This window comes from Eschrichtius robustus, chromosome 20 (assembly GCF_028021215.1).
Source record: "Eschrichtius robustus isolate mEscRob2 chromosome 20, mEscRob2.pri, whole genome shotgun sequence".
NCBI lineage: Eukaryota > Metazoa > Chordata > Mammalia > Artiodactyla > Eschrichtiidae > Eschrichtius > Eschrichtius robustus.
The window spans coordinates 24,553,705-24,625,626 of NC_090843.1; the positions used below are offsets into that span (position 1 = coordinate 24,553,705).

General features: G+C 45.9%; 1 protein-coding gene across 2 annotated transcripts; it reads right to left on the reverse strand.

Annotated features, from left to right (window-relative positions):
- Positions 1–283: 283 nt before the first annotated feature.
- Positions 284–14,315, reverse strand: XYLT2 (xylosyltransferase 2). 2 transcript variants are annotated; one of them, XM_068530401.1, is made up of 11 exons: positions 14,119–14,315; positions 7,082–7,571; positions 6,626–6,801; positions 6,124–6,326; positions 5,596–5,676; positions 5,182–5,398; positions 4,921–5,097; positions 4,388–4,650; positions 3,905–4,100; positions 3,007–3,340; positions 284–1,473 (listed from the first exon to the last, which is right to left on the reverse strand). In XM_068530401.1, exons 1-11 carry the CDS (start codon positions 14,251–14,253, stop codon positions 1,151–1,153), a joined length of 2,595 nt encoding a protein of 864 aa, XP_068386502.1. In that variant the 5' UTR covers positions 14,254–14,315; the 3' UTR covers positions 284–1,150. The 2 variants fall into 2 exon arrangements, with proteins under 2 accessions (XP_068386502.1, XP_068386503.1); XM_068530402.1 differs by lacking the exon at positions 14,119–14,315 and adding an exon at positions 12,352–13,735.
- Positions 14,316–71,922: the final 57,607 nt, after the last annotated feature.

The window sequence follows — 71,922 nt, forward strand, 5'->3', positions numbered from 1 at the left end:
AGTGCCGGGTCAGGACTCTGAAGAACTGTCTCCTGCTGGCCCACTGGGTGACAATGAGGAAGTCTCTGAGCCTCTCTGGGCCTGTTTACCCCTCAGAAAAAGAGGGATCTGGATTAGATGGGTTCTTGTGTCCCTTCTAGCTCTTTGATGGATTCTAAACTGTTCCCACTCTGGGGGAATGAGACCTCCACCTTCTGCCAAAGTACCAGCCGAGACTTTTAGGAGAAGAGGGCCTAACAGTGATGGCTCTCTGACACCCAGGAGGAAAAACACAGAGGCTCAGTTGAGAGAGACAGAGATATATTTCTCCTGTTGCATATTTCAGACTTCACACTGAGCTTCAGGCACAATGCTACTCCAGGTTCTTCTGAGAGCCCTGGCAGAGTCTTCTTCCCATGCTGCTCATGAGGGCTCGCCCCAGGCCCTGCTTGCAGTTCTGGGTACCTGGGAGACTCCGCAATGGTCTCAGTAGGCCCTGGTGCCCTGCTTTCCCACCAAGGGGCAGGGGATGCTGGAAAGCCCTAGAGCCAACCCCGCCCCCTCTTCTACGGTCCCCTGGCTACAAGAGGAGAGGCTGACCCATTAGATTCCAGCTCTGCAGTGCTCCCCTAAATCACCTGTTCTCCAGGCCTCAGAGCCTGGCATAGCACTTGGACCCCTGCAGAGCCTCAGCAGTGAGCAGCACAGGCCAAGGCTGGGGGATGAGGCCCTGGAGAGCGAGGCAGGCCCAGCCTCCTCCAGAGCAGCAGCAGATGGGCTCGTCAGGCCCCTGCTCCCCAGAGCCATGGCCCACTTCCTGGGGCTGCTCCGAGCCCTATTGCACATCTTTTGTTTCCAGTTCATCCCCCCACTACCCATTTTTCTTAAAAAAAAAAAAAAAAAAAAAAAAAAAATTAGAGGGGAAGGTGAGGAAGAGTGGCCTGTGGAAGCTGGAGCCCTTCGCCCCATGTTCCTGCCAACATCCTGGTCCCCAGCAGAGCCATTTGCGGTGGTAACTACTAAGCCCACCTTCCCTGCCATCTACAGGTTCTTGATGGCTGACACAGGTGTACTGCCTGGGCCTCTGGTTCTTGCATATGAAGGGGACATCCCTCCATCGTCTGTAAGGTGCAATTCCCTGGGTCTTCCGGAGGCGCTGGCTGGGACCCTGCTACCTGAGTCGTCCATCTGCTTTGACAGGCCCCAGCTCTGATTTGGGGTCAGGGAACAGAGAGCTCCAGCTGGTCAGTCTGCAGAGCTCCAGGGAGGAACAGGTAGAGGGGCCCACGGCACACAGTCCGGCCACAGACCAGAAGCCACCTAGTTCCCCATCTGTCCAGGCCTCCAGCGCAGGGCCCGTGAGCTCCGCATGCAGCCGGGCAGCCTCCTCTGCGGGCTCTGGCTGCGGCAGGTTCAGGATGCCGCTGAGGCCCTGGAAACTCTGCTCCATATACTCGTTGTGGGGCGGCCCAGCGTGCAGCCAGCTGGCATCATCTGGGGGTACAGAGCAGGAGTAAGCATGCCCCGCCCAAATGATTCCATGAAGGCCAGACCCTGGGAGTCAGGTCTGGGCACCCCAGTTCCTGTCCCAACTCTACCACTGAGTCGCATCTTGCCGAGTGACTCTGGGCTAATCCACAGAATTTTCTGTGCCTGTAAAACTTAGTTTTATAAAATCAAGACAGTAATCCCTGAATTCCTGACTTGAGGATTAAGTAAAACAGTGGGTTCAAGGCACCTTAGAACGTAAGGTTACTTTCCGGTAATGGTCTGGTTTGTGTCACCCATGCCCCTTCTCAACCACCTCTAGTGGTTCCCAGAGCCCTCAGAAGCCTAGTACTCAGGCTCTCCAGCTGTGGCGCCCTGCTTACCTTGCCAGCCTTCCTTCCCACCACCCCCTGGCATCTTACTGCCCTCCACCCTCTGTTCCCCTCACGCACCAGACACCTGCTAACTTTGTTCCCTCAGTTTAGAATACCCTTCTCTGTCTATAAAAATCCAGCTCCTTCAAGGCTCGGCTCCCATACCCTCCTGCTGTCAAGCTTGCCTCTCCCGCCCCGTCTCCTCCATCAGGCTATGAGTCCTAGGAGAGCAGGGCACAGCTTGCCTGTTCTGATCCGCCCCAGCCGCTGCCCCACCCTAGCACCCCGTCCTCCTCTGGGTTACCTCTGCTCTGACCCACCTTCTCTGTGATAGGATGTGGCTGGAAGAAGGAAACATCTACCTACTTATTGAGCGCCTACTATATACCAGCCACTTTTACCCACATACTCATTCCTAATATCTCCCAGGGGGTAGTTACTTGTACTAGGGCCCCCTTGCAGGAGCCTGCAGCCTCTGCCTGTGTTCAGAGTCTGCTCTCTTATCCTCAGCCAAGTGGGTGGAGGGCCATGTGACCCTGCCCACCTGGCTACCGATGGACTGGGAGGATGGCCAATCAGATTTGCTGTCCTAAGAATGTGGAACTTGTAGACCAAGAGACCCTGGTCAGTCTCTGTTGTACTGAGAGGCCATGTATCAATATACTGAGAAACCAGAACCCGAGGCTGATACACAGAGCACAGGATGAGGGACAAGGTGGCCCCAGAGAGACAGAAAGCACCTCTGGGTCCCATTGGGACCTGAGTCATTTCCTAGGTTCTGTGGGGGAGAGCCCTGCATTTTCCCAATAATTTCCCCTTTTTCACTGGAGCTAGTTTGAGTGGATCTGTGTTCCATGCACCCAGGAGGCCTCTAACAGTTGTATTACTCTTACTTTACATGTAATAAGACTGAGGCTCAGGAAGGCCAAGTAATTTGCCAAGGATAAAAGCCTAATTAAAGTGTCAGAGCTGTGTTCTAGAGCCAAGTCTGCCTAACTCCAAAGCACCATACCACAGTGCAAGGCCCTGGGATGCTTACAGATGAATGACCAAGGCCACAACCCGTCCCCTTCCCCTACTCTGATGGTCAGCTTCTTGGGGTCACCTGTCTGGCAAATCCTATTCGGCCTGGCTCCTGGGCATCATTTGGAAACTAGATCCTTACCTTTCCTGAGAGGTAGTTTGCGGTTGAAGGTCAAGGGCAGCACGAGGAAGTGGGTCTCACCCAGGGGTTCCCAGAAATGAAGCAGTCGAACAGTCCAGGCCCCTGGCCGCAGGGGCCGGCTCAGTGGGGGCTTGTACTGCGTGACCTCGGTTTCCGCGTCTACCACGATGTCGTAAGATGTAGCCACCACATAGGTGGGATCGATCCACACCACAGTGGCTGTGAGGTTGGGGCCTCGGGCCCAGCGCTGCATGGCCACAGGCTCGTCCAGCGGCCCCAGCAACCCCCCAAAGTTCCGGAAAAGACGCTCTTTGGGGTCCCACTCGGTGCCAACCTGTAGGAAAGGAGGCAGCTGGGCAGGAGCCGAGGTAAAGTCCTCTCTACCTGCTGCTACCTCTAATTCCTGTGTGACCTCAGGCCAGTCACTGTCTCTTTCTGGTCCTCAGTTTCCCTCTCTGCAAAATGATGGGCTCAGACTAGGATTTCTTTACTAAGCTCTGAGATTCGTTCTAGGCTCCTGTTCTGACCTGCTCTGAAGTTTTGGGGGCAGTAAGGCAGAGATGAGGTTCGAAGCCCTGCTCAGAGACCATCCCCACGCTAAGGAGACACTCAGAAGCCTAATCTTCTGGCCCGAATGGAATGTCCAAGTCCCTTTAGCAGAAAATCCCTGGAGTTTAGAAGACTGGGCTTGCATTGTAGTGGAACCAAAGTCCCCTCCCTGCTGACTGCATGTCCTCTGTGCATCCCAAGGCTGCCATCACTGGGAAAGAGGACCCGTGAATCCATTTCTGAAAGGCCTAACCCAGTCCTTAGCCCTCCCTAAGTGTCTGTCCCTCTCTCCCCACTACCCCGAGTCTTGCTGGGGGACAGGAGAAAGCAAGGGGAGGACCTGTCCCACCTCCAAACTCTGGAGCCGGCTGGCCTGGTCACTGCGCCCCAACAGCTTCAGCGACCCCTGGGGCATCAGCCACATCTCAAGCGTCTCTGCCGGCCCCTGGGCTGAGGGCTGCACCGCCTGCGTCACCAAGTAGCCCTGGAAATGGTCGTCATAGAAATACAGGTGCACGCTGGACGGCAAGCCCCTGGGCTCAAACCTAAGAAGGTTCCAGCAGGGAGAAAGGGAGATGCCATCAGCACACCTGACTTGGCCTGGAGTCCCAGGGAGGGGGCTCTGGGGTGTCCCATCCCCAGGTGCTTTCTTTGCCCCAGATCTCATACCCACAGAGCCTATGTGCCTGGCTTTTGCCGCCTTTGTTTTGTTTGCATTTTTCCCTGCCTCAGACTGGGGGCTCCCTGGCGGCAGGGGCTGTCTCTTTCTGATTGGCCTCCTCGTAAGGCACTACACACTGGGGGTCTGCAAAATGTCAGAAGGAGGTCTCACCTGCAGAGTGGGTTGGCCTGTGGGGACGCAGCGGTGGCGGCGTGGCGCAGGCTGAGGCGGGCGAAAGCAGTGTAAGCAGTGAGCATGACATCACTGAGCCCACTGGGGCCATCGGCCACGTCATAGGTGTTCTCCCAGTAGGCCTTGAGGGCTGGAGTGCCGGGGGGGTAGCTGCCATATAGGTGGAAGTCCAGGATTTCCAGCACCTCCTGGTTCACAGTCGACTCAAACTTCCGGGCGAAGAAGGTGGGTCTGGAGACTTGCTGGAGCGAAGAGGGAAGGAGGGTGAAGGGGTCTGGAGGTCCCAGAGAGCACAGCAGGGGAGGCGCCCTTCCCAGCACTGCCTGGAGATCAGCCTCCCAGGGCCTTTCCTGCTGCCAGTGTAGCCCCCGACCCCTGAGGGCTGCTCCCAGCGAGGGGCCCCCAGATTCTCTGGTTGGACCACCTTGGATCATTTCTGACTGGAAAGCACCTGGCGAAAGCTGGGGTGAGGCCCTATCACGGGGCAGAGATTGGGGGTCACAGGGAAGCACCTGCAGCCGCAGGAAGTCCTGTGGCTTGAAGTCGTTGGGGGAGCAGCCGCACCAGTCCACGATGTGCTTGTACTGGCACTTGCAGCCCAGCTTGCGGTTCCAGTTGGTGACCCGCAGGTTGTTGTCCACGAGGCTCTCGCAGGCTGGGCTGTTCTCCAGCACCGTGTGGAAGAAGGACTGCGGGTGGCAGGGCAGGGTGGAGGGTGAGCTGGGGCACCCACCACGCGCCCTCTTGGCCTGGGTGTGGGCCCGGTCACCCACCTCGGCTGGGAGCAGCGTGTACGTGTAGAACTGACGTAGCTGGGCCACAAGTGGGTCGTCTGTGTACACCACATACTCCACAAAGCTGCGCGTTAGCACGAACCAGTCAGAGCCGCCATCCACCACGATGCCCGCTGGGATCTGCCGCTCGCCCAGACGCCACATGTGCGAATCGCACTCATGGAAGAGCCGGTCCAGGCCCTGTTTCTTGATGAACCTGTGGCAGGCAGATGGGCCCGTGGCTGAGGGTTTTGCAGGGTGGGATCCAGGCTCTCATCCTTCCAGGAACTAGTGCTCCTTAATCTGTGATTGGTTTGGAGGTTTTGCAACCCAAGGCTGGGGCCACAGAGCCCCCTGTGCGGGAGGGCTTGTGGCAAGACTCCAGGACCAGGGCCTCCTCCCCGACCCCCTCACCTGGAGTTGTCCCGGCCATGCGACTTGAGGAAATTCTTGTCCCGGTTCTTGGACAGGAAAGCTACCAGCTCCTCATTGGTCCTGGAGAGGAAATGGGATGTGGGTAGTGGTGTGTGACAGTGGCTCAGTCACTGGCCCAGAGTGACTTTACTCCTTGGCCCCTTCCTTTCTCACTGAGAGTCGTCCTGACCAAGTGACCTACTCCAGGTTGATGCTCTGGGGTGGTGGGCATCTGAGGCCCCTGAGGAAGACCTCCCCATCCTTCTTCCACCCCTTGCTGTCCGACCCATGACCCCCAGTACAGACCTCTGGCTCCTCCTCCTCCCCATCTCTTGTCACTCTCAATCCTCACATCATCTTTCACCAACTCCTCCCCTGAAACGTTGCTGGGGCCAAGGGACCATGTCTGAGCTACGCAGATCCCAGAATGAGGCTTGGGGGAGGGAAGGAGTCCATCAGGACCCTTGAACCCCGAGTGCCTTGACATGCCCCCCTCCCATCTTCAGGGCTCATAGCACCACCCCACACCTGGTCGGGTAGTCAGTGGCACTGAGGTTGATGAAGAAGTCCCAGGCCCAGTCGGGCACCTCCAGCAGGTCCTGCATGCTCCGCAGATACATCCTGAGCAGGCTGGCCCCGCCCCAGATGGTGACCATGCGCCAGGGCGTCACCCGCACGTTATCATACTGCCGGGCCAGCTCTACCACCTCTCGGTGCAGGTAGTTGGAGCGCTGTGGGAAGTGGGCATGCGGTGGTGGAAACTCAGCAGTGGAAGATGGACCCCCAGCATGACAACCTTCCCACTCCGCCCCACCCCAGAGCACAGTACAAGTGTCACAGAATGGAGAGAGCACAGGCCAGGGCTCCAGCTCTAAAGCAGCCATGTCACCTGGTGCTGGCTGCTCCCCCATCCCCTGTTCCCCTATCTCTGGGCCACCCGAGCAGGTCAGAGACACTGTCTGTCTATGACCTTCTGAGTCTCTGCTCTACTTGCTCAGATGCCCTTGGTCTCCCCGGCCACAGTAGGCACCTTGTCCACGTGGATGTAGAAGAAGTGCTGCTCATGGTAGACAGCCTTGAGGAGACGCTTCAGCTGGCGGATGGCGCGGCCATGGACCACCAGCATGTAGGCGATTCGTACTGGGGGGCCATCCGCGGGCTGCTGGGCCCGAACGTCGTCCCACTGGATGCCAGGGCTCATCTTCCCTGAGAGTGGAGAACAGGGGCGTCGGTGAGGTCTGGCCCCAGGTCACAGGGTGGAGACAAGATGGCAAGAGGGGGCTGCCTGCCTTCCGAAGGAGGAACCCTGCACTTAGAGCCCGCTGCTCCTAGGCCCCAGCTCCACCTCTGCCACTTAGTGCACTCGTCACCCAACTTGGGCAGCAACGTGAGCCCCTCTGAGCTTTCATCCCTGAGTCATGGAGGTGAGGGTCCATGCCATGCTCCCTCCCGGGCTGCCACCTCTCTGCCCATGCCTGTCTCTTACCAGGCCGCTGGCAGTGCCGGGGCACAGCCCTGGGCATGAGGCTCCCGGCCTGGTGCAGGCACACCACGTTGGCAATCTCCTGCTGGCACTGCTTGGAGCTGGCCCGGGCCAGTGCAGACAGAGCGTCCTTGCCCACGATCTCGCACTTGGGCGTGAAGCTGTGGTCTGTGGGCTGGGGGGCGCCCTCCACACTCCCTGTGTCTCCGTGTGGGAAGCCAGCCGCCCCAGCCAGCGCCTCCCCGGCCGCTGCCCCACTCAGGTTCTGGCGGCCTGGGGCCTCTGGGGGCGGGGTGGGGGGGATCCGCCCGCTGGTTCTGTGCCGGCTGGTTACTGCCCGTACCACCTTGGCCACGGGCATGCCGGGGCTCTCAGCACGGCCCCGCCAGCGCCCATGCTTTCTGCCCGCGCCGCCCCGCCGCCCAGCTGAACTGTCTGTGTCCTTGGAGCCCTCACCGGGGTCTAGCGGCCGTGGCTTCTTCTGCCTTCCTTTCTGTAAAAGATAGGCAGACACAAGTCACTGGGACAGTCACTCTCCTCCAGCTCCTTCAGCTTCCTGCTGGGCCTCAGGCCTAGAAGCCCCTGCCACCCTTGATCTAGAAAAGCACTGTTTGCCTGAGGACTCTGCACAAACCGCACTTCTGCTGGGAGGCCTCCCTGACCAGCCAGCGGAGGAAATGTCGCCCTCCCGCAAGGCACCATCGCACCCACGCCCCACGATCACACAGATCACAGGGCACTGAATCTCTTTTGTGCTTTGGATTCAGATACCACTTTCTTTTTCAGCAACTATGAAAATGAATATCCACATATATCGTAAGAGAAACATGCAAAGACCCTGCAGACAAGGGTGTCCACCTAGCACTCCCACCCGGGCCTGACTGGGAAGAGACGGTGCTCCTCAGAAGGAAAGCATTCTACTGACTACAGTATTTCCGCGTGGGAGTGCTGAGGCCACGGCAGAGCAAAGGGGTCTTGCCTGGTGGGGAGGACAGAGGTGAAATCTGAGACCCCATTACTGGTCAGGTTCTCTGGGAAGCAGAGACCAAGAGAGAGTCAGAGTGCAAGAGATTCACTGGGGGGTGGGGGGTCACACTCTGGATGATGAGGAAGCAGGAGCAGGAAGCAGCAGGGAAAGCCTTCAGATAGCCAAGCCGGCCTGACATCTGTGCAAAGAGGGGGAAGGAAGAGCTTGAGACGACAGCTCGGCTTCCCATCTAGTGGGAAGCTCCAGGGCAAAGACAGCCTAGAGATGGGAGCCGTGGTACCACTGCTGGGGGTGGCCCAGGAGGTGCCTGGCCATGGCTGGACGGCTGAGGCAGAGCCTGAAGGCACCTGCAGCTGCAGGCTGGCAACTCACTGCTCCTTGTGGCAGGGTCTCTCTCGAAGGGAAAGCTGAGTGCTGCGCCTCAGTATCTCCACCCCTGCTTCCTGGCTCCTACAGCCTCTTCTCAAACCCAGGCACTTCCCTAATGGTCCGGTCACACTTGAAAGTGTGTATACCCACCCTCTTCCCAGCTCTCCCTGTCCCCCTTTTGTGACGCCCCCCCCCCCCTCCCCAATTTCCCTGCCTGACCAAATCCCATCCATCTTTCAAGATCCAGCCCTGAGTCTCCTTGTGTGAAGCCATCCCGTTTGCCCCAGGGTGGGACGTTCTTCTACCCAACCAACTCCTTGGGGAGAGGCTGTCATTTCAGCCCCATTACCCCAGTGCCCGGCGGAGTAGCTGGCACATAGGATGTCTGGTTGGTGTCAGGTGGATGAAACACGGAAAGGATGGAGGAGTGAAAGGCACTGTGTGACTACTCTGAAGTCACCAGAGCTCCCTGCCCGGCTCTGCCACTCCCCCACAGTTACCTACCTTCTCTGAGCAGGTTCCCTCAGCTTTAAAATACAGGAGGGAAGTGTGAGTGTCCAATGAGATAGAGCATGAGATAGTGCAGCTAGAAAGAGCTGGCGCCACCAGCTGTCCCCTTCCTCTCTCAACACTCTCTGTGCAAGTCCTCTTCTGGCCTGGCCTTCCAGCAGCATGACTCACTGGACCACAGCCTCTGAAGCACCCTCCTCCCTCAGCTTCCAGGATGCCCTCCTGGTGTTTCCCTGGTGTGGCCTCCGTGGCCACTCCTTATCAGTCTTCTTGGCCGACCCTTCCTTATCTCCCAAGGCCACCCTGGGGCCTTGCCTTGTCCTAGGTCCCCAGGTGACCTCATTCAGCCTCCTAACTCCATCCACTCCCAGATTTCTCTCTCTGGTCTGGAGCGCTCCCTTGAACCTTCAGGTGTCTAACTGCCAGCCTCCTTGATGCCTCCCTTGGGAGCTTGATAGACCTGTCAACCCACAAATCCAAAAGCGAACTCCTGATCTTCCCCCAATAGGCTCCTTCTTCAGTCTTCCCCATATCAGTTAATGACCTCTCCATCCTTCAAGTCTCTCAGGCCAAAAACTTAGGGGCATCACTTCGACTCTTGTTTCCCTCACACTCCATCATCAGTACCTCCTGTTGGGGCTCCCTTCAAAGTACATCCAGAATTTGACCACTTCTCACTGCCTCCATCATTACCAGCCCTGCCTGGAAGCCCTGCCCTTACTCTGGTTTCCTGTAGTCCACTCTCATCACAGCAGCCAGTGTTTCCTTTAAAACAAGTCCCATCTCCCCACTCCTCTGCTTGAAACCACCCACGGTTCCCCCTCTGAGGACAAAGCCCACGAACCTACAAAGGCGATGTGAGCTGTGTCTGGCTCCCCCGCCTCTGCTCCTCCCTCCTCTGACCTCACCTACTACCCTCTCCTCAGGCTCACTCTCCTCCAGCCTTAATGGCCTTCTCCGCGTCCCTCCATCCCACCTGGCATTCACTGTCCCCTGTGCCTGGAATGCTCTCCCCTAGATGTCCCCACAGCCCCTGCCTCCAATTCCTTGCTCAGGTGGCATCTTCTCAGGAAGGCCCCCCTGTCCACTGTATTTACAACTCCAGCTCTCCCTCAGCCTCCACTTTGTTTCTCCCATAGCACTTATTACCTTCTCTCATCCTATAATGTATTTACATGTATAAATGTATATTGTGTTATTCTATGTCTCTCCCGTTACAAGAATGTAATGTCCACGAGGACAAAGCTTTTTGTTGTTTTGTTCAGTGATGTATTCCTAGAGCCCAGAAGAATGTCTGGCAATGGGAGACACGATATATATATATATATATATATATATATATGTATATTTTCTTTTTAAAAAATTTTTGGCAGCGCCGTGCAGCTTGTGGGATCCTAGTTCCCCTACCAGGGATCAAACCTGTGCCCTCAGCAGTGGAAGTGCAGAGTCCTAACCACTGGACCGCCAGGGAATTCCCTCAATAAATATTTGTTGAATGAATGAATTTATGAATGAGTGAATGAATGAAAAGCTCTTGGCATAGGCTCAGCATTCAGTAAATGCTGTCATCCTTACTATTATTATTAATGGAAGGAGAATAGGAAAGAGTCAAACGTGAAGTCAGGAGAGAAGCAAAGGCCTTCAGATACTTCGGACCATCGGTTTGAGTTTTCCCTGTCCCTCCCCTCCCTAGGACCCCCCTCTCCTCCTCTGTCAGAGCACGGCAAGTGCCTTAGGGCCAGTGCCCCACCCCTACCCTGGCACCCCAGCCTTCTGTGCCTGGCACCCAACCAGCCCTCTTGGGAGGTGCCCAGTGAGAGCCAGGGGTGTCTATCTCCATCTGAGAAGAGATATCTGCAAAGGCGAGGGCAGGTGGGGAGGAACCAGCAGATCCCAATCTGTTACCCACATTGGGGAGGGCACCCTGGACTGGAAAGCCCTCAGGAAAAGTGGCTGCAGCCCCACTGAACTGAGCATACATCAGCCTGGTGATGTCGGACCTGGCCACACAGCGGGCAGAGGAAGACATTCTCAGGCTTAGGTGGGTGGAGATGGCAGAGGAGCTGTGGGCTCTCAAGATGGAAGTCAGAATCAGCGAGTGAGGAAGCTGGTCGGGAGGGCAGGGCACAGGGCCAGGCCCGCTGTGGTGGGGGATAGGATGTGGGAAGAGATGGGCATGTTGGTGCCCTGCACTGCAGCAGGGAGCTGGCTGACCCTGAGAAGGACAATCTCAGAGGGGGCTGGGGGACCAGAAGGCAGCAGTGAGGAACTGGGAGGGGGGCTCCTGGTGGTCGGCCAGCCCCCACCACATATAAACACCCCAAGAGTGTTTATATGTGCAGCAGCAGGTCCCATATTTGTGCCCCTAGAGGAGCTGCCCCCAGTCACCCCTGAGGTCAGAGTCCCCTCTAATTACTGAGGATGGGGACTGGCCCTAAGACACCTGCCTGGAGGCAGTCTGGCCTCCGAGGCCCCCTCTCCCCACTGAGGAGGAATTCAAAGTCCTCTGCCATTTCCTGGCTCTGCAGCTTCTCCTTGGAATCCTTCTCTGGGCCATGGAGACAGAGAATACAGCAATGCTTATCCCACACCCCACCACTTTGGACTTCTCAGACTGCGTTTAAAGTAAGCGGTGAGACAATGTTTGTAAAAGCTTTGAAAACCATAAAATGCCTCTTTGGATGTTAATGGCCATCTCTGGTCTCCAGTCTAGCCCTCACAGATGGGCAGAGCGTGCCTCTTAAATGCACATCTCACCCATCGCTGCTTAGACCCCTTTAGTTTAGAGCCACTTAGAATAAAACCCCAGCCTCTTAGTGCGGGCTCTAGGATGTGCCCTGGACTAACTCTTGAACCTTCTTCCAGGGATCGCACCACACCCTCCTTTCCATTCCTTGAAGGAACCCAGCTAAGCCCATTCTCCGCAGGGCCTTCTGCCTGAACTCTGCCTACCTCTTCCCCAGGCTGACTGGGTCTTTCAACTCACAGGCCAATTCCTGCAGACGCCTTCTCCAACCACCTATCTAAACCAGCCCTCTTGTTATTGAGTTTCCTTTTCACTGTCAGTCTCTCCTTGTCTGCCCACGAGGGCCGAGACCTCGTCTGGTATATTTATTTTTGTATCCCCAGGATTAGCACAGTGCCTGGTATGAAGGAGGACTTAATAAGTATTTGTTGAATGAATGACTGACTGACTGAATGAATGAACCCCTGTTACCACTGTGCAGTATTGAAATAATAATAGGAGTTATTTACTGATGATTTAGCATGGGCCAGCAACTCCTGCAAATACTTCACAGGCATCACCCAACGAGAGAGGTGCTATTATTGCCCCCATCCTTGGGGCGCGGATACTGATGAGGATGCAAAAGAGGTTAGGCGATTTGCCAGTGGTCACACCACTTACCAGTAGCAGCGCTGGAATAGGACGTAGGATGGTGAAGTGGGATGGTCCAACTGAGGTGGCTGCTGAAGGGATCCAAGCCTCAATGGCTGCTTGGACTACACAGCCTTTAGGTCATCAAGGATCTTTTTCCCATTCTAGTCCAGGGATTCCCCTATCAGGTTCTGCTAGGAAGCTGGAGGAGGAGGTGCGGAGGCAGGATCCCAAGCACTCTACTGCACCAGTTCTCCACCCCAGGCTGGAGGCAGGGCAGCAGGGACCTTGAGGCCTGGACAATCTCTCATCCCATCCAGAGATTTGTTTCTGGGAAGCCTCTGATGCTTTGCCATGCCCCTCCCCAAAGTGCTCACTGGCCTCTGCTCACATATTCCAGGGTCAGAGGGCTCCCTAACTCCTTGGCAGCCCTTTCCATCTTAGAATGTCTCATCTGCCCAAAAAATCTTCATACACTCTCTTCCCCTTCCTGCTACTTACTGGACCACAAAGAACAAGCTCATGCCCTTCGGATGTCACAGAGCCAGCCTCCCCCAACCCCAACCTCAGCTCCTTTTGGAGTTATGGTCTCATGTGACTCTGTCCCAGCTCCCTTCACCATCCTAGTCTCTTGGTTCTCCCAAAAAAAGGCAAAAGCAGCAATTCTCCCAGTCTCCACACCAGGCCTTCCAGACCGCCCATATGCAGGAAGGGGAAGAGGACATCAGGGCTCCCTTGGCCTTCACCCTGCCAGGTGGAGAGGCCCAAGAGGACGGGGCAAGCAGAGTGTCTGGCTCAGAGCCTTAGAGGCACCAGAACCAAGGGGTGGGGGCAGGGAAGCCCTGTCATCTGGCCCACAGCTTAGGGCCAGGGTTTGGCCTATCCTCTCCAACCTTCCAGGATGGTCTCAGACACCACTGGACCCTCCTGACCACACTGGGGAAGACACGTCTGGGCCTCCAGCTGAAACCACATCAGCCAAGAGTGAGTGAGACCCTCAGAGCAAGGACCTGGGGATTAAGCAAGATGGGGTTTGCCCCTGCTCCAGGGCCTGGGGTTCTGCTAAACCAGCTGCTGCTGTCCCCATTCCCTTAGAGTCAGAGGGGGCGAGTCCCCAATTCCCTAATGTCCTGAGGCCCCCTCACCAGCTCAATTCCCCTGCCATCCTCTCCTGAAGACCCATGCAGGTTCTTCAGACCCTTGGCTGAGGAAGCCACGTCTCAGGGACACTCCAGTTCTCTCCCTCGGGGTCACTCCCTCTCTCCTCAGTTGCCACACTGAGTTCCACCCCCAGGCTCCACTTCTTCACTGGCTACTACTGCCCCTGAGGGGCGGCTGGGCGCGGTTGCCCGGGGTCCCTCGGTCCCGGTCCTCCGACCACGGCGCGCACACTCCCGCCCCCTCCCAACTTCAGAAAGTTTGGCCTGGGGCTCCCCACCTCCGAGCAGGCTCGGGCCCAGCCCCGCCTCCCGGCCCCGCTCCCCCCGCACCCGCGCCTGACCCTCACTGCTCCCCGGGCTGCAGACCACCCCACCAAGACCCGCTCCTCCCGCCCCGGGCCCCTGCCGGCCCGCGGCCCTGTCCTCCGGGTCACGCACAGCCCCCGCGCGTAGGCCCCCGGGCCCGCCTGGGAACCGGGCTCCAGGGGTCCGAGGCCCCGACCCAGGCGGCCGCCCGCGCGCGACACGCAAGCGGCCCGTGCCCCACTTCCCCGGCCGGGGCCGGCCGCATCCCCTCCAGGACCCCGCGCGCCCCCGCGCCCGGCCTGCCCGCCTGCCCGCCCGGCCGTCGTAGCACCTCGCCCGGCTCGTCGTCCTCCAGGACGCTGAAGCTCCACACCACCAGGCCCTGCAGCAGCAGAATGGCCAGCGCCGTGGCAATCGCCAGCTTGTAGCGCCGCACAAGCTTCTGCACCCGCACGCTCGCCACCATCTTCCTGCCCGGGCCGAGGGGCGCGCGCCCAGCCCTGCAACCCGGCCGCGGGCGCGCGCACGGGCTCGGGCCGAGCCGGCTACCCCCAAGCAAGGAGCGCCTGGCGCGCGCCGGGGCGGGGCGGGGCGGGGCGGGGCGGGGGCGGGGCCCGCAGGCCCGAAACACCGCCCCCTGTGGGGCAGGGGCGGAGCCTGGGCCTACAGAGCGGTGGGCCTCCGCTGCCCAGCGCGTCGGGTGGATTGTGGGCCTTTCGCGCCGGGTTCGCTTCCCGGGTGGTCCCTTCCCCGTCTTGGTCAGTGCCCCAGCTTCTGCGTGTGCTCACCTCCTCCTGGACGGCAAGCCCATGGAACCAGTGTGCAGAGAGGTCTGCAGCCGACCTCTCTCTGGCTCGCCGCCTGGGGTCGGGGGTAGGGGTGGGGGACTCAGCCCCGCAGAGATCAGCTGGCTCTCCGCCCTCGTGCAAGCAGAGAATGCTAGAGCTCCCAGAAACGCCGAGTTGGGAGAGATTGTCTAAGCGCCACAAGCCCTGCTTAAAAACCATGGAGGCCTCACCTACGGGGCAAAGTCTAACTCCTTTGACTGGCATCTGAGGCCCTTCACAAAGCCTTGTTTCCTCTCTCTTCTCCCTCTTATCCTAGGCATCCTCAGACCTCAACTAGAGCCGTGGTTACCGAACTCTAGGGTATGTCAGAATCACCCGCAGGACTTGATAAAACAGATTGCTGGTCCCTACTCTCAGAGTTTCTGCTTGGTGGGTCAAGAGTGGGGCCCGAGAATTAGAATTTTCAACAAGTGCCCAGGTAATGCAGATGCTACTAGTCTGGGAACACACTTGGAGAACCACCAGACTTTTGCGCGTGCCGTTCCCTGTGCCCAGCCCTAGCAGTTGCTCCCCTGCTCCTCTCCCCCTTCCCATCGGTGGCATCCTCCCAAGTGCTTACCCAGCACTGTCTGCATATCTGGTTGTGATTTCTCTGGAATCATGCCTTCTTCACCTTTGAATCCTTAGGCCGGCAATGGACACCCAGCAATGCTCAATAAATGTTGCGAAAGAAAGATCAAATGAGGCCCAACTTCCTGTTCCATCAATTGATCCTAACATTTTTGGAGAGGCTGGTGTATTCAAGCACCACATAGACGAGGCCTGAACCCCTGCAGCCCTCCCCTGAACCTGGCAGGTCTACTGAGAGAGGGAAGGGGAGAAGAGGGAGAGCAGTGCCCAGCATAGCCAGGTGCATCCCCAGCAGTGAAGCCAAGCTCCGTGAGAAGGAAGCAATAAAAGGAGCAAAGCGAAGGTTGAAAATTTATAATGAAGATTTTAAGAATCACTACACATAGGTCTGGAAAAAAATGGTTAAAAAAAAAAAAAGAAAAGAAAAAGCTTGAAAGTGATGATAAAAGGGTTTGGAAGTTGCCTGGAGATAAGCTTGATGAGGAAATTCTAAGCTGTGATGAGTACAGGAGATGCAGTTATTTGATGGCACTTAAATAAAACCTCCTTTAATCATCTCCTGCCCCTTTGGTATTTGTAATCATTCTATTCTTCGGCATTAGTTAAGTGGGACAATTGTAAACAATGTTTCAGATGACAGTTTGGCTACTTAAGAGAAACTACACTTCAAGATTTTGGAAAACATCAGTTGGCATGCCAGCAATTGATATGTTAATTAAACATTGACCTTGTGTGTCATTAAATCAGGTCCCCCAGGGACTGTCTACCTGCCCATACTCCCCTGCACCCAGCAGTGAAAGTAACTTTATTTTCCACTGATTGTATAAATAATCTATACTCATTATATAACATTTAAAACATAGGGAAAAAATAAGGAAAAAAGAAAAAGTCACCTGCAATCCCACTCCCTGAGATAATCATCATTAATATTTTGGTGATGATCCTTTCCCCATCTCTTTATGTGTATAGATTTTGCATGGACGGCATCACATTACACACATGGTTTTTAAATATAGAAACTTACTTTTAAGTATTTCTCTCCCCTTCTCCTCCATGTTAACAGTCTGGCTTCCTTCCTACCTTCCTTCTTTCCTTCCTCCCTTCCACCTTTGTAACAATTTTCACACACACACACACACACACACACACACACACACACACGGGTTTTTTATTTACATACACTTTGTATCTTGCTTTTCTCCCTTGAACATAAACACATAGTAGAAATTCCCCCAGAACGGATGGGACAGGTCTAACCCATTCTTTTTTAATGGCTGCATAATATGCCACTCCTTTCTTGAATGGGCATTCACTTGGTTTCCAGTTTTTGTGACTACCACAAGGCTATAATAATGTGGTTTGACACTTATCCCTATGCACTAATGTGTTCATTTCTGTTGTAGAGTTTCCCAGGAATGGGATTACTGGGGAAAGGGGAATTTTAAATGTTAATAGCTCTTGCCAGATTGTGTTTTCAAAGACAATTCAACTTTTCTGACAGCAATGTATGAGAGTATGGTTCTCCTGCATCCCTTCCAACAGCAGTTGAATCACTGTTGAATTTCTGCGAATCTGATGGGTGAGAAGTGAATGCCTTGGTTTTCAATTTGTGATTTTCTGCTGGGGAGTGTCTCAGTTGGTTTCCTGACTGGGTTTTCTTTTCCCAGAATTGCCTCTTCATAATCTTCATGAGTTTATCTATTGCTATTGCATTATTTGTCTTTTTCTTATCAATTCTAAGACTTTTTTTCATCCTTTTGAAATTGAAAGTTTTCTTCAATTTATCACGGCATTTTGACTTTTTAAGGTCTTTTAAAAATTTAAAACTTTTTTTGGAATCAATTATGTTCCTCTTGTTTTATGTCTTCTCATTTTCTCTTCTGGTTAGGTAGATCTCCCTGATCCTTGATGAGGTGTATGGTCTCATATATTTTCTCCTACAATATTTATTTTACATCTTACATTTAAGTCTTTAATCCATCTGAAATTTTTTGTGTGTATGGTATGAGGCAGAGGTGTGGAGTCCTGACTTAGCACTTATTCCCTGTCACTCTATCCGTACCCACTTAGATTTTACTATTTTTAAAAATGAGTTGGTTATTGGGAATTCCCTGGTGGTCCAGTGGTTAGGACTCCATGCTTTCACTGCGGGGGGCCCAGGGAACTAAGATTCCACAAGCCACGCGGTGCAGCCAAAAAAATTAAAAAATTAAAAATTAAAAAAATAGAATAAATTGGTTATTGAGGTATAACATGCCTTGATTGATTTAGATTTGACCGTATAAAATGCAAGGTTCAATGCTCCCCGCTGTCTCCTCTTCCCTCAGGTTCCCCTATAACTTCCATTGTGCTTCTTTTTCTTTTATTGTAGGAAGTCTTGAAAATACAAAATGGCTCCTCAGAAAATCAGAGCGGGAAGGCATTTTTTAGTTTTAAGTGGGCTGCTTCCGTGATGTGTCCTTTCTCGTGTGACAGCATTATCCTCAGACCTTAGTTTTAGGAGAAATATTATGATATGTGAATGCTGAATGTTTTCAAATGTGTTTTCAGCAGCTAGAGTCCAAACTTGGCTCAGGACCAGATGACAGGGAGGCTCCTGCAGTAAAGTCCCCAGGCTGTGCTTCCCAAGCATCTCTGCAGGCCCTGTCTTCTTGCCTTTATCTAATTTCTGCTTCTGTGTCCAGTTCTTTGGATCGACACTTCACTGGGCTGTCTGTCTGCTGGGCCTGGTCCTGGCTTTACCCCTAGATGCTACATTTGGGACATCCTTTGCCAGCTCACACCCAACCCAGCTCTGGATTCCCGGGCCTCCCCTTGTCAGGTATTAAGTTCCAACATCTATTGAAATGATCATATAGGTTTTTCCAATGTGAGATGATGGATTATTTTTTAAATAATTTCCACATATTAAAACGTTTTTGCATCCCTTAGAGTAAATGTAACTTGGTCTTAGTAGGTTTTTAAAAAAATTGTAGTGTAGGTTGAATTTAACTTGCTAGTATTTTATTTAGGATTTTTACATCTATTTTATAACAGAGATCAACCTATACCAGAGGCTGCAAACTGGTGACTCATGGGACTTGTTTATGTGACCAGCACAGGATTTTGAAGGATTTGATTTTGAATTCTTGAATAAGAGGTGCACACTCTCCAGTTCCTGTAGCTCCCACTTTCCCCAGTCATTCCACACACCAGTCAACTTCACCCATTTATATTAGTTTCTGGCGCTTACAGACACTTGAGTTTGCAACCGCTGGTTTATGGCTTTCTTTACTTTTTTTTTGGTAGACTTAAGAATCAGAGTTTACATCACAAATTGAGGAGCATTATTTCTTTATTCTGTGTTTTGAAATAATTTATACAACAATAGGAATTGTTGTACGTAACAACAATAGACACTGCTGTTCCTTAACCATTAGAAAAGTCTTGTCAACAAAAGCAAAGAACCCAAGAGTCCTTTAGGGAGCTTTCTTCAGTAACTTCTTTTTTTTTTTTCTTTTCTTTTTGGTTATTGATCTATTCAGAATTTTGTGCTTCTTTTTTGGGTCAATATTGAAATTTATGAATCTTTTTCTGGAGAAGAATTTAAATGCTCCACTATATCTCTCTTATTTTTCTTTCTCCATTATTTTGTGTATATTGTGTGTCAACAGTATGGATTATTCCAAAATGAAAAAGCCATAGCTCTTTCATTTTTCTATTTAGCCAGCTGAGAGCCCATATGCAGTATTATCTTTCTCTTTGGTCCTCTGAGTTGTCTAAAAAGCCTGGGGTGGACACATGCAGTTCACAAAGGAGGTGTCAGTTAGGCTCCCAGCTCCAAGCAGGGGAGTAGGAAAGCACTTTGGGTAGAACATTCTGCTCCTGCAAACCATCTTACTGCCACATGGGGTCTCTGTAGGAAGCTGGTCTGTAAACAGAAGTTGTCCAGATGGGGTTTTACTGGTCTGGTCCACATCCCTGCCCAGCCCCCTAAGCCCGGACAAAATGCCCATTACTTGGACTCCCAGGGTTGCAGTCTCAGTGCTCTGCTCTTTCACCCCCGAACTGTATCTGTGGGTATGTTTCCATTGTAAGTGGAAACTCCATCTCCAAGAAGAAGGCTGGAAAGTTCATGTTTTGACATACCCTCTGTATGCTCCAAACATACAACAATGAGAGAAAAAGTTTCAAAAGACATTAATAAGACATAAACAGGCCAAAAAACAGGATAAACATCTCAGCAGACAAGAAGGAAAACTAACTGGTGTTGAGTAAGGCCAAAGCCAAAAGCCTGTGGGGTAGTGGGAGCTAAAATGTTGCACATGGAACAGAGGATAGAGCCAGACTTTCTGGCTGAAACCAGGGACTGGAGTGAGGCCACCTTACTTGTGAAAGGAGACTGAAGAAAAGGACAACTGACCAGCTCTAAGGAGCTATGGCCAAAACTGTAAGCCTAAGGAGGCAGCAGAGGAATGACAGCCTCACAACCAAGAAGTGAGTCAACCCTGTGACTGAGTCTGCAAGACCCCCAAATCAATGAAGAGCACAAGTTCACAGTGGCCATCAGAAGACCAGTTCTGGACTAATCTTGTGGATATGACCATAAAACTAAATCCACCAGACAAGAAGGAAGAAAGAAAAACAGAGCACAAAGAAAAATCAAAAACTCCCAGCCATAATGAGCCTGTAAACCAAAATCCCAAAGCATATGAGCAAATGAAGAAATCAAATACCAAAAAAGACAACCAACTCAACAAATGAAATATGAGCTCACAGATGAAATTTATTTTTTGGACTAACCTAGCAAAGATTTGAAAATAAGGATGCTCAAAGAGATAAATGAAGACAACACTTGACAAACAAGAAATTATGAGTCAATGCAGATGAAAATGAAATGAACATATAGATACAAAATATAAGCAATTATAAATCTCAGAAATAAAAATATAGGCATGAAATAAAAAATATCTCAAAAGATGGGATGAATTTTAGACTGGATATAGTTGAAGATAAAAGTAGTGAACTGGAAGATAGTTCTAAAGAATTTACACAGAATGCAGCAAGGAGAAATAAGGAGATTAAAAATAAGAGAAAGCAGTTCAAAGAGGAGGAGAATAGCTTGAGAGACCCTGAAATATGTCCAATATGACTGGCAGAAGAAAAGAATAAAGAAAATGTCAGGGAAGTAACATTGAAGATATGATAGCTGAGATTATTCCAGAATTATAGAAAAAATTAATAACATACAATAGAATTTTTAGTTTTTACCCAATATGATAATGTGTGTCTTCCTAAGTGTGTTTAAGCAGTTCACATTTATTGCTATTAATTATTTATTTGGACTTTCTTTTACTATTATGCTATATTTTCTGCTCATCATCCTTTTTCTCCACTTTTTTTCTCCTTTTCTACCTTCTGTTGAATCGATAAAATCTTCTATTTTCTGTTTCTCTCTGCAGTACCAGGGTTAGCACAGCTTTTGTCAACTTATTTGATGCCTTCTGCTTTTTTATATCTTCTTGTGTTTTAATCACCTCCTGTTCACCCCATTGGTGAGGGAAGGATTACCATTCATGGCTGAACGCATGACGCCCAATTCTGGGCAGTTTATTAGTCACATATGCCTACTGTCCAGGGGAGGAGGGCACAGCACACTATGCAGGGCCATATGGGGGTAACACTCAGAGTGAACAACCAGGGGCTGTGGGAGGCAAGCATTATAGTATCAAAAGGGTGAGATAAACCCTGGTTTTCATGGGAGGATGTTGTTGGCTTATTTGAATAATCGTGCAGGTTAGAGGGAACTGAAACCCAAGGACCTTCGCCTGGTCCCCTTGATAAAGAGGGTTGTTCGGCTAAGGGACCTTACTGGAGGGAGGAGAGTGGGGAGGAGAACTTACAGTTAGACCATTCAAGGCCCTCCCAGTTTCACCACGTATCAAAGCAACACTTAATATTGGGCCTTACAACTTCTCTGGTGGTGCAGTGGTTAAGAATCTGCCTGCCAATGCAGGGGACACAGGTTCGAGCCCTGGTCTGGGAAGATCCCACATGCCGCTGAGCAACAAAGCCCGTGCACCACAACTACTGATCCTGAGCTCTAGAGCCCGCAAGCCACAACTACTGCAGCCCGCGTGCCTAGAGCCTGTGCTCCGCAACAAAGAGAAGCCACCGCAATGAGAAGCTCGCACACCGCAACAACGAGTAGCCCCTGCTCGCTGCAACTAGAGAAAGCCTGCGCGCAGCAACGAAGACCCAATGCAGCCAAAAAATAAATTAATTAATTAAAAAAAAATATTGGGCCTTAGTTTTAGGCCTAACACATTTTGCTCTTAATTTTCTTTTTAGTCTGTAATCCTCAATAATTTAGAAAGCAAGAATTAGAATCCTTTATTAATTCTACTCTTATTTACCTTAAAGGTTTTCAGAGGTTTTTGATATGATAGTCAATGATCAGAGTCCATATAGAACTATATATATATATTTTTTAAAAGTATCTGCAGGAATTTATTAGCACTGTTATTCTTTATTTATTTATTATTTATGGCTGTGTTGGGTCTTCGTTTCTGTGCGAGGGCTTTCTCTAGCTGCGGCAAGTGGGGGCCACTCTTCATCGCGGTGCGCGGGCCTCTCACTATCGCGGCCTCTCTTGTTGCGGAGCACAGGCTCCAGACGCGCAGGCTCAGTAATTGCGGCTCACGGGCCCAGTTGCTCCGCGGCATGTGGGATCTTCCCAGACCAGGGCTCGAACCCGTGTCCCCTGCATTGGCAGGCAGATTCTCAACCACTGCGCCACCAGGGAAGCCCTAGAACTATATTTTTTGCTCCCTGTTGTGGAAAATAAATTTGCCCCCACCCATTCCCACTTTTTCTTAATTTTATCTGGGATTGTAAACTTCATCATTTTTATCTATAATAGCTAATATCTTTGAAGGAAAAATACCTTTTTTGAATCTTCAATTTGAAACTATTAAAAAAATAATTATTTAGAGTAACGCATATGTATTAACTTTAAGTTATATAACTAAACTTATAACGTTAAGTTTTAAGTTAAGTTTAATGCCCTTTAACAAGAGGATAATTTTTTAAATTGGATTAAAAATTTCAAAGTAAGGCATATTTACTGCAACAAGTCAGTTGAAAAGTGTTTCAGAGCAGCCAGTGATCTCCCTTTCTTTCCTTACTGCTCCCACCCCTTAGAATTAACCAGCCTTGGCAATTTGCTTTTTTCCTTCCACATCTTTCTCTCTGCTCGCATAAATACATGCAGATGTGAACCCTTTAATAAGTTCCCCCTCTATGCTTTACAGAAATGGGATGATAGCTAATTTATTAGAAATAGCTACATATGGTTATTACTTTAGCATAGATGCACCATAATTTATTAAACCATTAACTTGTTGTTGGCCATGTCAGTCATTGTTAGTTATTTTGCCACTATACATATTGCTGCAGGAAGCATCATAGTTCATATACCTTTATATACTGGTGTCTTTGTTTTTGGATTTCCAAGATTGAGGTGAGTATGCACATTTTAAATTTTTAAAGGTATTGCCAAAAAAGATGGTAGATTCACATTTTCACATTGTTTTGGAGAATATATGAAAGTTTTTTCCCTAAACCTCTAAGCATTTGCTTCAAGTTGGATTTGTTTTTTCTCATTTATGAGTTTTTACATCTGATTTTTTTCCTGTGTCCTAGCATACATTTTCAAGAAGAGTATGTGGTTTATTCAAGAAGAGTACTCGGAAGGGATTATTTTTTTAACAACTTCCACACCTGAGAAGGTCTCCTTGTTGCCTTCGTCATGAATGACAACATGGCTTTTCCTTTAGGTTTCTCTAGATCAGTGATTCCAAACTACAGGTCACAACCCACTCCATTTAATAGATTGTGAGTGCATATTTAAAAATATATAAAATGATATAGACAAGGATAGAAAACATTAAAGTGCATTGAATGTAGTAAAGGTAATTATGCTCATGAATGTCTGAAGATCTAAGAAAATTTAAATATTTTATATCCTTTATCCTGTTAAAATATTATATACATTTATATATATTAACAAAATAAAATGTATTTCTAACAAGTTGAGCTTAAAAAATTGACATTTATCAGTACTTCTCTGGATGTTGTGAGAAATCTGAGATCATTTTAATTTAGGCTCTTTGTTTTTATTTCCCATTTGCCTATAAGATCCTTATTTACCACCCCTCTCCCAAATTTAAACTTCTTTTAAAAATTATTTTTAAATGGACATGGTGTTTTAAAAAACAAACAAACAAACAACAGAGCTAAGGATATGAAAAGTAAAATGTCTCTCTCCCCCTTCAGAAATTTCCTGTTCCAAGGGTGTGTTTGTGTATGTGTGTGTGTGTGTGTGTGTGTGTGTGTGTGTGTGTATTCCAGAAATTTTCTTAACTTTTTTTACCTTGAGAATTCCACCATGGTGTGTCTAAATGTGGTCCTCTTTTCATAAACTTTCCTCAGGACTCAGAACATACTCTCATTTCCAACTGAGTTCTTTCTGTGTACCAGAAACGTTTCCTCTTCCCATGTCTTTGATTACTGCTTTTGCTATATCTATTCTTTTCTCTCCAGAATTCCTATTACCCCCAGGTTATATCCCCTGTGTCTGACTGCCTGCCCCTTTCCTTTTCATCTCTTTACCATTTTACCCTTGACCATGTTAATTTTATTTTCTCCAGTGTCTTGTCTGCTATTTACAGCCTTCATCATGGGTTTTAACCCAGCTATTGTGGTTTCTGTCTCCCTGCTGTACTTCCTGCTCTCAGATTTCTGCCTCTTTATTCTGATCTTTTCTACTTTCTAGATCTTTTCCAGAGTTCCCTGGAATCTTATTGAGAATTTGAACCAGATATTCAGATGTTTTTAAAAAAACTTGCGCTGCAGTAAATCTTTTTTTTTTCCCCCAGGGGAGGCAGTTTCCTCAGAACCTTTGGGGGATGTTTAGCTTTTGAGCTGCAGAATCGACCCAGATCCTACGAGGTTTCTTTGCCTCATCCTTACAGAGGAAAGTCTGTCTGCCCAGTGTGGCTGTGAGGGTGGAATCTTGATTTCCCTTGTTTCATTTTTCCATGTGGGATGATATTAGGTGGTGGGGCGGGGGCAGTGTCTGCCACTCATTCTCAGGAATCTGATGGGTGAATGTGGCTCAGCTCCTTCTCAGAGTGTTTTCTGGGCTGCTCTTTGCCTGGCAATAATCGGCTTGGCCCTGCAGGGGGCAGTGTGTCAGGGCCTGATGGCAAAGTCTAGCTCGGGTGTGAATGGCTGGGGAGCCCGTTTGCCTAAGGAGCTAACGCCACATTCTCCGGTCCTCTTTGTCAGTGAGAAATCTGACCGTTTCATACCCACTTGTTTAATTCCTGTGACCTTTTCCTCAAATGACCTTGTACTCAGGAGGGGAAGAAATGGATACCATTTTTGTTGCCTATCCAACAATGAATCACGTTATGTGGAAGAGTTCCTGCCTGAATCTTTCCCAGAGGGTCATTCAGGCTCAGATCAAAGGAATGAAGGAAAATTGACAGGGCACACAGTGGGAATGATCATTTCAGACCTCAGAAGCTCTGGAGGAGTGGGAGAAAGCAGGAGCTGAGCTCCCACTCCTGGAGACTCAGTGCCTCCTCCATTGATGGATTTTTAGAAAAGGGGAAAAATGGAGTCTTATTGTTTTGAAATTCTCAAGAAAACATAACCACTGCAAATAAGTTAATAAAAGGCTTTAGGGGGACTTCCCTGGTGGCACAGTGGTTAAGAATCTGCCTGCCAATGCAGGGGACACGGGTTTGAGCCCTGGTCCGGGAGGATCCCATATGCCACGGAGCAACTAAGCCCATGCGCCACAACTACTGAGCCTGCGCTCTAGAGCCCGCGAGCCACAACTACTGAGCCCGTGTGCCACAACTACTGAAGCCCGCACGCCTAGAGCCCATGCTCCGCAACAAGAGAAGCCACTGCGATGAGGAGCCCGCGCACCGCAAGGAAGAGTAGCCCCCGCTCGATGCAACTAGAGAAAGCCCGCGTGCAGCAACAAAGACCCAGTGCAGCCAAAAATAAATAGATTAATTAAACAAATTAAAAAAAAAAATGGCTTTAGGGAATTCCTGGCAGGGTGCTGGCATACTTTTCTGCTTCATGGAACCACCAGCTGCTTCTCAGGGCTTCTGGGTGGCTGAGCCCAGGTGTGACCAGCCAGGCACCCAGAGTGCACTTAGGGTGGTGTGAAAGCTGCAGGGAAGCGCTCTCACTCCATCATCCCTTGGGTCACCCTGGCCTCCAGCCCTTGCCTGCTGAGTGGCGGGGGAGGGGGGACGACTCCCTGGGCAGCCAGCATCTCTTACTTTGTCCCAAACCCATGGTCCCTAACGGATGGGGTAGCAGGCTGCCTTTTCTCAATGACGCCTTCTGTTTGGCCCCACAGAGCGCAGTCTGGCAGAAAGTCCTCAAGTTCCCTTGGTGTGGATAGCTAATATCTGGGGCTGATGCGAGTTTTTGCCTTTGCTGATGGCCATCTCAGGGGTGTTCTGTTCACAGGAGGGAGGGGAGGCCAAGAATGTTATCCAGATAGCACTGTGTATGCCACCCTCCTGCAGGAATTTCCAGCTAAGTTCTTCTCATTTATTCACAATTCTTGTGTCTACCTTAATACTTGAAAACAAGGAAACTCAATTTTTTCCTACTCATTCTACATTCCAGGCTCTTTGGATCACTTTTTCCCCAATTACCGTGATACAATTTCCTGATGATTAAAGACACTGAAAATAGTGTCAGATGGAAGAGACACAGGCCTGGGTAACTGGTGAACACTACCCGGGCCCTCCCCTCTGCAGGCAGAAGTGATCGTATGTCCCCCCTCCACCTGCAGGGCCCCCGCACCCAGCCTGCCTTCCTTGTTCATTTGTCGGCATGTGATCCACTCTTGGTCTGCTCTGATTTTAAAAGGTTTCCTTCTCCCCTTTGATTTCTGACTGTGAAAACACTTAGAGTCATCTTCTGTGCTTTTATTGATAACATTTTAATAATTATCATAGAGAGGCTAAAACAGCTAAAGCCATTATTCCCAGGTCATCAAGTGTCCCTGGTGTTTGTGCGCCAGAGGAGATGATGCAGGACTTCACAACAGGAAGGCCCAGGGCAGGGCTGTAACGGGGTGTCGTGGAGGCCTGGAGGCCTTGTGAAACCTTGATGGCCAGACCCGAAAACATAGCCTTTTGAAAAGTAGAAGCAGTTGAGTTGGACACTTGAATTCACCTTTGTGCCAAGGCTGATTGATATTCTGGGCAAAACACCGAGAGGAGATATGAGTTACATGGATGACCAGCAAATTTCCACTTGTCCTTCCAGGGGAGGCCCCGTGAGTCACTGACCAGTCCATGCCCAGATTGAAGTAGGTGGTCTGCTTCCAAATGTTAATGAGGTGCATGTTTGCGTAGAGCTGAACCTCAGTTTCTCAGAATGGATTCTGATGGTCTGTGTCTTGTGTATGTGTGTGTGCGTGTGGTTCATACGCCCACAGATCAGGTCACTGACACTCTGAGGAAGCTCACAGGTCTGGCCCTGTCTTCACTCTGACTGACTGAAAAGAAACTGGCCTGGATTTGGAAGGGTTTGACTTTGACCAGACTGCTAATGTCCTCACAGAGCAGTCTTCAACCCTAATGACCATCACTAGGAAATGTCCTGAAGTTGGAGAATTCTGTCTGGGATGGCTGGGGCTAAGGGCTAGACCATACCCCTGTGGGGGTCTCCCCTGAGGAGGTCAACAGTTCTACCATCAGGCAGGCTGGGAAGAGCCAGATCCCATCATAGAATACCAGAGCCTCAGAGTTAGGCCTAAAGCTGGGAGGAGGGAAACCTCTCCTGTCTGGGGTTGGTGGTTGTTGTACCTGGACTCCAAGTAGGGAGGATATTCAACATTTAACATACAGTGGATTTTTTTTTTTTAATAGCTGAAACATTTATATTAACATATTTCCATACAAATAACCCAATGAAAGTTTAGTATTAATTGTTTAGTTTGTTTGTTTTTTTATACTGCAGGTTCTTATTAGTCATCAGTTTTATACACATCAGTGTATACATGTCAATCCCAATCGCCCAATTCAGCACACCACCATCCCCACCCCACCGCAGTTTTCCCCCCTTGGTGTCCATATGTCTGTTCTCTACCTCTGTGTCTCAACTTCTGCCCTGCAAACCGGCTCATCTGTACCATTTTTCCAGGTTCCACATACATGCGTTAATATACGATATTTGTTTTTCTCTTTCTGACTTACTTCACTCTGTATGACAGTCTCTAGATCCATCCACGTCTCAACAAATGACTCAATTTCGTTCCTTTTTATGGCTGAGTAATATTCCATTGTATATATGTACCACAACTTCTTTATCCATTCGTCTGTCAATGGGCATTTAGGTTGCTTCCATGACCTGGATATTGTAAATCGTGCTGCAATGAACATTGGGGTGCATGTGTCTTTTTGAATTATCGCTTTCTCTGGGTATACGCCCAGTAGTCATCCAGTGGATTTTAATTGAGCACCAACATTCTAAAAGTTGGGATACAGTGGTGAATGGAACAAAGCCCTTGTTCTCATGGGGCTTACAGTCTACTGAAGAGAGATACAGGATACACAAGCAAAAATAAATGAACAAGAGCAATTCAGATAGTGATAGATCTTATAAGGACCATAAAACAGGCTGAGGTGACAGTGAGGAGCTGGGGCCTCCTGTAGATGGTGTGTTTAAAGAAGGTCTCCTGGAGCAACATTAGGAAAGGCAGTAAAGATCAGAAGAAGCCAGCCAGGCAACAAAGATCCTGAAGGTGAGTGTCCCAGGATAAGCAAAATCCTGCGGCGGGAATGAGCCTGCTTCATTGTTGGAACAGAATGAAGGCTCAAGGGGCTGCAGGTTGATGAGCAAAAAAGAGGAAATGAGGCAGGAGTGGTGGCCAAGGTCAGGCCATGTACTTGAGGGCAGCTGCCCTGCCAGTGCTGGGCACGAGGAGGGTTAGCTTGAGGGAGGATAGGGACAGGCTGCGACAGAGCAGGCAGCAGGTGGGTAGAGAGAGCAGAGCAGAAATAGGGGCAGAAGGCCAGGTGAGGCCGCAAGGGGCACAGGATGGCATAAGGAAACACTCAACATCCCCCGTGGATCCCCGGAGTATTTGGGAAGGATGGACCTCCTATTGTTAAGTGGGACAGGAACTGGAGCCCCTGTGACTTGTGCCCATTTTGTGGGCCCAGGCTGCTGAGGCCAGTGCATGCTCATAACACAGCTATGATCCCACATCCTCATGCAGTGCATGTCCTGGCTGAGCCTAGCTGAGCTGTAAAATTGGTGGACTCTCATCCCTGTGGGCTCTGTCTGAAAGGATACACATGGGGGCATGGGCTTTTGTGCTGAAGGAGGAGGCAGGAGGGTTTCTTGGATTCACTTTTTTCCCATTCAGTCTACAAAGTTTCTTGAGCATCTATTATTTGCTGGGTACTCTTCTGGGCAATAAAGATACAATGGTGAATGAAACGGGCAAAAAAATCCCTGCCCTCATGGAACACACACACACACACACACACACACAAATCCAGGAGAGGGAGGAAGTGAGGGAGGAGGAGAGGAGAAGGAATGGAGTGGCCATGTGTCCCAGCCCAGCAGGAGGAACTGGTCTGGGACCTTGGTGGAGACAGGTGCAGGGCCAGAAGCTCAAGGATGTGGGGAGACTCTGGATACCTCTCTGCCCCTCTGAAGTCCAGGTGACAGGACATGGTGTGGAGCTGGAGGGGGTCATTCTCCCTCTGCTCCTCCATCCCCTGGCTTCCAACTTTCATGGCCTGAGGGCTCTGGGGACCCCAGCAAAGACCAGCTGGCTGAGGGCATCAGGAAAGGCCTCAGTCACCACAGAGCCCAGAAGCAGTGCAGTTCTGGGCCCCCACTGAGGAGGCATGTGGGCAGTGGCTGGCTGCGGAGGAGGCCTGAGAGGGAGGCTTGTCCTTGGGCACAGAGAGGCCCCTCATTCAGAGACTCTGGGGAAGGGGGGGGGGCAAGCCTCTGAGGTGCTGCTGGGCAGAGCAAAGAGCTTTTGTGGTTTGGGCATTAATGATAATGTGGCCTCATTTGTACCCACAGGCTATTGAAGCCAGGGGCCTGGGGACTGAGAGATGTGGATGCCCCTTCAAACCAGGATCCTCTAAACACTTGCTAATTATAGATGGAGAGAAACAGATGCTCTGTTATACATGTTCCTTTATGTTAAAATGAGGGATTTATTGCATGTATTTGTTACATGCTCTCTTCTGAACCATTCAAACAATTTATTGGGAAGCATATTAAACTGTTTAAATATTAGACAATAAAATAAATCTCTCCTTCTGGGTAAGCAGTCTTCCCCTGCTGTGATTTGGTTTCACAATTTCAGCTGACTGCAGCTGCTGACTTCAGGGAAGCATATCAGAGTTGCCGGCTGGTTTTGAGCTGGTGTCATGGCTGTGGCTGCATCTTGTGATTTACATGTTTGCAGAAACACTCAATAGAAACTGTTTGGATTCACAGAAAGATAGACAAAATGAAAAGGCAGAGGACTTTGTACCAGATGAAGGAAGAAGATAAAACCCCAGAGAAGCAACTAAATGAAGTGGAGATAGGCAACCTTCCAGAAAAAGAATTCAGAATAATGATAGTGAAGATGATCCAGGACCTCAGAAAAAGAATGGAGGCAAAGATTGAGAAGATGCAAGAAATGTTTAACAAAGACCTAGAAGCATTAAAGAACAAACACTTAGAAGAATTAAAGAACAAACAAACAGAGATGAACAATACAATAATTGAAATGAAAAATACACTAGAAGGAATCAATAGCAGAATAACTGAGGCAGAAGAACGAATAAGTGACCTGGAAGACAGAATGATGGAATTCACTGTCACAGAACAGAAAAGAAAAAAGAATGAAAAGAAATGAAGACAGCCTAAGAGACCTCTGGGACAACATTAAATGCAACAACATTTGCATTATAGGGGTCCCAGAAGGAGAAGAGAGAGAGAAAGGACCCAAGAAAATATTTGAAGAGATTATAGTCAAAATTTTCCCTAACATGGGAAAGGAAATAGCCACCCAAGTCCAGGAAGCTCAGAGAGTCCCAGGCAGGATAGACCCAAGGAGAAACACACTGAGACACATAGTATTCAAACTGACAAAAATTAAAGACAAAGAAAAATTATTGAAAGCAGCAGGGGAAAAATGACAAATAACATACAAGGGAACTCCCATAAGGTTAACAGCTGAAACTCTACAAGCCAGAAAGGAGTGGCATGATACTGTTAAAGTGATGAAAGGGAAGAACCTACAACCAAGATTACTCTACCCAGCAAGGCTCTCATACAGATTCGATGGAGAAATCAAAAGCTTTACAGACAAGCAAAAGCTAAGAGAATTCAGCACCATCAAACCAGCTCTACACCAAATGCTAAAGGAACTTCTCTAAGCGGGAAACACAAGAGAAGAAAAGGACCTACAAAGACAAACCCATAACAATTAAGAAAATGGTAATAGGAACATACATATTGATAATTACCTTAAACGTGAATGGATTAAATGCTCCAACCAAAAGACACAGGCTTGCTGAATGGATACAAAAACAAGACCCATATATATGCTGTCTACAAGAGACCCACTTCAGACCTAGGGACACATACAGACTGAAAGTGAGGGGATGGAAAAAGATATTCCATGCAAATGGAAATCAAAAGAAAGCTGGAGTAGCAATACTCATATCAGATAAAATAGACCTTAAAATAAAGAATGCTACAAGAGACAAGGAAGGACACTACATAATGATCAAGGGATCAACCCAAGAAGAAGATAGAACAATTATAAATATATATGCACCCAACATAGGAGCACCTCAATACATAAGGCAACTGCTTACAGCTATAAAAGAGGAAATCGACAGGAACACAATAATACTGGGGGACTTTAACACCTCACTTACACCAATGGACAGATCATCCAAACAGAAAATTAATAAGGAAGCACAAGCTTTAAATGACACAATAGACCAGATAGATTTAATTGATATTTATAGGACATTCCATCCAAAAACAGCAGATTATACTTTCTTCTCAAGTGCGCACGGAACATTCTCCAGGATAGATCACATCTTGGGTCACAAATCAAGCCTCAGTAAATTTAAGAAAATTGAAATCATATCAAGCATCTTTTCTGACCACAAAGCTATGAGATTAGAAATGAATTACAGGGAAAAAAACGTAAAAAACACAAACACATGGAGGCTAAACAATATGTTACTAAATAACCAAGAGATCACTGAAGAAATCAAAGAGGAAATCAAAAAATACGTAGAGGGCTTCCCTGGCGGCGCAGTGGTTGAGAGTCTGCCTGCCAATGCAGGGGACACGGGTTCGAGCCCTGGTCTGGGAAGATCCCACATGCCGCGGAGCAGCTGGGCCCGTGCGCCACAATTACTGAGCCTGTGCGTCTGGAGCCTGTGCTCCGCAACAAGAGAGGCTGCGATAATGAGAGCCCGTGCACCGCGATGAAGAGTGGCCCCCACTTGCCACAACTAGGAAAGCCCTTGCACAGAAATGAAGACCCAACACAGCCATAAATAAATAAATAAATAAATAAGTAAATAAATAAATAAAAAATTAAAAAACCCCCCAAACCTAGAGACAGATGACAATGAAAAAACAATGATCCAAAACTTATGGGATGCAGCAAAAGCAGTTCTAAGAGAGAAGTTTCTAGCAATACATGCCTACCTCAAGAAACAAGGAAAATCTCAAATAAACAATCTAACCTTACACCTAAAGGAACTAGAGAAAGAAGAACAAACAAAACCCAAAGTCAGTAGAAGGAAAGAAATCATAAAGATCAGAGCAGAAATAAATGAAATAGAAACAAAGAAAACAATAGCAAAGATCAATAAAACTAAAAGCTGGTTCTTCGAGAAGATAAACAAAACAGATAAACCATTAGCCAGACTCATCAAGAAAAAGAGGGAGAGGACTCAAATCATTAAAATTAGAAATGAAAAAGGAGAAGTTACAACAGACACCACAGAAATACAAAGCATCCTAAGAGACTACTACAAGCAACTCTGTGCCCATAAAATGTACAACCTGGAAGAAATGGACAAATTCTTAGAAAGGTATAAACTTCCAAGACTGAACCAGGAAGAAATAGAAAATATGAACAGACCAATCACAAGTAATGAAACTGAAACTGTGATTAAAAATCTTCCAACCAACTAGAGAATGGACTTGAGGATATGGGGAGGGGGAAGGGTAAGATGTAACAAAATGAGAGAGTGGCATGGACATATATACACTACCAAACGTAAAATAGATAGCTAGTGGGAAGCAACAGGGAGATCAGCTCTGTGCTTTGTGACCACCTAGAGGGGCGGGATAGGGAGGGTGGGAGGGAGGGAGATGCAAGAGGGAAGAGATATGGGAACATATGTATATGTATAACTGATTCACTTTGTTATAAAGCAGAAACTAACACACCATTGTAAAGCAATTATACGCCAATAAAGATGTTAAAAAAAAAAAAAAAACTTCCAGCAAACAAAAGTCCAGGACCAGATGGCTTCACAGGTGAATTCTATCACACATTTAGAGAAGAGCTAACACCCATCCTTCTCAAACTCTTCCAAAAAATTGCAGAGGAAGGGAAACTCCCAAACTCATTCTATGAGGCCACCATCACCCTGATACCAAAACCAGACAAAGATACTACAAAAAGTGGAAATTACAGACCAATATCACTGACGAATATAGATGCAAAAATCCTCAACAAAATCCTAGCAAACAGAGTCCAACAACACATTAAACAACACATCATCATACATCATGATCAAGTGGGATTTATCCCAGGGATGCAAGGATTCTTCAATATATGCAAATCAATCAAGGTGATACACCATATTAACAAACTGAAGAATAAAAACCACATGATCATCTCAATAGATGCAGAAAAAGCTTTTGACAAAATTCAACACCCATTTATGATAAAAACTCTCCAGAAAGTGGGCATAGAGGGAACCTACCTCAACATAATAAAAGCCATATACGACAAACCCACAGCAAACATCATTCTCAATGGTGAAAAACTGAAAGCATTTCCTCTAAGATCAGGAACAAAACAAGGATGTCCACTCTCACCACTATCATTCAACATAGTTTTGGAAGTCCTAGCCACGGCAATCAGAAAAGAAAAAGAAATAAAAGGAATCCAAATTGGAAAAGAAGAAGTAAAACTGTCACTGTTTGCAGATGACATGATACTATACATAGAGAATCCTAAAGATGCCACCAGAAAACTACTAGAGCTAATTAATGAATTTGGTAAAGTTGCAGGATACAAAATTAATGCACAGAAATCTCTTGCATTCCTATACACTAATGATGAAAAATCTGAAAGAGATATTAAGGAAACACTCCCATGTACCATTGCAACAAAAAGAACAAAATATCTAGGAATAAACCTACCTAGGGAGACAAAAGACCTGTATGCAGAAAACTATAAGACATTGATGAAAGAAATTAAAGATGATACAAACAGATGGAGAGATTGGATTCTTCCAATCCATGCTCTTGGATTGGAAGAATCAATATTGTGAAAATGACTATACTACCCAAAGCAATCTACAGATTCAATGCAACCCCTATCAAATTACCAATGGCATGTTTTACAGAACTAGAACAAAAAATCTTAAAATTTGTATGGAGACACAAAAGACCCCGAATAGCCAAAGCAGTCTTGAGGGAAAAAAACGGAGCTGGAGGAGTCAGACTCCCTGACTTCAGACTATACTACAAAGCTACAGTTATCAAGACAATATGGTACTGGCACAAAAACAGAAATATAGATCAGTGGAACAGGATAGAAAGCCCAGAGATAAACCCACTCACCTATGGTCAACTAATCTATGACAAAGGAGGCAAGGATATACAATGGAGAAAAGACAACCTCTTCAATAAGTGGTGCTGGGAAAACTGGACAGCTACATGGAAAAGAATGAAATTAGAACACTCCCTAACACCATACACAAAAATAAACTAAAAATGTATTAGAGACCTAAATGTAAGACCGGGCACTATAAAACTCTTAGAGTAAAACACAGGAAGAACACTCTTTGACATAAATCACAGCAAGATCTTTTTGATCCACCTCCTAGAGTAATGGAAATAAAAACAAAAATAAACAAATGGGACCTAATGAAACTTAAAAAGCTTTTGCAAAGCAAAGGAAACTACAAACAAGATGAAGAGACAACCCTCAGAATGGGAGAAAATATTTGCAAACGAATCAACGGACAAAGGATTAATCTCCAAAATATATAAACAGCTCAAGCAGCTCAATATTAAAAAAACAAACAACCCAATCCAAAAATGGGCAGAAGACCTAAATAGACATTTCTCCAAAGAAGACATACAGATGGCCAAGAAGCACATGAAAAGCTGCTCAACATCACTAATTATTAGAGAAATGCAAATCAAAACTGCAATGAGGTATCACCTCACACCAGTTAGAATGGGCATCACCAGAAGATCTACAAACAACAAATGCTGGAGAGGGTGTGGAGAAAACGGAACCCTCTTGCACTGTTGGTGGGAATGTAAATTGGTACAGCCACTATGGAGAACACTAAGGAGGTTCCTTAAAAAACTAAAAATAGAATTACCACATGACCCAGCAATCCCACTGCTGGGCATACATCCAGAGAAAACCATAATTCAAAAAGACACATGCACCCCAGTGTTCACTGCAGCACTATTTACAATAGCTGGGTCATGGAAGCAACCTAAGTGCCCATCAACAGATGAATGGATAAAGAAGATGTGTGTATATACAATGGAATATTACTCAGCCATAAAAAGGAACGAAATTGGGTCATTTGTAGAGACGTGGATGGATCTAGAGACTGTCATACGGAGTGAAGTAAGTCAGAAAGAGAAAAACAAATATCGTATATTAACTCATAGATGTGGAACCTGGAAAAATGGTACAGATGAACTGGTTTGCAGGGAAGAAATAGAGACACAGATGTAGAGAGCAAACGTATGGACACCAAGGGGGGAAAGCAGCGGGGTGGGGGGGGGCGGTGGTGGTGGTGGGATGAATTGGGAGAATGAGATTGACATATATACACTAATATGTATAAAATGGATAACTAATAAGAACCTGCTATATAAAAAAAATAAGTTAAATAAAATTCAAAAAAAAAAAATAGAAACTGTTTGGGGCTGATGAACAGTATTTTAAAATTTGCACCCAAGGGCATTGCCCACTCTGGCAGGAGTGGGGATAATTTACATCTTGCCTCTTATGTAAGGCATCACTTACAGAAAACTGAGTTAACTGGTATCACCTTTCTTATTAATGCCAAGGGTTTACCCCAGGCAACTGCCGTGCTGGCCTTCCTCTTAATCTGGCTCTACCAAGAGATGTTTGGGTTATACTCGGAAATAATTAGTGCTGGTTTAAGCTAAAGGTAAGTATAACCCTTCAAATTTGAAAGGGTGGGAAGGTAAAACCGTCATTAGACAATCAACTCTACAGTCAGAACCTCCAGAATGTTATAGAAAAATTTACTCCTTTTTCCATTGAAGCCAACCCTGTGGGCATCCGAAATCTTGCCCTCTCTGGTTTCTCCTTGTTTTCTTCCTCTCCCTCCACCGTCTGTCCCCAGCCAGCCTCTGGGTCATTTCATCCATTTGCTTCTGATTATTCTCTCAATGGTAGTGGAGGTGTTTTGTGTGTAAGGGAGAGGGTTTTACTTCCCTCCAAGGGAAACATTGACTAGTCAAACAATTCTTTCTCTTATTAAAATGGATCATTTCTTTTTTTAAAAAATTTATTTATTTATCTACTTATTTTTGGCTGTGTTGGGTCTTTGTTGCTCCGCGCAGGCTTTCTCTAGTTGCAGAGAAGGGGGGCTACTCTTCGCTGCGGTGCGCAGGCTTCGCATTGTGGTGGCTTCTCTTGTTGCGGAGCATGGGCTCTAGGCGCGCGGGCTTCAGTAGTTGTGGCAGGCGGGCTCAGTAGTTGTGGCTTGCGGGCTCTAGAGTGCAGGCTCACTAGCTGTGGCGCATGGGCTTATTTGCTCCGCGGCATGTGAGATCTTCCCTGACCAGGACTCGAACCCGTGTACCCTGCATTGACAGGAGGATTCTTAACCACTGCGCCACCAGGGAAGTCCTAAAATGGATCATTTCTTGCAGCATAAGTTCCCTGGGTTATTCTGCTAACAAAGCGTATGTCACTTATCTTACCAAAATACTTTCTTATAGATCCTAGCTTGGCATGGAGCCAAAGATGGGGAGGCGCGGTGCCCTTCCTTGGAGGGTAGGAGGAGAAAACCCCAACCTGTCACAGAAGGAGAAACTGCTGAGCACTGCACTGTCCTAAAGGGAGGCAGGTCACCCCGAGAGTTAACGAACAACCTGTTTGAAAGTGTTCAGTGAAGGCTGGTTAATTGCCTTTTTGGTGAGAACCTGGACAAAACGATCTCTCAACTCTGTCTTAGAAGTACAAATCTAGGGAAATTTTTCTGGGCTACTGGTTTCCAAAAATAACTTTGTCACTCTAGTGGACATCTGCTGTTTCTGCTGTTGAGCTCCCTCTGGCCTGGGTGGGATTGGCTGCACCCCACCCCTGGGGTGGGGGTGGGGGTGGGGGGGTGTCTCACTGATCACATTAACATGTGATACAAAATTTTCACACTTTGTGCCCCCTCCTTGGGTCCATCCACAGGTCTTTCCCCCAGACTTCCTTTTTCCCTAATTTTACAATGTTTCTCCTTCTAGGTCCTTGACCACTTGCCACTACCCTTGAGTCCATGTACATTCTTACTTCAGGTCACTCTGTTTGTACACAAAGTGGACGACTAGATTTACCCCTGAAGCTGAGATTTCTCCCCCTTGCTCTTCCAGGGCCACTCCTGCCTGCAGCTATAGGGCAGCAGTGGTCCATTCACCCACATAACAAGCCAGCTCACCCACGAACCAAACTTGGTCTGTTTCTTCCTCCATCAGCTGGTTATAAGCGCCCCAGCCTCCACCCCAAGGTGGCTATAGATGCCATCTAAGGGGGAGGTACAACTCAGCAGTGGCAGGTGACAGAGGGGTCAGACTGGGGTCCTAAATGGGAGAAATGATGAAGACCGCCCTTTAGGTCTTTTCTGGTGGCATTAATCTCTGCCATTCTCCCCAGGGTAAGATATGGTTTTTGGTTGGCTGGGTGGAGGCAGTTTGAGAGGTTTCTCTTTCTTCTGCCTCATTATCATGGCCCTTAACCCACAGGGCAAGGAACCAATTCGAGGATTCTGCCAACTCTCAGCTGTGCCTGTCCCAATTATAGATTAAGAGACCAGGAGAATGACTACAGGGGGGTCTGTGGACCTGGAGGACCCACTGTAAAGCTGGCCATGGGTGAGGACCACACTCATTACCCGACCGCATATGTCCTCACTCCAACAGGGGGCCATGATGATGCTTCAGATCTCTGGGTATCAGTGTCAACTTGGACTTTGTGTCCAACAGTTCTCAAAAAAGGTCCAGGTCGTCCTCTTTCCCCAGTGCATGATCACTAAAGTAATCACCCAAGGTCTTCCTGGGGAGGGGCTAGGGGAACCTTACTCTGCACATTTGCCAGGAGATGAGGGTCCTTCTTTGTTCAGCAGCTTCTAGGTCTTAGCTTAAGTTGGGAGCTGGACAAGGGATTATGGCTTTTCATTGGGGTGGCTGATTTAAAAAAAAAATAAGGTAAACAATGCTCTTTCTGGCTGTACGTCTATCTTGTCTCTAGGAATACCACGTCCTATTAACCATTTCTATGGCTCTCTGAGAGTCAGGGCCTCCGGCTGCCTCTCTGACCTTGCTGCTCATTATGAGAATCATGGCCACTTCTGACAGCTAAGTACTACCGCCTGGCCTCTATTGTTCTAGATTCCTCTTATCCCCATTACCATCAGGGAGCCCCGATCTATAACAGCATCTCCCACCGTCAGCCCTGGTCTATGGAGGATACAGCCAGCATAAACTTTCACTGATGCTGGGGCTCCTTCTACCAGCTTGGCTAAGAGTGTCCTGTGTGCTCTCCCAGAGAACACAGTCAGCTGGGGAGTCTGCAGACCCCCACGGGATAACCCTGTCTAGCGGGCCCTCTCCTCTGAGCCGTTTGACCCCTTGTTCTACCACCAGCCACAGCAGTTTGGGCTTTTTTCCTTCATTTAGTGTGGGCCATTGCTGTTCACAGGCTTCCAAGAGCTAGCTATCCTAGCACCTTCTCCTGGGGTTCTTGCCAGGGATTGAAATCCTGTATCGTAGGAGACTGCTCCAAATTAATAAATTCTCTCTAATCAAACTTTATATTCTGCCCCCTTGATCTTCAGCCTCAGGATCCAGTCCCATATTTGCTCTCTGACTCCTGCCGGCACCTGTCGGCAAGTTCCTGTAACACTTCCCGGGCTGGGTGTTGTTGTGACTTGACTCCAGTTCTTTGCGTTGTGGGCAGGAGGGGGATGTCTCCTGTTTTACAAAGCAGAGGATCCTGCATCACTTTCAAGCAAGAGGGAGCTTTAGCCCTTAACAGGGAGGAGGGGGCACTTCTGCAGGTCCAGAGGATTCAGTGGAACCTGGAGATGCAAGATTTCTGAGTGCATTGACCCAGATGTTCCCATTCCAAGTCTGAGTCCTGCTCCTTCTCCATCAGGGCATGACCTCGGCAGAGGAGACTTGTCTTGATTGAGAATTTGACCTCCTTCGCTCCATTCCTCTTATAGTTAAGAGGAATGGTCCTGACCCCAGCTTTTTCTGCCCTCCAGCTGCAGAAGATGAGAGCCTCTCTTTACATTGCTGCCAAGGAGACTTTCACGCTTTGCCTTAAACTGGTGATTAAGCATCCTCAAACTTTCATTGTCTTTCTTCAAGCGTTGATAGCCCCAGCCGTGTGATTCCACAGTCCTTATATCACTACTTCCCTTGAACCTCTCACATACGAGGGAATTTGCTTCCACCAGTGCCTTCCCTTCCATCAGTCTCCCATCCCAGCACATCCCCAGTGAAAGTTTGACCAATTGCACCACTTCAGCATGCCAGGGGCTCCTGGGGCTCCACTTCCAGCTTCAAACTCCTGTTTTTAGAATCCGCTCCCTAAAATCACTCCTAGCCCCGACCGTCATAGGCCTGGGTCCCTGGAAACAGTTTCTGTGGTGGCGACTTACACGTGAGAAATTTATTGGGGCGTGGTCTCAGAAAGATGGTGGTCTCAGAAAAACGGTAAGAGGGTAAATGAAGCAGGATGGAGCAGAGGGAGGTGAACAGCGATGCAGTTGTACCAGAGGCCGCAGCTTGTCCCACAGGGAGCTCAAGCTGAGGTGACCCTTCAGAGTCGTCTCTAACTTAGGCAAGAGGACTTGGCCTTTGTGCCCCTGTACTAAGCAGTCACTGGGAGGCCATGTATCCTTGGGAGAGACAGAAGATAGTATCTGGAGGGGAATAAATAGAGGCTGAGCATTTACTAATATGAGCTGATGCCTGAAGGACTCAGCTGCGAGCCATCAACAACCAGTCCTCCCGACAGCTGGGGGAATGAAGTGCTTTGGTCCTGAAGGGGAGAGAAGGGTAGTGCCCTCCAGTATCCATCACCCCGAGGAAGAGGTCGATGCAGTAGAAGGCAGAGAGGAGAGGCAGAAAGATACCAGGTTTTTCGTGCTATGTTTTGAGCTGCTGGCTGGAACCTTGCCTGCAGCGACATTCCTTTGTACTTTTCAGTTAAGCATGCAGGCAAATTCTCCTTTTTGTTTAAGCCAGGTGAGTTGGGCTTTCTATCACTTGCAGCATAAAGAATATCCATGATCTATGAATCCAAGCACAAATATTAACGGTTTATTGCCTTTTTAAAAACCAGAAGCTAGGTTTAAATTTGTGAATTGGAAAATTTATTAATAAAAAAAGGTTTCTGTATAAATTAATGATGATTCTTTTTTTTGAACTTCAATGCTACCTGAATATGGAGTGGGAATTTCTTATGGAAATATTTACAAGCTTATACTGCAGTTTAATTGGTGCTTGTTTGAGCACTTCATTAATATTTAATTTTGCATCATTTCTTGAACTAATTTACTGGCACATTTTCAGCTTTCCACTGAGACGCTTAACATAAATCAGATTAATAATAAATGGCACGAGAGCTTTTTGTATTTCTTTTCTGAGCTATCATTTAAAGATAGTTGTCTATGACAGGCATTCTAAATGTCCTATTGAAGATAAGACTTTCTAAATGTCTGCTTCAGCGACCAACGGGAAATACAATGTGATTTGAATTATATTCATGTCTTGGATTTTGACACAGTGCTTTCTGTTATTAACTCTTGTGAACGGTACCTCTTCATAGAGTGTTTTTAGTCATCTATGAAAAAACAGGCTTGCTCAGACAAGTACTTGAAGCTAAAAAGAAACTATAGAAGCAAGGTCATCAGATGAAATGAGAAGTTTCCTTGTGGGAACCGGGCCAGGACGTGTTTGTCAGAGTGACAAGGACCTAAATTCTCCAGCTCTCTGTTGGCAGGCTGTCATGCCCCATCTGCATCCTGAAAAACCGCTAACTTAACTCATTAAACAAGTCACATTTACCAATAAGTAATTCAAAAGTTTTATGTGGAAGAGATAAAATATAAACCACTGAAAGCATCTATTTATTTATTTATTTTCATTTATTTATTTTTTTGGCCGCACCTGGTGGTGTGCAGGATCTTATTTCCCCGACCAGGGATCGAACCTGTGCCCCCTGCATTGGGACCGTGGAGTCTTAACCACTGGACCACCAGGGAAGTCCGAAAGCATCTCTTTAAATGCATGTCAAATTAAGAGTTAACCTGTAAATTTTCAAAACAAGTACCATCAACCCTCAGTATCTGTGGGGGGTTGGCTCCAGGACCTGTCCCCAAATGCCAAAATCCAGGGATGCTCAAGTCCCATAGTGGGCCCTGTAGCCGTGGTTCCATACCATGTGGTACTGTAGCACATACTTATGGGAAAAAAATCTGTGTATAAGTGGACCCACGCAGTTCAAACCCGTGTTGTTTAAGGGTCAACTTGAACAACCTTAAAATAGTTTAAAATTCTTAAAAACAGTTTTAGCAAAGCACATGGATATTAAAAATAAATGCCTTTTTCTGCAATGCTTCTATAACAGTCGGGATTCTTTTGATTGCATGTGATAGAAATCCAGCATAGAGGACACTGCAGGATTAAAATAACCAAAAATGTTTGTTTTTGTACAAAATTAGAAGGGGAATTCTTCCCCCCCGCCCCCATATCCTATTCCCACTTCCAAGGGGACCCTTGAGGGCTGGGGTAACTATTGATTTTGTGTGCCAATCGGTACCCCTTTCTTTTGGAGCAAATGCACCCTGTTCCCTGTAGTCCTGGTGGGAGTACTGTCAGTCACAGAGCCCATCCCGCTCCTGCAACGGGCTGGGCATGTGACTCAGGCTGGGCCCAACTTAGCAGTATATCTTCCTGGACCCAGTGATTGTTCCAAGAGGTGGATAAGTGAAAAAGACTGGCCAATCAGAGGCCTTCTTTCTGAAGGCTTAAGGGGTGGGTCCAAGGGCCAGTCTTGGTAGGTGGGGTTTCCTAAGCATTGCCATGGAAAGGAGAGGATTGTGGTCAGAAACCCAGAGAGAAGCCAGACCATCCCACAGAAGGAAGACGAGCAATGGAGAGAGATGCAGCGAGAGTCAGGACCAAGGCAGCAGGGTCGGGGGGCTGAGCACTGCTGCGGGCTGCCTGAGGAGGCTCAGAAGAGAATCCTGGGGACCCACTGATGAGAGCCTGGGAAGAAGATATGGCAGAGGAAGAATCTGAAGAGTTTGCTATGGAGCGAGTAATGTGAAAACCTCCTGCTCGGTTTTCTCTGTGAAGTATTCAGGAAAATCCACGTTGCTCACTAATGCAAGAGAATGCAAGATTGGCATGGGGGCAACGACAGAGATTGCATAGGACAGCTGACGTGGATGCAGTAACCTCTAACAATCACAAAATAAAGGGAATTCCCTGGCCTATCCAGTGATTAGGACTCCATGCTCTCCCTGCCGAGGGCCCGGGTTCAATCCCTGGTTGGGGAACTAAAATCCCACAAGTGGTGTGGCCAAAAAAAAAAAAAAAAAGCAGAAGGCTCCCTCCTCAACATTCTAAATCTCATCCCATTGAAAACCTATTCAAAGGGGACATTTTCCCTGTTGTGATTTAACATGGTCCTGGAAGTCCTATCCTTTGTCCTTAGGAGGGTGACACAGTTGGCAGGGTTAGAAAGCCTCATCAAGCCCCAAGGCCCTCTAGGGAAGGTCTGCCTTTCCCCCCCCCCCCCATGCTTGTACCCACGAGGGAGACCAGTCAGAAGGTCACTGGTTGCCGAGTTATTCTGGACTTTGTTGGGCAAAATTATCACCAGCACTGGTTCCATCATCTGTGTCTTATTCTACTTTTCTCCTTCCCTTAGGGGATCAGAGGAGAGTATTGGAGATCAATAAAACCTGAACACTTACTAATATGAGACATTAGATTGAACAGTCTGGTTCAGTCCAGAGGGGGTTAAAGTAGAAGGGCCTGGCCACTAAAGTTCTGCCCGCAAGTGGGGACCAGGAGGTAGATGCACTTGAGAGCCTTCCCCTCTGAGACAGGCCAGAGGCAGGAGGCGATGACACGTGGCCATCTTGGGGCAGAGCCATGGGGCAAGTGTTTATGTTCGTCTCGTACTAACTGGAGCTCCAGAGGCATTTGGCTTGGGCAACATCGGTTAGGTGGTGTCCCAGCATCTGGCACAAGACTAATACAGAGAGATGCCTAGTAAATTAAGACCCATCATATCTATCATGTATCTCCTGAGCAGACCGCAAAGCCCCAGTGCCAGGCATCCATGCATAAGAAAATAGCCATGTGCGGGCTTCCCTGGTGGCGCAGTGGTTAAGAATCCGCCTGCCAATGCAGGGAACACAGGTTCGAGCCCAAGTCCAGGAAGATCCCACATGCCACGGAGCAACTAAGCCCGTGCGCCACAACTACTTAGCCTGCGCTCTAGAGCCCGAGAGCCACAACTACTGAAGCCTGCACGCCTAGAGCCCGTGCTCCGCAACAAGAGAAGCCACCACAATGAGAAGCCTGTGCACTGCAACGAAGAGTAGCCTCTGCTCGCCACAACTACAGAAAGCCCACGTGCAGCAACAAAGACCCAATGCAGCCATAAATAAATAAATAATAAATAAATAAATAAATAAATTAATTAATTTTAAATAAAGAAAAGAAAATAGCCATGTGCTTCAATGATTTGCCTGGATGAACCAACAACGGCTGAGCCAAAAGCTAATTCCATCAGGAGCCGCCATACTGTGGATGTTAACTGAGCTATCCTGTGACAGCCTCTCTCTTTGAGAAGGTCAAAGGTGAGAAGCGGAGACACAAAAAGAGGGTGCTTGGGAAGACTATGAGGGACCCAGGAAGGGGAAGAAAAGCGGAGTTAGACCCCAGTGTCTGCTTTAATATTCTGACAGTTGCATTAACCCACCTTCCCCCAATATTACTTGAATTTGCAGAGTCACATCTTCTCCCTGCAGCCAGAAAGAGCGGAACCCACACATTCCCCAGTCCCTCAGCCACTCCCAAAAGAGGATGGCAGCTCAGCTTGGCAGGGCTCATCTTAGAGCCTCTGTAGCTCCGAGGGCTCACCGGACTCATTTCTAAATGTGCACTCACCATCTGTTGGATGATTCACGCCCAGCTGGATGCAAAGTCTGGGTTTGGTTTGGGTCTTTGGACTTGAATTCATTCCAAAATCAAAGGTGTCAAGTTTAGTGTCCTTAAAATTCTGGAATCCTTTTGGGAAATGAGGACCTTGTACATTCTTTTGACATATCTCTCATTTTCATAAAAATATGAAGAGGGTTCTGAGAAGCCCCCTGAGATGACTCCTTCCCAATCCGGGCTGGGCCCCTCTGGACCAGAGACTGGGCACTCTTGGGCAGCTCCGGCTCACACACCAACTTGTTCCCTTCCTGGACCAGCTTTCTTCCTTCCTTGCCTCCTTCCTCCCTCCTTTGCTTTTGTTTTCCCCCGTTTTTAAACTTCAGGTGCAGAAATTTGAGTTAATCATATGCTATTGTTCATGGCACTCTGTCATCATTAGTCCATGCCAGGCCCCTTTTCTGTTTTTAAGCATCTGTTTATTCCCTTTTATCCACATTCCCCTTTGCAATTTGCCACCGCCCACCCTTCCCTACCCCATTCCCGCCATAGGCAAATAGTCTCGTAAGTGAATTTTTTTTTTTTGAGGTATAGCTGATTTACAATATTGTGTTAATTTCAAGTATACAGCAAAGTGATTCAGATATATATATATATTTAAAAATTATTTTCCATTATAGGTTATTACAAGATATCAAGGGATTTCCCTGGTGGCACAGTGGTTGAGAATCTGCCTGCTAAAGCAGGGGACACGGGTTCGAGCCCTGGTCTGGGAAGATCCCACGTGCTGCGGAGCAACTAGGCCCGTGAGCCACAACTACTGAGCCTGCGCGTCTGGAGCCTGTGCTCCGCAACAAGAGAGGCCACGATAGTGAGAGGCCCGCGCACCGCGATGAAGAGTGGCCACCACTTGCCACAACTAGAGGAAGCCCTCGCGCAGAAACGAAGACCCAACACAGCCAAATAAATACATAAATAATAATTAAAGGTGCTAATAATTTTTTTAAAAAAAGGAATCTGCCTTCCGGGGCTTCCCTGGTGGCACAGTGGTTAAGAATCCGCCTGCCAATGTGGGGGACACGGGTTCGAGCCCTGGTCCAGGAAGATCCCACATGCCGCGGAGCAACTAAGCCAGTGCGCCACAACTACTGAGCCTGCGCTCTAGAGTCCACGAGCCACAACTACTAAACCCGCGTGCCACAACTACTGAAGCTCACGTGCCTAGAGCCCGTGCTCCGCAACAAGAGAAGCCACCGCAATGAGAAGCCTGCGCACCTCAACGAAGAGTAGCCCCTGCTCACCACAACTAGGGAAAGCCCATGCACAGCAACGAAGACCCAACACAGCCAAAAATAAATAAATAAAATAAATAAATTTTTTAAAAAAAGAAAAAGAATCTGCCTTCCAATTCAGGGGACGCAGATTCGATCCCCGGTTGGGGAACTGAGATCCCACATGCCACGGGGCAACTAAGCCCACACACCACAACTACTGAGCATGCGAGCCACAACTAGAGAGAAGCCCGCACACCACAATGAGGAGCCTGCACGCCACAGCAGAGGATCCCGCGTGCCACAACTAAGACCTAACACAACCTAAAATAAAATTAATTAATTAATTTAAAAAAAGATATTGAATATAGTTCTTTGTGCTATACAACAAATCCTTGTTGCTCATCTAGTTTATGTATAGTAGTTTGTATCTGTTAATCCCATACCCCTAATTTATCCCTCCCCACTCTCTTTCCCCTTTGGTAACCATAAGTTTGTTTTCTGTATCTGTGAGTCTGTTCCTATTTTGTATACAGGTTCATTTGTATTGTCTTTTAGAGTCCACGTATAAGTGATATCATATAATATTTGTCTTTCTCTGTCATCACTTACTATGATATTCTCTAGGTCCATCCGTGTTGCTGCAAGTGGTAATATTTCATTCTTTTTTACAGCTGAGTAGTATTCCATCACATATATATATCTTAAACGAATCATCTGTTGATGGGCACTTGGGTTTTTTCCACGTCTTGGTTATTGTAAATAGTGCCACTATGAACACTGGGGTGCATGTATCTTCGAATTAGAGTTTTTGTCTTTTCCAGGTAGATATCCAGGAGTGGGATTGCTGGATCATATGGTAACTCTAGTTTTAGTTTTAGTTTTTTTCTTTGTTTTAATTAATTAATTAATCTATTTATTTTGGCTGTGCTGGGTCTTTGTTGTGGTGCATGGGCTTCTCTAGTTCCATTGTACAGGCTCTCTAGTTGCGGCACGCGGGCTTCTCTAGTTGTGGTGTGTGGGCTTAGTTGCGGTATGTGGGATTTTAGTTCCCCAACCAGGGATCAAACCCAGGCCCCCTGCGTTGGGAGCATGGAGTCTTAACCACTGGACCACCAGGGAAGTCCCCTACTTTTAGTTTTTTAAGGAACCTCCATACTATTCTCCATCGTGGCTGCACCAATTTACATTCCCACCAAAAGTGCAGGAGGGCTCCCTTTTCTCCACACCCTCTCCAGCATTTATTACTGAGGTGGAGTTTGGCCTACCCCTGAATAAGGGAAGGGGAGGGAGCAAGAGTGGGCAGAGGGGCTGGGTGGGCGTGGTGCCTCTCAGCTGGCCCATGGCCAGTCCTTCCAGTCCCAAGTCTACAGACATCAGGCGTGGGGGCTGCTCCTGGTGAGGCAGCGCTGGGCAGCGAGGCGAACACCGAGGGAGGTGACAGGGCGCCAAGCAGCAGGGGCAGCGAGTCCTCGCTTGAAGCAGAAGCCAGTGGCCCTGCTTCTCTCCTGACACAGATTTCACCCCAGCTTGGAGAGAAGTCTCCTTAGAAGAAAGACTGATGTGTCCACTATTTTGTGGAATTTCACCTTTTAGTGACTAAAGTGACAGTTTCGTGACTTGAAGGGAGTGGAGAAAGGATGACCAGAGTTGTCAGAGTTGGTTTTCAGCCAAGGCGGGCAGAGCTAGCCTGGGAGGATTGAGAGGCGGTGGGAAACCACAGTAAAGCTGCTTTAGAAGGACTGTTCCTTAGGAGACCTGCTTATTCAGCTTAACAGGGACAGTTAAATGTATCTCTGTGGCAAGTATGAGGCCCTTGGGTCAAAAGCCACCAGGGCTCTTGGAGATAGCATACTGAGCCAGCCGTTCCCTGCAAGACAACGCAGCTGCCATTTAACAGAGATTAGGTAAGGGAACTGCATCTTCAACTAGAAAAGGTACAGAAGGAAGGAGGGACGTGAGAACCTGACTTTGCTACCTCAAGGCAAACCCGACTAGAGAGACATGCAGCTCTCCTAGGTTAAGACAAACCCCCCAAATCATGAAAGATAAAAGGCAGTATCACCTCAGCAAGATCAAGGGGCCACTGGGAGATGGATCCCTAAGTGTCTGACACCACTGAGAGTTTACCCGGTGCAGGACCAGCTCTAAGTCCTGTCCATGGCGTGGTACTTAAATTTCTTCTGCTGCTTAAGTTGGTTTGGGTTGGGTTTCTGTTGCTTTCAACCAAAAGCGACACCAGCATGTAGATGAGCTGAGTGGAGTCCGACCAGGAGCCCCTGAGCTGGGACTGTGGGTGACTATCTCCCATTACAACATCAGAGGGCGATCATGCGAATATCCTCTCAGTTCCTCAGGGGCCACCCTGTGGCCATACGGACTTAAGGGGCTGAGCATACCCTGGCCACCTCTTCTGAGGCTGTCAGTGAGGAACCAATTTGACCTGCTTCTTAGAATGGGGAGGGGATGGACATGGCGTGGGAAGGGACACAATATAACTTCTACTTTCTAGAAGAACGTGGAGGAGAAAATCACCTAAATCTAAAATCTTCCTTTAAAAATCTATGTACAATAGGTGGAGCACAGGGGATTTTTAGGGCAGTGAAATTATTCTGTGTAATACTATAATGATGGATCCATTTGTCAAAACCCATAGAATGTACGACAAGATGAGTGAACCCTAATGTAAATAATGTGAACCCTTCAGTGAATAATAATGCATCAAAGTTGGATCAATTGTAACAAGTACACCACGACAATGCAAGATACTAACAACAGGGAAACTGTGGGTGCAGGGGGTGAACCAGAGCATGTGAGAACTTCCGGTACTTTTCCTTGAACGTTACTGTAAATCTAAAACTGCTCTAAAAAATAGCCTATTAATTAATTAAAATAAAACAAATCTATTAATATGAGTTCATATTTCTATTCTCTTCCAATTAAAAATTATACTGCATGACTACATCTGTGTTTTCGGCAAAGAAAACCATTCAACACACAGGAAAAAATGATGTAAGCCCCAATTTTATCACGTTTAAAATTAGTTATATATACACAAGCTTTAACTGACATAAGCCCTCAGACTTACACACTAGGATTCTTCCAAAGTTTACACAAGTGCTCATTTTCACAGTTTCAACAATTCAATTACTTATCTTAGAAAAATACCAGAGCCGTGGACAAATAAGCTGTATCTAGAGCTCTGGGAAACGAATTCACCTACATGTTCCCGTCTCTGGGCAGTCTCCTTCCCGGAGACAACATTCTTTGCCAAGTAAGTCTTGATTCCAACTTGGAAGGGGGGACGTTTGTAAACACACACAAACGCTTCCGGGAATCGTTCAGTTCACCAACTCATGAATCCGGGATGCTTGTCGCAGTTCCCAGGTCTCTACCGAAGTTGCTTCACCTCACTCTTTTCCCCGTTTGTCTCCAGTCCTCATTCCAGGGCCCCCTCCTCCAGGCAGGCGGCAGGGCTCCTGCTGCAGGGGGAAGCAGCCTCTCTCCCGTCTTTGTCAGCATGCCTGTGCCCCTCACAGCCTGCATTGGCACCTTGTCCTGTGTCCTCCTAGGAGATGGTCTCCTGCCAGCTGTCACACAGCCCAAACCCCATCAACCTTCCTCGTGTGTAACATTTTGTTCTAACAGCCCCGTTTCAGTGTTTCTCCAGCCTTGTCCATCCATGGCTTGCCAGCTCCCTGCAAGCCATTTGGGACCGCACAGATCTGCTGCTACTAAAATAGCCCTCTTCCAGCACTGCAGCAGGGAAGAGGATGTACTTTTATGAGAAAGGTCTGTGCAGCTGCATCCCTGCATCCCCACAAAGCTCTTCCTTTTTGGAATCAAAGTCCCTGACATCAGGCTCCTCCCCCAGGTAGCAGACACTGAGGTCCCAGGGCTGCCTCATGCGTGCCCACCCCTGGCCCATGGACACTTTTCCACCACGATGGTCTGGGAGACCACAGGGCATCCCGGTTCCCCTCATGGGTTCCTGATCCTGGATCTCCTCAGGTGTAGCTGAATGACCTTGGACAAATCACAGAACCTCTCTGAGCCTCCAGTTCTTATCTGTAAGGTGAGGATGAGTCACACCTACCACCTAAGATTGTACTTAGGAAAGCACAAGCACAAGGCCTGGCTCCTGCCAACAACTGGGAGTCAGAGTATCATTGTTATATTCTGACTGGTCCCCTGAAGACAGTGAGAGACTCCCCTCCCAATGTCACCTTGCTGGGCCTCAGGGCTGGGCAAGGCTTAGCTGTACCTGCCCCTGAACCACTGTAGTTTACAGGTGTTTTTCTAAAGGCTGCCCCTTCTCACAGCCAAGCATGGGACAGCCAGCTGGGGAGCCAAGGACACCAGAGGACAAGGGCTTCCCCTGGGACGACTGCTGTGTCGTGAGCACGGTTTTGCCCTTCATTCTCGCGGCAGATGTGGAGAAGCACGGCAGGACTAGAGTTGCCTGGTCTTGTCTTCTGTGGAAGCTGAAGTTGGGCTGAGACCTCAAGGACATGGCCACACATCTGGGCAGTAACACCCTCTCCCTGCTCCATCGGTGGGTTGTGGATGAGGGGGCAGTGATTGCAGCCTCTTTGGGGATATAATGAAGGCCACCTCAACATATCCCACCTTGGGCTCTTCACAGATACTGTTCCCTCCATCTGAACCCTCTTCCAGGCACATTTATGCATGTGCACACACATGTACACACACACACACACACACACAGAGCCTGTACCTAGTAAACTACTACTCCCTCCCTCAAGTCTTACCTAAAAAGTCAGTTTCCCAGGGCTTAGCACAGCACCTGGCTAACTGCAGGCCCGGACATGCTTTCCCTTGACCTGGGCTGGGTGTTAATACTGTCCCGACCTGTTAGGGGGGCTGTGAGCACGGAGGAAAATGGTAGGGCACAAATGCCACACCCAGGACACGCCTGACCACCCCCGTCCCAGCCATCTTGTACCCGGCCCTGCTCACCTGCTTAGCTCCCTCAGTCAGTTTCCAACAAGGTCATCAGTTCCTGCTACTTCTAATCTGAATTCCTCAGACTTGGGCCCTTGCTCAGGCACCTGCTCTTCTTATAAAACTCTGGAACTTTTGTGCATTAAACAACAGAGAAATCCCCAAAGAAAGACTGACTAATCTGACTACATCAAAATGCAAAACTTCTGAAGGTTAAAGAAACAATAAGCGAAGTTAAAGGCAATCACAATCTGGGGAAAATATTTGCCACTAGTATCAGGCATAAAAGATAACAGAGATACAAATGTTCAACAAATATTTATTGAGGGCCGACCATTTGCTGGGCACTGAGGAGTGGAAATGAAGGCTGGAGTAGCACCTTAATAAGTGGGCTGTGTGTGCACCGCACTCCTGTGAGTGTGGTGGTGAATGGGCCTGGATGGAGGGCGGGTCAGAGGGAACCACATCCGGGGAGAACGCCAGGTGGGACAGAGCTTGGCACCCAGGAGGGGCTGCGAGAGGGATGGTGTGGCCGGACCACAGACAGCAAGGGCACAAGGCCAGGAGGCAAGGGTGGGGATGTCGGCAGGGCCAGACCACTTGGGCCTTGTAGACCTTCCCTTGTTTAATTTTTAATACTTTATTCTAAGAGCCACGGGAAGCCACGGATGGATTTTAAGTAGGGGCCACAATGTTGAATTTGCCTTTTCCAAGTTCACTCTGGCTGGTAAATGAAAGAAAGGTTGAGAGGGGGGTAAGGATAGATGTGGGGAGAACTGACAAGACATGTGGCTATTATATGAGGTCAGGTGAGAGACAGTGAGGGCTTAGAATGGGAGGTGACACAGCCTTCAGGTGACCGTGCCCATCTACAGCTGGACGTGATGGCGTGAGTCCAAGAGCCAGCATCACGCCTCCAAGCCACTCCCAGATCCTGGCCCTCAGAAACACCCTGACATAATCGATATTTGTTGTTTTCAACTGCTAAGCTTGGGGGTAATTTTTAATGCAGCAATAGATAACTAATACACCCATGACTATTGTTTTACTCAATTTTTTCATTTAGCAAATATTCATTGAGCAAGCACTCTTTCAAAAGAGAAATCATACTTGAGAATCTCAAGTAAAAAGCAAAGGCTACAAGATAGTATTTAGAATACGATCTGATTTTTGTATAAGTGTGTGTGTATGTGCAAGTGGTAGGTGTTTAGAAGGATATTTATACACCACAATGTTTATTCCTTTCCACTTTAAATAAATTTTCCTATATTGTCTGAATTTCATTACAGGAGCACGCAAAACCTTTATAAGCAGGGAAAAATAATGTGATTTCCATTTGGGAAAGTAAAAGCATCTTAATGTACCATCCTGGGAGAGTAGGAAGGCAGTGTGTTCAAAGTTAGTGTTTCACATGCTCTGACACACATACCAATTGCCTGCGGGATCTGTTAAAATGCTGAGCCTGGTTCAGTAGGTTTCTGGTGGTGCCTGAGATGCTGCATTTTTGGAACAAGCTCCAGGCGATAGAGGCAGCTGGTCCAAGGACTTTACCCTGAGGAGCCAGGATCTAAACAACCCTCGATTTAGAGCTCAGCATTCTGGGCTCGAATCCTGGCTCTGCACTAAGGTGTAGTTCAGGCTTGGGAAAAACACACAATTGACCTGGTCTTTGTTTCCTCTTTTGAGGAAGCAGGTTGGACTAGATCTGTCATTGTTAGGACTCCATTCCTTGACACTGAGCCCTCTCTGGGTGCTGAAATTGGTCTAGGAACCAGCTTTTCAAGCCATACCACCCGTCTCTTCATGCGAGATGCACTGCTGGCCTCTGTGGGGTATGCCCAGAGTCTCCTCCCCAGCAGGAAGGGTCCTTGTTAGGGCCCTCTCCATGTGTCTCTGTCCTTCTGTGTCCCTGCAGTCCCTCTTCCTTCCAGGCGATGGCAGCAGAGGACAAGGAGTCCCAGAGGGCAGTGGCCGGCAACCGAGGAGTCAGGTGGGCATCTGTCCATATCCCTTCAAACGGTTACAAGGTGAACTGTGCCAGTTCTAATTCACATGTTTTATTTGTTTAGGGTTTAGACTCCAGATTTTTTTTTCCAGGAAGATTTGAAGCATTATTCTAAGTGGAAGAATTCAGGATTAAAAATAGAAGCCATGGGGCTTCCCTGGTGGTGCAGTGGTTAAGAATCCGCCTGCCAATGCAGGGGACACGGGTTCAAGCCCTGGTCAGGGAAGATCCCACATGCCGCGGAGCAACTAAGCCCGTGCGCCACAACTACTGAGCCTGCGCTCTAGAGCCCACGAGCCACAACTACTGAGCCCGCGTGCCACAACTACTGAAGCCCGTGTGCCTACAGCCCGTGCTCTGCAACAAGAGAAGCCACTGCAATGAGAAGCCCCCGCACCACAAGGAAGAGTAGCCCCCGCTCGCCGTAAATAGAGAAAGCCCGCGCACAGCAACGAAGACCCAACGCAGCCAAAAAAAAAAAAATAGAAGCCATGCAGAGATCTTACCTGGCACCTGAGCTACACGTGGGCACTGAGGGCCTGGGGAGGAGGGCGTGGCCATATGCTGAGCCAGCCTGAGCGCCAGGCTCGGGCTGGGGGCTGAGGGGTTATTTTTGCATTCTGGCCTCATCATCGTGGGGGTTATCACCCCATTTTACATATGTGGAAGCAGGTTCAGTGAGGCCAGCACGGTGACTACTGTCTTTCAGCTTGAGTGGCAGAGCTGGGACCCTTCCCATACAACCCTATGTGTCCCTTGGGTGACACAATTTTCATTTTCTGGTCCATTTTCATTTTCTTTCCCCTTCTGCAGAGAGAAGAGTTTGTTTGTTTGCTTCCTTGAGATTAAACCCATCAGAATGCAGTAAAGTGAGCCGGGATCACAATGGGCCATGTTGTCCAGGACAGTTTTTGTTTTGTTTTGTTTTGTTTTGTCTTTATTAATTTATTAATTTATTTATTTTTGGCTGTGTTGGGTCTTCGTTTCTGTGCGAGGGCTTTCTCCAGTTGCGGCGAGCGGGGGTCACTCTTCATCGCGGTGCGCGGGCCTCTCACTATCGCGGCCTCTCTTGTTGCGGAGCACAGGCTCCAGACGCGCAGGCTCAGTAGTTGTGGCTCACGGGCCTAGTTGCTCCGCGGCATGTGGGATCTTCCCAGACCAGGGCTCGAACCCGTGTCCCCTGCATTAGCAGGCAGATTCTCAACCACTGCGCCACCAGGGAAGTCCTGTCCAGGACAGTTGTTCGGGCCCAGACTCTATGTCACAGCCGGGGGTTGCAAAACCACATCAAAGGTGAAGGTAGCAGCAAAACTTTGAATTCACTGAGTTTGAGACACTTGTTCAGTCCTGTTGTTCTCCGACAAGTTCCTCCACAGCGGCCACACTGGCCACCTCAACGTTCCTCCAACACTCCAGACATGCTCCTACCACAGGGCTTTGGCACCTGCTGTTCCCTCTGCCTACAATGTGTTTCCGTGATATCAGCTAAGCTCACTTAATTGCCTCCTTCAAGTCTTTGCTCAAATGACTCTTCAAGCGGCCACCCTGGCCTCCCTACTTGGAGCTGTATCCACTCTGCCCCACAGCCCATTCCCCTTACTTTGCCCTATTTTTTCCATGGCACTCATCACCCTCTAGCACACTATATAATTGATTATGCATTATGCTATTTATTTATTTATATGCCTACAACCATGCTGTTGTTGTTATATGTTGAATAATAATTTTCCATTGAATGTTGAAGGAGTTACCCTGATAGCTACATGTCAAACACATGCTGACCTATGAAGGAACTGTTACCCAATGGACAGGTGACTAACGTGGATGTGCAGCTGACATATGGGGGGCATGTGACCCACCATGGGAGGCACTGGACCAAAATGTGACAGAGTCTTGAAAGGAACGTGCAATGTACATATAGACCCATGTAAACCAAGTGAGAAGATGTAAAAGACACGTGATGGGAATGTGATGGCACAGGCTAAGTGAACTGAAGGACAGGTGACAGAGTGGGCGGTACAGGTGGCAACCACGTGGAAGGAGAGGCTTGTCACAACCCCGTAGAAATGCCAGGGCCTGGAACTCTTTGGCCTTCCTCATTACAATGCAGAGGTCTCTTTGCATAAACAGATGCTCCTCCCAAACAAACAACTTTTGCTTTCCCTACAAAAAGCAGAATTTCTCCCAGAAATATCCTTGTGCCTGGACTCTATCCCCAGAGTTCAGAGATACTTAATTTTTATTTTTTATTTTTTGCCCTGGGCACCTTTGGCAAACCGGTGAAGTCTATGGACCCCTTCTCAGAATAATTCATAAATGCACTTTAAATGTATAAAATAAAAGACACTGGAACAAAGGAAACAAATTGTATTAAAATGAAATAACCAAAATATTCCAAAAAATTGTGATAAAATAATACATGTACTTTTTAATAAAAATACTAAATAATGAGATAGTGAGTCTAACAACAAACCTAATTTTATTTATTTATTTATTTTTTAAACTTTATTTTTAATTTTTAAAAATTTTTTAAAATTAATTTATTTACTTATGGCTGTGTTGGGTCTTCGTTTCTGTGCGAGGGCTTTCTCTGGTTGTGGCAAGCGGGGGCCACTCTTCATCGCGGTGCGCGGGCCTCTCACTATCGCGGCCTCTTTTGTCGCCGAGCACGGGCTCCAGACGCGCAGGCTCAGTAGTTGTGGCTCACGGGCCCAGTTGCTCTGCGGCATGTGGGATCTTCCCAGACCAGGGCTCGAACCTGTGTCTCCTGCATTGGCAGGCAGATTCTCAACCGCTGCGCCACCAGGGAAGCCCCAACAAACCTAATTTTAAAGTACTTCTGAGTGTAAATGATGTTCCAAGATGCTTGGAACAGTACAGTCATGTTCCAATGACTGTAAGGTGATATACAACTTCTGTGGTTTCTATGTGACAAATCCACAGGTACCGTGAATATTGCCATGGCTTGTTGCCTACCTTCATAATAAAGGAAATGCCAGATTTCAGTTAGATATTTGTGAAAATCAACTTATAATCCTTTTCCCATTTCAGCTCATAGACTCCCTGAATTCTATCCAGGAAACTACTGGGTGTCCACAGACCTCAAGTTTCAAACCTGCTTTCCAGCCACACTACAGAACTGCAGACAGCTGATGAAAACAGTCTATCCCGGCTAAGAAATTCAGTTTTCAGACTGTTTTTCATCAAGGAGGTAAAATGTTTAAATTATAGTGAAGAAGAACAGCAGACCGGCAAAGCTTGATTTTGGTTGATCTGGAAGGAGTAAGAAACAGAAGGTCTCCTTCACCAGCCAGGGGTTTTGCCACCTGCTCACAGGCTGTCTGGACACTGCTCACTGCAGGAGGCCAGAGCCAGGTGGGGTGCCCTACCCTTTGTGGCCGGGATTGGAAGGGACCCCCAAACGGAGACTGAGCTGGAGTTCCTCCACAAGACTTGTGGGTCTATCCCAGGGGGCCTGGTGGAGCTGGCACCAAAGAGGAGCTAGAAAGGAGGAGAAGCCCTCCCTTTTGGCTAAAAATAGGAATGTGGTTGGTGGTCAGCATGCAGGTTGTGTCCAGGGCCCCTGAGGACCCTGGTGGAAATAGCTAATTGTCACTGAGGAGTTCTGAGGGACTGCTAGGAACTCTTGAAATTAAACCCATCTGATTCTCACAGCTTATTCCTGGGATTCTAAAGGCTCCCCAAGGCATTATTCTGTGACCAAGACTCAGTAATCTGGAAGTCCTGAGGCTTCCCAGGCAAAGGAGAGTTAAGGAACGGATCCATTTCCATTTTAGATGTGAGTGGTAGTTATACAGAAAATAGATTTGATGGCAGTACATCCTGGATTTTCTAGGGTAGTTCTGATCTTGAAGATTCTGTTCCATTATCAGAATATATGTCCCAATTTGGGTATGGGAAGTAGAGTATACACCATACACATGGATCAAGTTGACATTTTGGAGATGGTGGCCAGGGGCATTTTTTGCTATTTAGAAACTTTTGCTAGGGTCTCTGAATTGCATCTGGTGGTCCAGAATCAGGCAGAGTTGCCTTTAGAGAGTTGATTATTACTCTTTGGATTAGAAAAGCACCTTGATGAACATGTTTGTTCATGGAAGGCAAGACCTCCAAGGAATGGAATGTCTTAGATAAAAGGAGTTAAAATGATCTTCAGAGGGACTGCAGGTTGGAGTTTGGGGGCTCTGTTGGGAACACAAGGAGAAGAAGAGAAGCCCAGCCTCAGGCAGGGCCCAGGGAAAGACCAGGTGAGGTGTTCCTGAGGTGGGAGGGCTACAGGATTGAGGTCGGGATGATTGACCCACGTCACGTATGTGTGTGAGATGTGACCCTCTGGACAGGTTCTGCACAGGGTGGGGTTGGGAGCTGCCTAGAAGTTGCCTTTTGCTCTGGGAAGCCACTGAAGTACCATTTGACTATGGGAGGCCCAGAGGGTACCAGAGGACAATGAGCAAGGAGGTGTCAGCCATTGTGGCTTCTTGGGTCCCCCTGGGTTCCTGAAGTGGTGGTCAAAGGATTCTGCCTGTCCTGGGCACAGATCTGCCTCATCCTAAGTATCTCTAAGGGGGTCTCACTAAACAACTTGTCCCCCCCCAGACACTTCTTCCTGAATAATTGCCACTTCTTCCTCACATGACTGTCTTATGGGGTTGTAAAACCTAATTTCAGCATGGCAGGTCACTGGGCTCTAACTAATGCTGTGGTTCTGGAGGCAAGTTCTCCGTTGGCTACAGACATCATCTTGCTACACATTTCCAACCAAGCTATTGAGTCATCTATTTAGCAGTGACCACTCTGTTACCCTCATATATCGCATGGCCCTTCTGGAACCAAAACTCCCACAGACCCGCCAGGGCCCATCACCCTTCTCTGTTACCCCAGACCTTCAGGGAAAGCCACAGACACACAATGTTGTCAGAGGTGCTTGGGATGTGGGAAGCAGGAAGGAGGGCTGTGTCTAGGGTGGGGTGAGGGAACAAGAAGAAATTGTCGGCTGCAGGACCTAAGGGGGCTGGCAAGGAATTGTGTGACTCAGCAGAAAGGGCATCTGGGCCTCCCTCCTCAAACCATCCTATTTTATGTTAAAGGTAAGGGTGACCTCAGAAGGCTGGAAGCCTTGGGGAACCCATGGGCAGCCAACACTTGGGTGGGTATCTGATCTCCCTTCAGCCTTGGCTAGGAGGACACCTATTAGCTCAGGTTAATCTGAATCCTGCATGAGCATTTTGCAAAGAGGTGAAGATTTCCTTTGATCTTGTCTTCCTTGTGTGAGAGTTCAGCCACAAATAGTGTGGTGTCCCTTTAGCTTTCACCTCTAATAAGTCTGACTTTGTTCTTCTCATTCTCAGTTTCCTGTGCCAACTTCCAAGATCCTAGGTCTCCAGTTATGTTCTGATGGTCTATTTTTATCTTTTCCTCTTCGTTTTGTGGATAGGAGGGGGTCTGGATGCATTTCCCTCCAAGTGAGGACATTGGAAATCTCCCCCAGTTGTTGGAAATGCCACATGGCACCACAATCGCAGCAGCTGTGCAGACACATATGGGAGCTACAATCGGGAGACTTGAGGTTTAATTCCAGCCTAGCCACTCACTAACTTCATAGACGTAGGGAAGTCATAGTTCTTCTCAGAATCTGCTTCTTCATTTGTGAAGTGAGGGGGTTGGTCTAGCAGGCTACTCTGGGCTCTTTGGGTTACAAGTGACAATAAACCAACTCACACTAGCTTGAGCAAAGTGTGAGATGTATAGCTATTTGTTGCCAAAGAAGGGTGGAGTAGATAGGCTATGGGAAGACAGCTGGACCTCAGGAACAAATGGAGCCAGGCATCTGATGGCCATCAGGACTTTGTCTCCTGTCTCCATTTTCCTCTGAATATTGGCCTCTTTCTTTCTCATTGAACCAGGTTCTGTAACAGTGAAGAACAAATCTGACAGGACTTCCCTGGTGGCGCAGTGGTTAAGAATCTGCCAGCCAATGCAGGAGACTCGGGTTGGGGCCCTGGTCCAGGAAGATTCCACATGCCATGGAGCAACTAAGCCCATGTGCCACAACTACTGAGCCTGTGTTCTAGAGCCCACGAGCCACAACTACTGAGCCTGTGCACCACAACTACTGAAGCCTGCGTGCCTAGAGCCTGTGCTCTGCAACAAGAGAAGTCACCTCAGTGAGAATCCTGTGCACTGCAGTGAAGTAGCCCCCTCACGCCGCAACTAGAGAAAGCCCAAGTGCAGCAATGAAGATCCAATGAAGCCAAAAAAAAAAAAAAGTTGCAGACAGAAAATAACAATGTCCTGTTGGTGGTTTATACGAACATTGTGACCAGACTTATATGGACAGCTGCAAGAACAAAGGATTCAGGCACCAAGAAGTTTGCAACAACCAGCCACACCTGCTCCCCTTTTAGTATAAAAGAAGCCTGAATTCTAACTCAGGTAAGAAGTTTCTTTGGGACACTAGTCCATCATCTTCTCGGTCAGCTGGCTTTCCTAGTAAAGTCATTATTCCTTGCTCCAACAACTTGCCTCTCAGTTTATTGGCCTGTTCTGTGGCAACCAGTATGAGCTTGGACTTGGTAAGAGTTGCTTCATATAGTGGCTAATATGGACCCCGGTGGCTCTAGGTTCTCCATCTAACAGCTTTCTTAACTGAGCAATCTAGAGATTATAGACAGATTTCCTGAGTTCCAAATGCAAAATTCTCATGGAAGGGCTCCTATGGGCCCAGATTGAATCGATACCCACCCCTGAACCAGTCAGCTGTGGCCAGACAGGCAGAACCACTTTGTGAAAAATGGCTCCCCAGTCCCACAGTTATTATGGGAGGAGCAGGAGGAGACAGTCCCAAGAAAATCTAGGGGACTCGGTATATGGGGAAAATGTGCAGTATAACAAGTTTAGAGTTTAATTGTTGATGAAAGTTCTGCTATTGCCATGTCAAAACACAAAATGGTCTTCTTGAGCCTCTGATCAAAGTTCTTAACATCTTTTGTTCTGAAAAACTGTTGGCAGGAAACTCGAATAAATTATTGGTCAAATCTCAGCTAACATAATTGAATATTCTCAAGGGAATGTTATTAAAATACAATCCTGGTGCGAGGTGGAAGCCCAGATCAGAGCCGGAGAGTCCCAGGCAGTTGTCTCCTCAGGGGATGCCTCTCAGCCCCACCGCTGCCCCACGCCCCGCACCGCAGGACAGTGGAGACCGGAACATTTGCATACAGCTTTTTCTTTTGTTAACAACAAAAGGGAGAACAATCCTCTTAGATAGCCTAATCTACCAGAGGGCAGGCAGCAGAAGCAAGAAGAACTGCAGTCCTGCAGCCTGTGGAACAAAAACCACATTCACAGAAAGATAGACAAGATGAAAAGGAAGAGGACCATGTCCCAGATGAAGGAACAAGACAAAACCCCAGAAAAACAACTAAATGAAGTGGAGATAGGTAACCTACCAGAAAAAGAATTGAGAATAATGATAGTGGAGACGATCCAGGACCTCGGAAAAAGAATGGAGGCAAAGATCAAGAAGATGCAAGAAATGTTTAACAAAGACCTAGAAGAATTAAAGAACAAACAAACAGAGATGAACAATACAATAACTGAAATGAAAAATACACTAGAAGGAAACAATAGCAGAATAACTGAGGTAGAAGGATGGATAAGTGACCTGGAAGACAGAATGGTGGAATTCACTGTCACAGAACAGAAAAAAAAAAAAGAATGAAAAGAAATGAAGACAGCCTAAGAGACCTCTGGGACAACATTAAATGCAACAACATTCACATTATAGGGGTCCCAGAAGGAGAAGAGAGAGAGAAAGGACCAGAGAAAATATTTGAAGAGATTATAATCGAAAACTTCCCTAACATGGGAAAGGAAATAGCCACCCAAGTCCAGGAAGTGCAGAGAGTCCCACACAGGATAAACCCAAGGAGAAACACGCCGAGACACATAGTAATCAAATTGGCAAAAATTAAAGACAAAGAAAAATTACTGAAAGCAGCAGGGGAAAAATGACAAATAACATACAAGGGAACTCCCATAAGGTTAACAGCTGATTTCTCAGCAGAAACTCTACAAGCCAGAAGGGAGTAGCATGACATATTTAAAGTGATGAAAAGGAAGAACCTACAACCAAGATTACTGTACCTGGCAAGGATCTCATTCAGATTTGATGGAGAAATCAAATGCTTTACAGACAAGCAAAAGCTAAGAGAATTCAGCACCACCAAACCAGCTCTACAACAAATGCTAAAGGAACTTCTCTAAGCGGGAAACACAAGAGAAGAAAAGGATCTACAAAAACAAACCCAAAACAGTTAAGAAAATGGTAATAGGAACATACATATCGATAATTACCTTAAACGTGAATGGAATAATGCCCCAACCAAAAGACACAGGCTTGCTGAATGGATACAAAGACAAGACCCATATATATGCTGCCTACAAGAGACTCACTTCAGACCTAGGGACACTTACAGACTGAGTGAGGGGATGGAAAAAGATATCCCATGGAAATGGAAATCAAAAGAAAGCTGGAGTAGCAATACTCATATCAGATAAAATAGACCTTAAAATAAAGAATGCTACAAGAGACAAGGAAGGACACTACATAATGATCAAGGGATCAACCCAAGAAGAAGATAGAACAATTATAAATATATATGCACCCAACATAGGAGCACCTCAATACATAAGGCAACTGCTTACAGCTATAAAAGAGGAAATCGACAGGAACACAATAATACTGGGGGACTTTAACACCTCACTTACACCAATGGACAGATCATCCAAACAGAAAATTAATAAGGAAGCACAAGCTTTAAATGACACAATAGACCAGATAGATTTAATTGATATTTATAGGACATTCCATCCAAAAACAGCAGATTACACTTTCTTCTCAAATGTGCACGGAACATTCTCCAGGATTGATTACATCTTGGGTCACAAATCAAACCTCAGTAAATTTAAGAAAATTGAAATAATATCAAGCATCTTTTCTGACCACAATGCTATGAGATTAGAAATCAATTACAGGGGAAAAAATGTAAAAAACACAAACACATGGAGGCTAAACAATATGTTACTAAATAACCAAGTGATCACTGAAGAAATCAAAGAGGAAATCAAAAAATACCTAGAGACAGATTACTATGAAAACAAAATGATCCAAAACTTATTGGATGCAGCAAAAGCAGTTCTAAGAGGGAAGTTTATAGCAATACAAGCCTACCTCAAGAAACAAGGAAAATCTCAAATAAACAATCTAATCTTACACCTAAAGGAACGAGAGAAAGAAGAACAAACAAAACCCAAAGTTAGTAGAAGGAAAGAAATCATAAAGATCAGAGCAGAAATAAATGAAATAGAAACAAAGAAAACAATAGCAAAGATCAATAAAACTATAAGCTGGTTCTTTGAGAAGATAAACAAAATTGATAAGCCATTAGCCAGACTCATCAAGAAAAAGAGGGAGAGGACTCAAATCATTAAACTTACAAATGAAAAAGGAGAAGTTACAACAGACACCGCAGAAATACAAAGCACCCTAAAAGACTACTACAAGCAACTCTGTGCCAATAAAATGGACAACCTGGAAGAAATGGACAAATTCTTAGAAAAGTATAACCTTCCAAGACTGAACCAGGAAGAAATAGAAAATATGAACAGACCAATCACAAGTAATGAAATTGAAACTGTGATTAAAAATCTTCCAACAAACAAAAGTCCAGGACCAGATGGCTTCACGGGTGAATTCTATCAAACATTTAGAGACGAGCTAACACCCATCCTTCTCAAACTCTTCCAAAAAATTGCAGAGGAAGGAACACTCCCAAACTCATTCTATGAGGCCACCATCACCCTGATACCAAAACCAGACAAAGATACTACAAAAAAAGAAAATTACAGAGCAATATCACTGATGAATATAGATGCAAAAATCCTCAACAAAATACTGGCAAACAGAATCCAACAACACATTAAAAGGATCATACACCACGATCAAGTGGGATTTATCCCAGGGATGCAAGGATTCTTCAATATACGCAAATCAATCAATATGATACACCATATTAACAAATTGAAGAATAAAAACCATATGATCATCTCAATAGATGCAGAAAAAGCTTTTGACAAAATTCAACACCCATTTATGACAAAAACTCTCCAGAAAGTGGGCATAGAGGGAACCTACCTCAACATAATAAAGGCCATATACGACAAATCCACAGCAAACATCATTCTCAATCGTGAAAAACTGAAAGCATTTCCTCTAAGATCAGGAACAAAACAAGGATGTCCACTCTCACCACTATTATTCAACATAGTTTTGGAAGTCCTAGCCACAGCAATCAGAGAAGAAAAAGAAATAAAAGGAATACAAATAGGAAAAGAAGAAGTAAAACTGTCACTGTTTGCTGATGACATGATACTATACATAGAGAATCCTAAAGATGCCACCAGAAAACTACTAGAGCTAATCAATGAATTTGGTAAAGTTGCAGGATACAAAATTAAAGCACAGAAATCTCTTGCATTCCTATACACTAATGATGAAAAATCTGAAAGAGAAATTAAGGAAACACTCCCATTTACCATTGCAACAAAAAGAACAAAATACCTAGGAATAAACCTACCTACGGAGACAAAAGACCTGTATGCAGAAAACTATAAGACACTGATGAAAGAAATTAAAGATGATACAAACAGATGGAGAGATTGGATTCTTCCAATCCATGTTCTTGGATTGGAAGAATCAATATTGTGAAAATGACTATACTACCCAAAGCGATCTACAGAATCAATGCAATCTCTATCAAATTACCAATGGCATTTTTGACGGAACTAGAACAAATCATCTTAAAATTTGTATGGAGACACAAAAGACCCCAAATAGCCAAATCAGTCTTTTTTTAATTTAATTTTTATTTATTTATTTATTTATTTTTGGTTGCACTGGGCCTTTGTTGCTGCGTGCGGATTTTCTCTAGTTGTGTCGAGCGGGGGCTACTCTTTGTTGCAGTGCGTGCGCTTCTCATTGTGGTGGCTTCTCTTGTGCGGAGCACGGGTACTAGGCGTGCAGGTTTCAGTAGTTGTGGCAGGTGGGCTTGGTAGTTGTGTCGCACAGACTTAGTTGCTCCGCGGCATGTGGGATCTTCCTGGACCAGGGCTCGAACCCATGTCCCCTGCATCGGCAGGTGAATTCTTAACCACTGCACCACCAGGGAAGTCTGCCAAAGCAGTCTTGAAGGAAAAAAACGGAGCTGGAGGAATCAGGCTCCCGGACTTCAGGCTATACTACAAAGCTACAGTAATCAAGACAATATGGCACTGGCACAAAAACAGAAATATAGATCAATGGAACAGGATAAAACGCCCAGAGATAAACCCACACACCTATGGTCAACTAATCTATGACAAAGGAGGCAAGGATATACAATGGAGAAAAGACAGTCTCTTCAATAAGTGGTGCTGGAAAAACTGGACAGCTACATGTAAAAGAATGAAATTAGAACACTCCCTAACACCATACACAAAAATAAACTCAAAATGGATTCGAGACCTAAATGTAAGACTGGACACTATAAAACTCTCAGTGGAAAACATAGGCAGAACACTCTTTGACATCAATCACAGCAAGATCTTTTTTGATCCACCTCCTAGAGTAATGGAAATAAAAACAAAAATAAACTAATGGGACCTAATGAAACGTCAAAGTTTTTGCACAGCAAAGGAAACTGCAAACAAGACGAAAAGACAACCCTCAGAATGGGAGAAAATATTTGCAAACGAATCAACGGACAAAGGATTAATCTCCAAAATATATAAACAACTCATGCAGCTCAATATTAAAGAAACAAACAACCCAACCAAAAATGGGCAGAAGACCTAAATAGACATTTCTCCAAAGAAGACATACAGATGGCCAAGAAGCACATGAAAAGATGCTCAACATCACTAATTATTAGAGAAATGCAAATCAAAACTACAATGAGGTATCACCTCACACCAGTTAGAATGGGCATCATCAGAAAATCTACAAACAACAAATGCTGGAGAGGGTGTGGAGGAAAGGGAACCCTCTTGCACTGTTGGTGGGAATGTAAATTGGTACAGTCACTATAGGGAACAGTATGGAGGTTCCTTAAAAAACTAAAAATAGAATTACCACATGACCCAGCAATCCCACTACTGGGCATATACCCGGAGAAAACCATAATTCAAAAAGACACATGCACCCAAATGTTCTTTGCAGCAGCACTATTTACAATAGCCAGGTCATGGAAGCAACCTAAATGCCCATCAACAGACGAATGGATAAAGAAGTGGTGGTACATATATACAATGGAATATTACTCAGCCATAAAAAGGAACGAAATTGAGTCATTTGCTGGGACGTGGATGGATCTAGAGACTGTCATACAGAGTGAAGTAAGTCAGAAAGAGAAAAACAAATATCGTATATTAACGCATGTATATGGAACCTAGAAAAATGGTACAGATGAGCCGGTTTGCAGGGCAGAAGTTGAGACACAGAGGTAGAGAACAGACATATGGACACCAAGGGGGGAAAACTGCGGTGGGGTGGGGATGGTGGTGTGCTGAATTGGGCGATTGGGATTGACATGTATACACTGATGTGTATAAAATTGATGATTAATAAGAACCTGCAGTATAAAAACAAACAAACAAAACAACTAATACTAAACTTTCATTGGGTTATTTGTATGGAAATATGTTAATATAAATGTTTCAGACATTACATGAAATTTCTAAAAATCTTATATTTGTATTTGTATGGAAATATGTATGGAAATATGTTAATATAAATGTTTCAGACATTACATGAAATTTCTAAAAATCTTATATTTGTATTTGTATGGAAATATGTATGGAAATATGTTAATATAAATGTTTCAGACATTACATGAAATTTCTAAAAATCTTATATGTTCTGGTATAATGTTATAAGTCATAATCCTAGTTATTACTTTAAAATGTATATCTCAGAAATAACTAATTTTCTTGTCAACTGCATTATTATGAACTTTCATCAAATCTTTAACCGTGGTCATTTTTAAGTCTTTTGTCATTTACAGACAGTTCTGGGTGTACTCTGATGATTTTGCAAATATGTTCCTATAAAAGGGTTTCATCTTCAAGAAATTCATGGAAAAGACTCTGACAAGTACAGGTTTCTGGTAACTGACTGTACTGCTGAACTGAATGAATAAGCATTTTCGGAACTCTAATGAAAAACTGATGAACTCATAAAAGTGCTAACAAAATATCAAGATGAAAAAAAAATTAATTACATGGGACTGAGTGAACTGAGGAGGATGAGTATAATTTTTGTGACTTTCTGTCTGAATTAAAAAAAAAAAAAAATCCCACAAGGACTCAGAGGCAAAGAATATACAAATCAATTTTCACTGCAAAGTAAAGGAGCTGTTACAGTGGAGGATTACTGGACTGAATGTCAATATTATGACATAGTATGAGTGTGTTTCATGTTTGGTAATTGCAATCATTGTTGCTTTTGTTGTGGTCATCCATGTACAATGCTTGGTGTCAGTCTATTTATCTCTCGTAAAAATAAAATACAGTGTGTGTGTGTGAAAAAAAAAAATAAAAAAAAATAAAATAGCAAAAAATAAAAAATAAAAAAAATAAATAAATAAAAAAAATAAAAACAAACAAACAAAACAACTAATACTAAACTTTCATTGGGTTATTTGTATGGAAATATGCTAATATAAATGTTTCGGACATCACATGAAATTTCTAAAAATCTTATATGTTCTGGTATAATGTTATAAGTCATAATCCTAGTTATTACTTTAAAATGTATATCTCAGAAATAACTAATTTTCTTGTCAACTGCATTATTATGAACTTTCATCAAATCTTTAACTGTGGTCATTTTTAAGTCCTTTGTTATTTACAGACAGTTCTGGGTGTACTCTGGTGCTTTTGCAAATATGTTCCTATAAAAGGGTTTCATCTTCAAGAAATTCATGGAAAAGGCTCTGAAAAGTATGGGTTTCTGGTAACTGACTGTACTGCTGAACTGAATGAATAAGCATTTTCAGAACTCTAATGAAAAACTGATGAACTCATAAAAGTGCTAACAAAAGATCAAGATGAAAAAAACATTAATTACATGGGACTGAGTGAACTGATGAGGATGAGTATAATTTTTGTGACTTTCTGTTTGAATTAAAAAAAAAAATCCCCCCCCCCCAAAAAAAAAGAAAAAAAGGACAAACTCAATGGATGTGGGCACTTGTGAGGAAAGAATTTTACCTTGTGTAGTCAAGCTGGATAAAATTGAATTATCATAAGGCTTTTAAAAATAAGTTTTAATATCAATAGTATACTTATATAAAACTAAAACTTTTCTTTCATCTAGTAAATGGAAAAAGTTTTCTTAGACAAAAAAAAAAAAAAAAAAACACGACACATGCACCCCAATGTTCATTGCAGCACTATTTACAATAGCCAGGTCATGGAAGCAACCTAAATGCCCATCAACAGACAAATGGATAAAGAAGATGTGGTACATATATACAATGGAATATTACTCAGCCATAAAAAGGAAAGAAATTGGGTCATTTGTAGAGACGTGGATGGATCTAGAGACTGTCATACAGAGTGAAGTAAGTCAGAAAGAGGAAAAAATGTATCGTATATTAACACATAGATGTGGAACCTAGAAAAATGGTACAGATGAACCGGTTTGCAGGGCAGAAATTGAGACACAGATGCAGAGAACAAACGTATGGACACCAAGGGGGGAAAAGTGGTGGTGGTGGGGGTGGTGTGATGAATTGGGTGATTGGGATTGACATATATACACGAGTATGTATAATGTGGATAATTAATAAGAACCTGCTGTATAAAAAAATAAAAAAAATAAAAAATAAAAAAAAAACCAATCCTGCTGAAAGGATTCTGGGAAAATGTTGGAGTAGGAAGCAACAGGAAGGTATCTCCTCACCTGAACAACAGTTGCACTGGCAGAATCTGTCTGATGTAAATATATATTTTTTTAATTTTTAAAAACATTTTATTATAGAAAACAATAAAAACAATAAAATAAAAACAAAAATAGCAGTATAATGAACTCTTCTGTATCCATCATCCAGGTTCAACTCATAGTTAATCTTTTTTTTTTAATTTCTGAGATATAAATTTTGAAGTAATAACTAGGATTATGACTTATAACATTATACCAGAATATATAAGATTTTTAGAAATTTCATGTAATGTCTGAAACATTTATATTAACATATTTCCATACAAATAACTCAATGAAAGTTTAGTATTAGTTGTTTTGTTTGTTTGTTTGTGTTTATACAGCAGGTTCTTATTAGTCATCAATTTTATACACATCAGTGTATACATGTCAATCCCAATCGCCCAATTCAGCACACCACCATCCCCACCCCACCGCAGTTTTCCCCCCTTGGTGTCCATATGTCTGTTCTCTACCTCTGTGTCTCAACTTCTGCCCTGCAAACCGGCTCATCTGTACCATTTTTCTAGGTTCCACATACATGCGTTAATATACGATATTTGTTTTTCTCTTTCTGACTTACTTCACTCTGTATGACAGTCTCTAGATCTATCCACGTCTCAGCAAATGACTCAATTTCGTTCCTTTTTCTGGCTGAGTAATATTCCATTGTATATATATACCACCACTTCTTTAACCATTCGTCTGTCGATGGGCATTTAGGTTGCTTCCATGACCTGGCTATTGTAAATAGTGCTGCAATGAACATTTGGGTGCATGTGTCTTTTTGAATTATGGTTTTCTCCGGGTATATGCCCAGTAGTGGGATTGCTGGGTCATGTGGTAATTCTATTTTTAGTTTTTTAAGGAACCTCCATACTGTTCTCCATAGTGGCTGTATCAGTTTGCATTCCCACCAACAGTGCAAGAGGGTTCCCTTTCCTCCACACCCTCTCCAGCATTTGTTGTTTGTAGATTTTCTGATGATGCCCATTCTAACTGGTGTGAGGTGATACCTCATTGTAGTTTTGATTTGCATTTCTCTAATAATTAGTGATGTTGAGCATCTTTTCATGTGCTTCTTGGCCATCTGTATGTCTTCTTTGGAGAAATGTCTATTTAGGTCTTCTGCCCATTTTTGGTTGGGTTGTTTGTTTCTTTAATATTGAGCTGCATGAGTTGTTTATATATTTTGGAGATTAATCCTTTGTCCGTTGATTCGTTTGCAAATATTTTCTCCCATTCTGAGGGTTGTCTTTTCGTCTTGTTTATGGTTTCCTTTGCTGTGCAAAAGCTTTGAAGTTTCATTAGGTCCCATTAGTTTATTTTTGTTTTTATTTCCATTACTCTAGGAGGTGGATCAAAAAAGATCTTGCTGTGATTGATGTCAAAGAGTGTTCTGCCTATGTTTTCCACTGAGAGTTTTATAGTGTCCAGTCTTACATTTAGGTCTCGAATCCATTTTGAGTTTATTTTTGTGTATGGTGTTAGGGAGTGTTCTAATTTCATTCTTTTACATGTAGCTGTCCAGTTTTTCCAGCACCACTTATTGAAGAGACTGTCTTTTCTCCATTGTATATCCTTGCCTCCTTTGTCACAGATTAGTTGACCATAGGTGTGTGGGTTTATCTCTGGGCTTTCTATCCTGTTCCACTGATCTATGTTTCTGTTTTTGTGCCAGTACCATATTGTCTTGATTACTGTAGCTTTGTAGTATAGTCTGAAGTCAGGGAGTCTGATTCCTCCAGCTCCGGTTTTTTCCCTCAAGACTGCTTTGGCTATTTGGGCTCTTTTGTGTCTCCATACAAATTTTAAGATGATTTGTTCTAGTTCCGTCAAAAATGCCATTGGTAATTTGATAGAGATTGCATTGATTCTGTAGATTGCTTTGGGTAGTATAGTCATTTTCACAATATTGATTCTTCCAATCCAAGAACATGGTATATCTCTCCACCTCTTGGTATCATCTTTAATTTCTTTCATCAGTGTCTTACAGTTTTCTGCATTCAGGTCTTTTGTCTCCCTAGGTAGGTTTATTCCTAGATATTTTATTCTTTTTGTTGCAATGATAAACGGGAGTGTTTCCATAATTTCTCTTTCAGATTTTTCATCATTGGTGTATAGGAATGCAAGAGATTTCTGTGCATTAATTTTGTATCTTGCAACTTTACCAAATTCATTGATTAGCTGTAGTAGTTTTCTGGTGGCATCTTTAGGATTGTCTATGTATAGTATCATGTCATCTGCAAACAGTGACAGTTTTACTTCTTCTTTTCCAATTTGTATTCCTTTTATTTCTTGTTCTTCTCTGATTGCTGTGGCTAGGACTTCCAAAACTGTGTTGAATAATAGTGGTGAGAGTGGACATCCTTGTCTCATTCCTGATCTCAGAGGAAATTCTTCCAGTTTTTCACCATTGAGAATGATGTTTGCTGTGGGTTTGTCGTATATGGCCTTTATTATGTTGAGGAAGTTCCCTCTATGCCCACTTTCTGGAGAGTTTTTATCATAAATGGGTGTTGAATTTTGTCAAAAGCTTTTTCTGCATCTATTGAGATGATCATATGGTTTTTATTCTTCAATTTGTTAATATGGTGTATCATATTGATTGATTTGCGTATATTGAAGAATCCTTGCATCCCTGGGATAAATCCCACTTGATCGTGGTGTATGATCCTTTTAATGTGTTGTTGGATTCTGTTTGCCAGTATTTTGTTGAGGATTTTTGCATCTATATTCATCAGTGATATTGCTCTGTAATTTTCTTTTTTTGTAGTATCTTTGTCTGGTTTTGGTATCAGGGTGATGGTGGCCTCATAGAATGAGTTTGGGAGTGTTCTTTCCTCTGCAATTTTTTGGAAGAGTTTGAGAAGGATGGGTGTTAGCTCTTCTCTAAATGTTTGATAGAATTCACCCGTGAAGCCATCTGGTCCTGGACTTTTGTTTGTTGGAAGATTTTTAATCACAGTTTCAATTTCATTACTTGTGATTGGTCTGTTCATATTTTCTATTTCTTCCTGGTTCAGTCTTGGAAGGTTATACCTTTCTAAGAATTTGTCCATTTCTTCCAGGTTGTCCATTTTATTGGCATAGAGTTGCTTGTAGTAGTCTCTTAGGATGCTTTGTATTTCTGCGGTGTCTGTTGTAACTTCTCCTTTTTCATTCCTAATTTTATTGATTTGAGTCCTCTCCCTCTTTTTCTTGATGAGTCTGGCTAATGGCTTATCAAGTTTGTTTATCTTCTCAAAGAACCAGCTTATAGTTTTATTGATCTTTGCTATTGTTTTCTTTGTTTCTATTTCATTTATTTCTGCTCTGATCTTATGATTTCTTTCCTTCTGCTAACTTTGGGTTTTGTTTGTTCTTCTTTCTCTCGTTCCTTTAGGTGTAAGGTTAGATTGTTTATTTGAGATTTTTCTTGTTTCTTGAGGTAGGCTTGTATAGCTATAAACTTCCCTCTTAGAACTGCTTTTGCTTCATCCCATAGGTTTTGGATCGTCGTGTGTTCATTGTCATTTGTCTCTAGGTATTTTTTGATTTCCTCTTTGATTTCTTCAGTGATCTCTTGGTTATTTAATAACATATTGTTTAGCCTCCATGTGTTTGTGTTTTTTACGTTTTTTTCCCTGTAATTCATTTCTAATCTCATAGCTTTGTGGTCAGAAAAGATGCTTGATATGATTTCGATTTTCTTAAATTTACTGAGGCTTGATTTGTGACCCAAGATGTGATCTATCCTGGAGAATGTTCTGTGCGCACTTGAGAAGAAAGTGTAATCTGCTGTTTTTGGATGGAATGTCCTATAAATATCAATTAAATCTATCTGGTCGATTGTGTCATTTAAAGCTTGTGTTTCCTTATTTATTTTCATTTTGGATGATCTGTCCATTGGTGTAAGTGAGGTGTTAAAGTCCCCGACTATTATTGTGTTACTGTCGATTTCCTCTTTTATAGTTGTTAGCAGTTGCCTTATGTATTGAGGTGCTCCTATGTTGGGTGCATATATATTTATAATTGTTCTATCTTCTTCTTGGATTGATCCCTTGATCATTATGTAGTGTCCTTCATTGTTTCTTGTAACATTCTTTATTTTAACGTCTATTTTATCTGATATGAGTATAGCTACTCCAGCTTTCTTTTGATTTCCATTTGCATGGAATATCTTTTTCCATCCTCTCACTTTCAGTCTGTATGTGTCCCTAGGTCTGAAGTGGGTCTCTCGTAGACAGCATATATATGGGTCTTGTCTTTGTATCCATTCAGCGAGGCTGTGTCTTTTGGTTGGAGCATTTAATCCATTCACGTTTAAGGTAATTATCGATATGTATGTTCCTATGACCATTTTCTTAATTGTTTTGGGTTTGTTTTTGTAGGTCCTTTTCTTCTCTTGTGTTTCCCACTTAGAGAAGTGCCTTTAGCGTTTGTTGTAGAGCTGGTTTGGTGGTGCTGAATTCTCTTAGCTTTTGCTTGTCTGTGAAGCTTTTGATTTCTCCATCAAATCTGAATGAGATCCTTGCCAGGTAGAGTAATCTTGGTTGTAGGTTCTTCCTTTTCATCACTTTAAGTATATCATGCCACTCCCTTCTGGCTTGTAGAGTTTCTGCTGAGAAATCAGCTGTTAACCTTATGGGAGTTCCCTTGTATGTTATTTGTCGTTTTTCCCTTG

What these genes read in the sequence shown, in the direction of transcription:
- XYLT2 (XM_068530401.1), bottom strand. Translation starts at nt 14,253, where the DNA reads ATGGTGGCGAGCGTGCGGGTGCAGAAGCTTGTGCGGCGCTACAAGCTG. An exon ending in AGGACTTCCTGCGGCTGCAG is followed by an intron (nt 4,651 to 4,920) that starts GTGCTTCCCTGT and finishes TCTTCGCTCCAG; the next exon opens with CAAGTCTCCAGACCCACCTT. An exon ending in GCCGGCTCCAGAGTTTGGAG is followed by an intron (nt 3,341 to 3,904) that starts GTGGGACAGGTC and finishes CCTTTCCTACAG; the next exon opens with GTTGGCACCGAGTGGGACCC.